Below are 72,089 nucleotides of genomic sequence, written 5' to 3' on the forward strand. Positions count from 1 at the left end.
GGAGGGAGGGTATGTATGGGGGGGGGCAATGTTAAAATATGTACACAGATAATAATTTAATAAAAAAAAAATATTTTTATTGATTTCAGAGAGAGAGAGAGAGAGATTGACTGCCTCTAGAATGCCCCTTATTGGGTCACAACCTGGGCATGTGCTCTGATGGGAAATGAAACCATGTCCTCCTGATTCATAGGGCAGCACTCAACCACTGAGTCAGGGCAAGTTAATTATATTTTTAGACAGATTCAAAACACAAAGAAAGTCTTAGTGGGTTCTTTAATTTCCTCATTTTTGTCTCTACAGTTCTTATAAGTTCGTGAATGTAAATGTCACTGTAAAATCAGAAATTCTATACTATGATTGATTAATTCTAGGACATTTCTTAAATTCCATTTATGCTAAGATTACTAAGCTTCATTTTCTAAGGGATAGTGCAAGAATGGTCACTTATAGATTTAAAATACATCCTGATAAAAGCTGCCTTTGGGAATCAAGAGATAGGAGTCCTTTGAAATAATATCACTTGAAGAGTAGTTCAAATAGAATCTAATGGACTGTGAAACTATAGTTTTAAATTAATGAGTGTACCTGGTGAAAAGCTTTGCACTGGTAAGCAATATGAAAGGTCAAATGAAATATTCTAATTACCTTAATAGTTAAATCATCTTGCTTATTAATATGTCATTTATTTTGACAGTTGTTTTTTTCGGGGGTGAAAGCAAGGAACTCTGTTGTTTAGCATTCATGTCATATAATTATAAATCATTAACCAAGTGCTCACACACACACACCACCCATGATGGATCACACAATCAAAATATATCTCATCATTTGGGCTTCAAGACATTTTTGGCTAAATACATTAAAGCCACAATTATATGCTGAATATTATGATTTAATCTGTCGAAATGTCAAAAAAAGTCATTACTCAAGAAGAAAAAACAACAGACATCTGGTGAATCAACTTTATTGCATAACAATCATAGGAGTAGCATAGTAGTAGTGGTACATAACAAGTTGGTACAAAGTAAACCCATTCAAGAAGGTGTCATCAGCAACCATTGCAGGGAGTAGAGGAGGGTTATTGAGGAATACATCCAAGGGGGTGGGAAAAACAATGGACCTGTGTTCTAGTCTCTAAAACATCAGGGTCTTATTTCAGACCTTGAATAATTATATTCCTCCCTCAGCTTTAGTTGGCTCAACTCTAAAATAGAAAGTGAGGATAGATGTTCCCTTAGGTCTACCACCTATAACAATTCAGGATTCTAAAGATAAATGCAGAGAACTTGAAAGATGAGAATGTTACAGTTTAAGAAGAAGGAGAAGCACAAAGTCATAGAGGTAGGGAAAAGCTAATTTTTTTTTTGTGAGTGGGCAAGGTGTGTTGTGGGATAGCAAGGACCTTAAACAAGACTGGTTAACAAAAAAAAAAAAAAAAAAAAAGACTGGTTAACTACTGTGACGTTTCTGGGGGCAATAAATTTGCAAAAGGGCAAGACAGAGTGCTAAGCCTAGTAGGGGACAATAAGCAGGGACCAAATAGAGAAAGAGATACTGTTTCCTATGGTCAGTAGTCTGACTTCTCTTGCTCCCCGTCTCACACTAGAGTCTGTATGTCTTCATGAATCTTCATTGCAACCCCATCCCCAAACACACACACCAAATAAAGTAAGAAGAAGGCATGGTTACAGATGCCTTCTCTTTAGACGCGCACAAGTAGCCCCCTTTTGTGGGCCAGGAAGCAAACAGCAGTTGCTGAAAAGATGGTAGTCAACCCAATCAGCCTCAGCAGGCCTGGCACGGAGGGCAGATGTCTCTCCAAGAAGGTCGTGTTAATGGGCTGCGCAGGAACATCCTGGGTTCGAAGAACATTCGGTGTCAGTACAGGGCTTGTGTACTTCACTCCAGAAAGTCTGCATTTCCTCCAGTTCTCTGAACATATCTTTACTCTTACCAACCTTTAGACTGTTAAACATAACATCCCCTCTGGTCATAACACTGTCTCCATTGCCACTTGGCCCTTTCCTTAACTATTCAGATTGATCTTCCAAGTCTCAGATTATACCTCACTTCCTCAAGGAGCCCTTCCTGTGCCCCCAGGCTAAGATGGTCCTTCTTTTAACATTCTCAGCATATCATCTTCCTCACAATTATGTTTTCTGGTTATCACCTGTCCTCTCAACCACTTGTGGCACTCATGAAAACACTGCTGATCCTTTCCACAACAGCTGGTGCAGAGTTGGTGCACAATAAATATTTGTTGAATTGAATAAATCTATGGTCCACTTGGCCCTCAATCCCATATGTGACAGGTGCTAAGAGAATAACTTGGACTGGTAGGGCTATTCTTTTTTACTTCATACTTAATAGAGGAATACCTATGACCTTTCTGATTCTTGTCCTCTACAATGCATTTCATTCTATCTTGTATGTGTCCTTCCTTCCAATCAGGAAGGCTTCCTGGGGTTTTATTATGAAAATAATAATGTATATAAGAAAAAAACTCATTTTTAAAACTAAATCTGCTCCATTTCATCCATCCCTTTGCCCCTGGACAAGGGGATGCTGTTATATCTTCCTTTCATTTTCTACCTCCTGTTGAGAATCACCAGCTTAGAGATTTATTCAACAGGCATATGTTTAGTTCTTAATGTCTAGAACTCTCAGACCAAAAAGAATTTTTTCCAAATAATTTGTAATGAATGTGACAGCTACAAATTTATAAAAGTTCTAAATCTCTCACCTTTGACCTAGCCTATGCCATTAAACATTCATGCGTTGAAACACTTAGGGAAAGGTATGTGAATATATACAAGCATATTCTTTTTGAAAATAATTTTTATTTTTTAAATTTTTATTTTTACTGATTTCAGAGAGGAAGGAAGAGGGAGAGAGAGTTAGAAATATCAATGATGAGAATCATTGATTGGCTGCCTCCTGCATGCCCCCTACTGGGGACTGAGCCCACCACCCTGACATGTGCTCTTGACTGGAATCAAACCTGGGACCCTTCAGTCCACAGGCTGACGCTCTATCCACTGAGCCAAACAGGCTAGGGCTAAAAAAATTGTTTTAAAGGACAAAGATTTGAATTAATGAAATAAAATATAACCTACCACAGACTCTGGTTCAGACTGCCAGATTTCATCCTCTGGAATCTTCCTCATGGCATGCAGGATCTGAAAAGAAATAGTATCCTGGCGAATAACAAAAGTAACACCATCTTTCTCCAAACCTGCTCTTTAAATAAAGGACTGAGTCTCGAGATATTTATAAAAAATACCAGAGTAACTGCTAATATAGTCCACTGAACCTTTAAAAGGTCCCAAAAAGGCTTTCATTGATGGCATAAGAGGTTCCAATCAATAGGCTCATCATAAATTTATTTGTGAACATGACTTAATAGACATGAGATCACAGGAATTGTTAGGAAATATAAAAATGAATTCTGAGTCCTAATAGAAACACGTTTGGTGCTATAATATTAGTCCTAGGTTATCTCTCAAAGAGAGCCATAGCGATCTTTTGTTCAATGGATTCCTTTTATCTTGGCTGACATGATAGATATTTCCATTGTTACTTTTGGGTTAAAGTGTTCACTTCAACTGAGACTGCTGTTCAAATTGTGTTTTATATGTCTACTGGAAAGTTGGCCTCCAAGATCTCAGACATCAGGCCCACGAGTTACCTCCTTCCCCAAAGCCCATGATTCCAGGCCCTACCTCTCGGGCTGCTCTCTCTCCAGCCTCCACTGCCCCTTCCATGTAACCACTCCAGTGTGTAGCAGTCTCTGTGCCTGCAAAATAAATCCTGCCCACCGGCTGGCGGAGTACCCTTGAAACAAAAGCAAAGAGGTAAAAGTGGTCAGTATCAGAGAACCAAAAAACCTTCTCACAATGACCGAGGCTGGTTGGTATCCTCAGATTCTAAGCATCAGTAAGTATTACATTGTGAATTTTGGCAAAATGCTCACAGGTTCCTTCAGCTCTTGCATGATTCTTGTCCAAGTTCACTCCTGTACCAAGAGCTTACAAGTAAAGGGACTAATATCAATGGAGCATGCATTTGCTTCACCTACATGAAGTCATGAGTAGCTCCTTCTATGGCTCACTAACTCTTTATAAGCTGACATATGCCCCAGTTCTTTACCTGGCTATTTCACCAATGAACTTGGAAAATCACCACTTTGGCTTCCCCATCTCTTCAAGGACGCACTACAATGATTTCCAAGACCTTTTCCATCAGTAATGTAACAAATCGGTGAGTCCAAAACTACCATTCATGAGCACTTACCTCTACCAGTACTTTGGATGCTCTTCTAAGTGCATTAGTCCTTATCACAACCCTATGAGGTTGGTCCTATTTTTACCCCCATTTTGCAGATGAGAATGTAGAGGTACAGAGACTGTGGTAGACATTGTGATGCACTACCCAGACCCCCTATCAAGAATGAAAGGCTTATTTTTAGCTGCTGGAAGTATTGCCAGAAGATAACCTTTTGATAGCAGTCCTCTTTGGAGATTGCCTCAGCTGAAGAAAATTGTCTTGCTCAGGGTCATGCCTCCTTCCAGCAGCAGTTGCATCCAATGACTGATTATCATGGGGCTATAAAGACTCTTGGAACAACTCTTAAGGGACATCCCTAGCTCCAGAGCTCCCTGGGGGAACAGCTGAGGCCTACATTGGAACTATCACAGCCCAAGGTCTCCCTCTGCCCACTCCTGTTTCCTTCCTCTCTCACAGGTGTTGATACCAAATGCTGTCCCTAGCATATATCCTGTATGATCTTTGTGTCAGAGTCTGCTTCCTAACCAGCAACAAAGACAAAGTAATTGGGAGAGGTGGTAACTGACTCTAGAGCACACAGTCTTAACCACTTGTTTATATTCCCTCCCTTACTGAATTATTTAATCATTTCAATCAACTCTATGACATAGTGACTATTATCATTATCCCATTTTACACATGAATTAACTGAATATTAGAGAAATGTGTAGTGACTTGTCAAGAGCCACACTGTTAGCAAATAGCAGAGCTACAATTTTAACCAAGCCTGTCATATATTAAGGTCTTTGTTGTTTTTTAAAAAAAATATTTTTTATTTGATTTTAGAGAGGAAGGGAGAGGGCGAGAGAGATAGAAACATCAATGATGAGAGAGAATTATGGATTGGCTGCCTCCTGCACGGCCCACACTGGGGGGATCAAGCCCACAACACAGGCATGTACCCTGACCGGGAATTGAACTGTGACATCTTGGTTCATAGGTCAATGATCAACCACTAAGCCATCCTGGCTGGACAAGGTCTCTGTTTTTATCCCCTATGTTTTACTTAGTATGTCCAAAGCTAACACACATATACTCATACATTATAACACACTGTATACTACCAGGCCTTTTATCAGAAAACTAAACTGTCTGGCTTCATAATACATTCAGGAATGCACTATCACCCAGAGCCCAGCTATGCAGAACCCCTCCTCCAGACATTCCATGGACTTGTAGGATTTTAAGCATTTGCTCTTACAGTTCCTTCTGCCTAGAGTACATTTCCCAAAAGCCTTTCTCTGCCTTCTACAATCCTCAAATGAGATGGGTATTATGAAGCCTTTTTTTTTTTTTATTTCTCTACATAAGGCTAGACTATCACTTCCTAGGCACCCATGGTATTTGTATACCCCTCTACTAGAGTACGTACCATAGTAATTAATGTCATTACCATAGCATTAGAGCAATGTTTGATGTTCTTTTAGATCTCCATCCCCACCCCAGCCCCCAACACCATCAGCTCCTTCAGAGCAGAAAGGGCTTTTCTTGGTATCAAAGTTTTTAGCACAAGGCTTGGAAAATGGTTAGCACTTAGCCACTAAGTGCTGAAATGAGCTATTGCTATTGACATATTCTACACTCAACATATAAAAAAATTAACTTGTTGAGCCAGTAACTAATCAGGCATTCTCATAGATGGTATTTGTTATCTTCAGAAAGATGATGAAAGTGCTAACCAAAATCATTATATACCTTCTCACAGGTATAGATTTTAATATTTCTTTGGCTGGTTTTCATGAATAGATCGATTAGTCATTTACATTTATTCATACCATCTTTTAATTATACACTTTCAACAGCTTTTTACTCACTACTCTACATTTCCTATTTTGTTTAGCTTGAGCTTGGCATTAAACTACTGCTTGGTTTAATATTACTCTCATATCCAAAATAATCACTGCTATATCATTAATTCACACCTTGTTGTTATCATCAAAAATAATTAACTAAACACCAATGAGTCATGCTTGGATACAAAGCACTGTGAATGCTAAAAATCATCGAATTATACATTTTGTTTGGTTAAATTGTATTGTATATGAATTATATCGCAATAAAGATGCTAAAAAATAAAACTGATTATCAATATACTGATTATTGTCTATTATATGCTATTTATATTTTTTCATATACCCAATAAGAAAAATGATGTTCAAAGAGATTAGGTGACTTATCCAGGATGAAAAAGTCGGTTATTGGTAGAATTAGGAGTTGGAGCCCAAGTCCCTTCACTTTCAGTCTTGATCTCATTTTGCTTTTATAATGTACTCATGTTGGCACTTATACAGTTCCATTTGAGGAAATTTTACTAAGCTGTAAACTCAGTATAAAGGTACTTCTTCTTACAATATAAGTGAACCTTCTGATTATCTAAGTTCCCATTATGATGCTACACACTTCTTTGGTTATATTGATTTGGATTGTTTCTTCAAAGGACTTAGAGTGAAAGGCACCCCATGATGCAGAATTATGTCTTCTTTCATGAGCTTCACAATATACAAACAAGAGTATGGATTTTTAACATTCCTAAGAAACAGAAGAGCTACATGAACCTTTTTAGAATTTGGATTAAAGTAAGCACACTTTTACTCTACCTTCCATATTGAGTCATGATCCCCGGGGGGAAGTAGGTTGTATAGCAGCCTCCTGAGTACTGATCCTCACACCAGTTCTTCTCTTCATAGTGCACCGGCTGCATGGCAGAGTGACAAACACTCAAAGAAAGCTCAAGGGAATCCACTCCAGAATAAACCAAACACATTCTAACAAGCTTCATATAGAAGAACCATCATATGTCTGAAGTAGAGCCTTATTATCCTGATGTGTTTTTAGAAATATGTCTTTGGGCAGGTAAATATCCTTGATAATAAAATAAGAAATTTTGACTTCAGAAAGTTTTCTCAGTTGGTTCATTCATGTCTCAGGTACTGCTCACAAGCTGCAACTGTTTAGTTCCATTTAAAAATCGGTCTTAACTATTAATAAGTTTTAGTGCCTAATGGTTTCAAGACAACTTTTAAAAAGGATTTTTGCTTCTGGAATGGTTGGAGTAGAAAAAACAGAAAAACATGTCTGTCAAGGAAAAAAGATGATTGCATTCATGTTTTGAGCTTTGTTGAAAGAAACTAGACAGACAAATTAAGGTTTTCATGGGATATAGGCAATTCTGTTCATGATACACCCTTCCACAATGAGTCCCTACCCCACCATATTCCTCTGACTACCTTCAGAGTACTACTAGTTTAACTTCAAGATCAGTTTTCTTAGGCTACTTCCAAAGATATCTAGGAAACCCAGCTGAATGGGCTTGTCTGTCTTTCCCTGCACCCCTAATGTTCCAGTAGTGCTGCAAGCTTCCTGAGCTACCACCAACACAGCCAAGGCCCATATTATTTGGGACAACTTATGTGTTGATCAGCCCTGTGTAGACCCCTTTGAGAATGCATTAGGGAAAACAAGAGTTCTAGGACCCTACTGATGAGCCTCTCCCTGCTAGCCCTTTGAGGGCAAAGCAAGATACCTCTCTCTCTTATGGAAAGGGTTAAGAAGCAGCCTTACCTTCAAAGCTTCTTGGGATCCCAGAACTTTTGCATAGAGCTCACAAAGTTTGTTCAACCTATGAGAGGAGGAGTGGGGATAAAAGTGAAAAGGAAGAAAGTGAAACAAAATATGAAAGCAGCATCTATCCCCTCATTCAAAAAGATGCTGTGAGCCATTGCTTCCATTTGACATTTCATTTTAATTTTTCAAAACAAGGTACTTTGTTCTATTTCAAATGTTTTAAACCAATGAGGTCAGAAAATAAAGTGAGGCATTGGCTGAATCGCTGGGGGCATACAATAATTTGTTCATTCATTAAAAAAAATGTTGTGTTCCTCTTAAGTGCTAAGCACTGGAGATTCTGGGAGGATGCAGATATGATCCTTGCTCCCCTCTTTCCTACTCCACTGCAAAACAATAGGCATAGCGGAAAGAGAAGGGAGCAAGAAAAGCTTTACATTCTGCTTCTGTCTCTTACGAAATTGAGCAGGTTATTTAAGGTCTCAGAATTTAAGTTTTATCAACAAACCCACATGATCTTTTCATTAATAATGTAAAACAATGTGATTCCATCAGCAGCATCACCCAGGAACTTGTTAGAAATGCATTCTACCCAAGTAAATTTTTAGCTCCTGGGCTATATTCATTTTTGTATTCTCAGGTGATATGTGTATCATGTATTCTCCATAACTTCTTTCATGGTTTCTTATGTACAATAAACTCAATAAATATTAATTTGAATACTTGATTCTTAAGTTATAAGTACTGTGCCCCTATACAAGACCCTTATAATTAACACAACAGATATGTAACATTGGAAACACATATTTTTAGGCAGTATTTAAGTTAAAAAGTTAAGTAAAATTGAAAGGCAGTCGAGTAGACAGAAAATAAGGAAGGATGCAAAAGGGAGGGAAGGGGGAGGAAGGAAGAGAGAGGCAAAGGAAGAAAGGAAGAAAGAAAGGAAAGAAGGAAGGAAGGAAGGAAGGAAGGAAGAAAGGAAGAATGGAAGGGAGGAAGGAAGGAAAGAAGGAAAGAAGGAAGGAATGAAGGAAGGAAGGAAGGAAGGAAGGAAGGAAGGAAGGAAGGAAGGAAGAAAAAGAGGAAAAAAATAAGTACTTTTTTTCCTTACCTTTCTTCTTTGCTAAGACGTGCCAGTTTTAGGGTTTTGTGGGAAAGGATAAATCTAAAACATACAAACAAGCAAAAAAAAGGGGGGGGGGAATTAATTGCTGCTTTCATCTTGGCCTCATTTCTATAGCTACACATGTGCCTCGTGCACAAGTTAAAAGTAAATCCAAAGAAACAAATTATACAGTAGTTATTTAATGTTTTACTATTTACTTGCTACATTCCAGGCACTGATGTGCACTTTCCAGTTTTAGGGATTCAAGATGCTAAAGATAGATGAGTAGCTATAATTTCTGCCTAGGGTAATACTATGACTGACCTACTTCTCTCTACATAGCTGGTAGCTAACAGGAATGTCCAACTAAGTCATGTCTAAGCCTTTCCAATGTCATCCACCCCATTGTCCTTTGGTTCTATCTACACAATGGTGTCTCTCTAGTGGCCACCCTTCTACTAGTAGAATCTGCCTCCATTTGTAGCTGTATGATCACTTTCCAAGTCACAACTCTTTGATCTCCCTCCTCTGACTCTACACTCTCTGAAATAAACTCATACATATTCTAGGCTCATATTAATTTTGACTGAGGACTGGGATGGTCTTGGCTCTTCTCTAGTGGGACTTGGAAAACCTCATCATTCTACATAAATAACATTGATGTTCACGTAAGTCTCCATAAAAAGCCCTCTTGATAGAAACCCTAAATCGGGTCTTCATATCATGCTTTCACAAAAGATAGCTTATGGAGATATATCAAATCACAGCATTAAATATGAAACAGAAAATTAATATAGCAAATTTTTAAATGTCACTGGTGTTATAATTTCTTTCTAAATATTCATTGGAAAACATTATTTATAAAAGAATTTTTCTGTTGCTGGATTGGGAGAATAGTGCTATTAGGTAACAATTTATTTTTAAAAGTTTGGGACACATTATCAATAGTATGGGAATACATTGTCAACATCAAATAGCATTCATACCACCATAACTGTGCCTTACCCCATTATGGCAGCATAGTTGCCATCAGGTTTGGTATCATCCAATGTGTAGGCAACTGGAGCTTCCTCTCCTTCAATAATCATGGTCCCACAATAATCTTGGAAGGACAGCAAAATGGAAGAAGACATTCGTCACTCTCTCAGGATACCCATAGCAGTTACAATTAGCACACAGAGCTCCAAACCATTTCAAACATGATCTCCAGAACAACTTGAGAAACCATTTCAGCTCATTCTGCACAAAGGGCTTGTCTCATTCCCCTCCTGAACAAAATATAGGCAATTTCAACAAAGACTATGAAATGGTGACAACATCAAAGCAGAATCTAACATGTTATAACAATAACCTACTACAGTGCACCCTACCTCCTGGTCCATCATGTACTTGAAAATTGAGTTTCTTTGAACAAAATTATAGTGAAAGACTCTGGAACAAATGTATAGAAAATACAATAAGAGGGTTTCAAAACGAGAAAGAACTCTGAGGGTGTGCACTGCCTTGACCTGCATATGAGCAGACAAACCTGTAAAGCCTTTTAGCCTGCACTTGATTCTCTTTCTCTCTCTCTCTCCTCCCACACCCTTCCCACTGTGCATTCCTGAGAATCAATGTCCTAGTCAGCCACTGGGATGAGGGGTATTTGTATTCCACTGAGGTGTGCTGAGGCAGAAGAAACACTGAGAAAAACGGAAAAGTTTAATGAGGTTCTTTATCAGGAGTAACAATGACGAAAGCAGTAATAAGCTACAATCAAACAAACAGGAATGAACTCTTAGGGGAAAAAATAGGTGACCTGAATCACAAGAAGCATTTTAGCAGCATGCTCTTCACGGTGGGTCACTAGGGAATTAGGAGGCTACAATGTGGCTAGAAAAGGATATACTATACAGGAAGAACCACCTTAAGGTAAAACTGTGAAAATTTCTCCTTTGCCTCTAGCATGATCTCTACCTTTTCTGCAGTTTAGTTCCTCATTTCAGTTCATCCTTCTCTTTTCCCTGAGGGCCTTCTCTCAGAAGAGAAATAGATGTGATAAGAGTAAATGTGATAAGACTCTAGCATTGTATTATCCAATACAGTAGCTACTAACTGCATGTGGCATGTTACATTTTAATTTAAAGCAATTAAAATTAAATTAAATTAAAAAATGTGCCCAACCAGCATGGCTTAGTGGTTGAGCGTTGACCCATTAGCCAGGAGGCTACAGTTTGATTCCTGGTCAGAGCACATGCCCCAATTGTGGGCTCCATTTCCATGCAGGGCGTGTAAGAGGCAGCCAATCAATGATTCTCTCTCATCATTGATGTTTCTATCTCTCTCACTCCCTCTCCCTTCCTCTCTGAAATCAATAAAAATATTTTTAAAAAAGAGAAAGAAAAGTATGGTTCCTTAGTCTCAGTTACATTTCAGTGTTCAACACCTACATATGGCTAGTGGCTTTCATATTGAACAGAGCAGCTCTAGCACATTTACATCATTCCAGAATCTAGCTCTTTTAGTGAGCATTCCTGTAATGTTTTGCCCAGTATCATAGCAAACTTGCTGACTATATCTGAAGAAATAAATTGATTTAATTTAATATAGTAGGATCTTGACACAAATGAGAACTTGCCTGGACATTTTCAGAATCCCCACTTTTATGAATACCTCTATAAATGCATTCTTTTTCTAAATTTTCAATTTCAGTTTACATTCAATATTATTTTGTATTAATTTCAGGCATACAGCATAGTGGTTAGACTTTATAAAGTTGGTCTTCCCAATATTTCAATTACCCACCTGGCACCGTACATGAAATTCATACTTTAAAAATCTGTATTAGAAAATATTAATAACCTATTTTTACAAGATTTTGTGAGAGGATTAAATACATTTTTATATAGAATTAGAAAAAGTGATGGTCATATTCTAATGGAAGATAATTGTGAGTTTGTGCCAATATATTTTATCTGATAGAATTGTACTTAGAACCTGGACTAATGCTTTATGCCCAGCATTCTAATAAAAAGTTACACACAAATGTGTGTCTTTGCACCAAGTTTCTTTGACCTTCTCCCCAAGGTCTTTATTTAAGGAAAGTACTTACTCTTTTTTCTCCAAAAGGGCTCTTTATAATAAACAATACACTTGATGACTGAACCCAAAGGCACACGAGTGATTAGCTGGTTTCTCATCATTGGCAGAGGAGGATTGAAATGAATCTTCATGCCCAGAATAGGAGGAATAGCACTAATCACATACTTAGCCTGGAAGAGGGAGAAGGGAGTGGTTAAACATTGTTGGTGGATTGTGCTTTTTTCCTAATGTTTCTCCCTCAATTAACTCTTCTCTCTACTTCATTCTTTTTTTAAAATATATTTTATTGATTTTGTTTTTTTTACAGAGAGGAAGGGAGAGAGATAGTTATAAACATCAATGAGAAAGAAACATCGATGAGAGGGAAACATCTGCCTCCTGCACACCCCTCACTGGCGATATGCCCGCAATGAAGGTACATGCCCTTGACCGGAATTGAACTTGGGATCCTTCAGTCCACTGGCCAATGCTCTATCCACTGAGCAATACCGACTAGGGCTTCATTCTCTTCTTAACAGAAGAACTAAAAGGATCTTGTTAAAACCAAAATGAGTATTGTTTCCTAGTTCAAAACCTCCAATGACTTTCCATCACACTTAGAGTCAAAACCAAGTTCCTCACAGTCACTTCTAAGACTTCCAAGACCATACAAGTCATCTCTGATCTCACCTCCTGTTATTCTTCCCCTCAATTCTCAATTCTTCCATTTTGACCACCTTGCAGTTCCTTCATCATGCCAAGCTTGTTTTTACCTCAGGACTTGTGCTCTGGCTGTACTGTCTACCTGGAATGGTCTTCCCTCAGAAAGTTATATGACTTAATCTATCATCTCTTTTGGTTCTCTACTCAAATGTCACCTCTGAATGAGTCCTTCCTTGATGACTTATTTAAAATTGCATGACCAGTTGTCCCACCCCCACCTTATGGCAGACTCTCTCCCCCTTCCCTGCTTGATTTTTCCACAGTGCTTGTCCTTAACTAAGGACTTTCTCCTTCATGAGAATGTAAGCCACATGAAGGCAAATAATTTTATTTGTTTTTTTCAATGTTCTGCTCCCAACTCCTACACTATGACCAGACACATAGAAGGCACTTGATATTTATCAAATAAACATTTTATTTGTTTTTATAATTATATAGGAGCCCAATACAGAGGGCTGATAATATACCAGTATGTTTTTATACCCTCCCCCCAATATTCTGGTTCTCTTTTTCTTTCTTTCATATAGAGTTAGTTTTTCCACTTTTGGCAAAGGGATGATCTATAAAGTCTGGAACATTCTTGATTTTATTTAAGCTTTGATTATGTATGGGACTCTGACCTCTTTCCCTTAGTTTAAGGCTCTTGGTTACCTCATACACCTCATGATTTAGGGTCTCCACAAGGATATTTTCTCCTGTCTGGTCAATGTGAGTCACAGCCCTCTCCAGCTTCACTTGATCCCCAAGGAGATTCATTATCCGCTCACACACTTGACCAGATCCACCCACAAATTTTCTCTCCTGGAAAGAAAACAAAGATTAAAAAGATAGGCAGGAAATATAGTAATGGGTATAAATTATTAAATTGGTAGTTTCTCTCTCTCTCTCTCTCTCTCTCTCTCTCTCTCTCTCTCTCTCACACACACACACACACACACACACACACACAACACATACACACACACACACACATATATATGTATATATATGTATATATATATATATATATATATATATATAAATATAATTTTTTTTCTTTTTCATTTTGCTGTTGTGAAGTGTATTTCACCATTGCTGTCTAACTAGTGATAGCTGGATTTTGACAAAATTACAGGTTTTCTAACAGTCAACTTCCAGGCTATGCTTTTGCAGATTTCCAGGCTCCAACCTCAACTGGACTATCTCACCCTGACCCCATGCCCTATCTGCCTGGTTACTATCCCTGCTCTATGTATCATCTGCATCCTTTTATTGAGTTTCTGGGTCTGGTGAAGCTATATCTACAGCTGGGCCATGACTTGCATGAGCCTGTTTTTTCCCATTCTTATTACTCAGGCTCAGAACCTCCCTGGCCCACTCATCCCCATACCAACTTATTCCCTGTTTCAAGCTGCCCATCTCATTCTGGGTCAGGTGCCTGCTGCTTCTGTGGCCACTGCACCATCTTTTCTGAGCCCTGCTAAAGTTTGAAAATGTTCTACACAGTTGAACTGACTGCCTCCTCCCAAATTTTCAGTTCTTTTAATTTTTAATTAGTTTTTATTGACTTCAGATAGAGGAAGGGAGAGGGAGAGAGAGATAGAAACATCAATGAGAGAGATTAATTGACCAGGTGCCTCATGCACAACCCCCTACTGGGGATCAAGCCCACAATCCAGACATGTGACCTGACTGGGAATTGAAACGTGACCTCCTGGTTTATGGGTTGATGCTCAACCACTGAGCCATATCAGTTAATTTTTTAAAAGACTGACTGTTTCAAATAAGCTTAGGAAGAAAAAGAATGAGGAAAGGAGAAAGAAGTGGGGAATGAAGAGGAAGAGGGTGAGGACAAAGAAGGAGAGAAAAGAAATATGACTACCAAGCAGATTATATAAGAACTCCAAACCACTTCTTATTATACCTAACACAGTGCCTTATACAATGCTGGGGCTCAGGAAATAGGCAATGAATGAATTAATGAATTCCACATGTGTGTGTGTTAAGTTTAAATGCATTTCTGACTTTCCTTGTTGAATTTACCAAGAAGTGCTCATCATGTTCATCAGATGTTCTCCTAGCTAATAAAGAGGGAATATGCTAATTGACCATCACACCCTCACAAAGATGGTGGTGCCCATAACCAGTAAGGAGGGAATATGCTAATTGACAGCCATACCCTCAAATATGACAAAGCCCATAGCCATAAGATGGTGGTGCCCAGTCCCCTCAGCCCCACTGGGGCAGCAGGCATGCGGTACAGCCGGGCTCACTCCCAGGTGGATCTGGCTGTTCCATGCGTCTGCCTCCAGAGTCTCCCAGTCCCCTCAGCCCCCCAGCCATCTAGGGCTGCCTGAGGCACAGGCAAGCATTGGATGGTAGCTACCCAGCCACTCAAGGCTACCCAAGGCTCAGGTAACCAGGGCTGGCTGAGGCTTGTGCTGCCAGCAGTGGCAGCAGCAGAGGTGTGATGGGGGCATTGCCTTCACCTGATTGCCTGGGTCGCCTCCCGCCCCTGAGGGCTCCTGGATTATGAGAGAGGGCAGGCCGGGCTGAGGGACACCCCCCTCCAGTGCATGAATTTTCATGTACCAGGCCTCTAGTAAGTATGTAAAAGAGGGAAAATTAATCTTTTAAAAATATATTTTATTATTTTCAGAGAAGGGAGAGGGATAGAGAAAGAAAGTAATATCAATGATGAGAGAGAATCATTAATCAGCTGCCTCCTGCATGCCCCATATGGGAGATGGAACCTGCAACCTGGGCATGTACTCTGATCAGGAATTGAACTGTGACCTCCTGGCTCAACCACTGAGCAATGCCAGCCAGGCTAAGAAGCTTAATCTTAAAATTACATTGGCTGCTGATTTCTTACATTGGGTACCTAACAAACAGACTGTCCCTCACAAAAGTCACCTTGAGCTGCTATGATATAGTTCTGAGAGCCACAAGTCTGCCTCTTGATTCATCCCATCCACTCATGACTGAAGGATGATGTCAATCTTTCATTTTAGGCAGAGGTGATTTTCTGTTGGAATGGTGGAGGTATGGATAGGTACCTGCCCTCCATTGGTTGTTGAGATGATTCTGGTTGTGCCTCCACACTGCTTCACATACCATAGGAACCACAGAGCAGAGACCTCATGAGTCTCTGCAGTGACACACAGGTTCACAAAGAGAGTAGCAAACTTCTTTGCAGATCTACTCAGGAAGAAACAAGAGAAAAATTAGCAAATGCAAAAGATTATCAACTTAATTCTCTGGAAATTATTCAAGCAATAAATGTATTTAGGTAAGTTTGGCAAAACTTAGCAAGTCACAGAAAATTGTCACTAGAATCCTGTATTATTAAATACTAGAGGCCCAGTGCATGGAATTCATACATGGGTAGGGTCTCTAGGCCTGGCCTGCAATCAGAGACAATCATTTCCAGCTATTGGTAGCTAGCCCCACCCCCCACCAACAATGCCACTAGTAGCCCTCTGTGTGTTGGGTGACCAGTGGGGTGATCAGGGACCTGCTTGCTTGCACTTGCCTTGGCCTGGTGTCACCTGTTTCTGCCACCACCCACCCATGCTTGCCGCCGCCCCCCCCCCCCCCCCGTCAGTCACCATCTGTGTGTTGGGTGATTGGTGGGGCTATCAGGGCCCTGCTCGCTTGCACCCACCTTGGCCTGGTGCTTCCCACATCTGCTGCCACCCACTCCTGGTTCCCCATTCCCCATCAGGTGATTGGAGCCTGCTGGAGGCGGGGAGGGACCAAGAGGTTGGCCAGCAGACCCCAATCAGGCGATTGGGGCCTGAGAGCTGGGGCCAGCTCCTGTATTGAGCATCTGCAGAGGTGTGATGGGGGTGTCGCCTTCTCCTGATTGTTGGCTCACCTCCTGCCCCTGAGGGCTCCTGGACTATGAGAGGAGGCAGGCCGGGCTGAGGGACCCCCGCTCCAGTGCATGAATTTTCATGCACCAGGCCTCAAGTAATACTATAAAATAGTTATTTTAAAATAATTTTTACTATTTCCCTCCAGTTCCTAAGTTCAACACGGTCTCAGAGAGGTTAGTAATATGTAGTACACAACTCACAAAATGGTACAACATCAAACCAGATCATACCTGATTCAAACCTCATTATTTCAATACCTCAGAATTCTCTATAATTAGTAAACTATCAAGTTGACTCACCAAGAGGCACCACTCTATTCTAGTGTACCTTTTCTTTGGAGGTTTGTATAATCACACCTAGCACATATACTAGTAACTGACAATGTTTGCAGCCATAATAATCTGATAGAACTTTTGTGAAGTTCCCCATCATGTAGTCAGCAAATAGTATAATACACATGTTGAAGTAACTTTGAGTTAGTTTTGTAAGATTCCCCATGATAACTTGAGGAATGGAAATTGCTGACTTGTGCTTTCTTTGCAGAGGTAATTTGTGGCATCTATCTATAGCAAATATCCAAATATTGGTTTAAAAATTTTAAAGTGAAAGCATCCTTTGCTATTTCCTGATTCTTTGTTTTATTGGTGAATTGAGGTAGCATAAGATAAAGGGAATAATAAATAACTAAAACAATATTGGCCTAGCTATAGAGTCAATATTAAACAGAAAGACATTGCTATGATTGCAGTTGTTATTGCTGACAATTTTGTAAGAAAAAATAATCCTGGTTTGAAATGTAGAGATCTAAAAGCAATTCTTTCTGGAGGTCCAGGCCATTTCTAATACTTTATTTGATTTACTCTGGAAGCTTTAGTGAGAAAAGAAATGAGAAGAACAATATTTGAGGGATAGAAGGTCAAGGAAGCTAGTGCAATAATTTTTGATTCTTTGCCCTGTTGACTTCTTAAAAGATAAATGTTATTATATTTTCTGCATGAAAAATGTATGCACATATAAAATTTGGAACATTCACAAAATAAAAAATAAGAGAATGAGTATCTCCCACATTTCTGCTTTCGTAAAGATAATCACTAGTCTCAGTCTGATGCATTTTTTCTAGTTATAGGTTTTGAAAAGGATATTTACATAGATGACCATATTGTAAATTTAATATGAGTTTCCAAAAAGCATTTTACAAATAATAACTCAAGGAATGAACATTAGTCTTTGAATATATGATTGTGCTTTTAAAACTAGAAAATATTTATCTTTTATATCTTCATTAGGAAAAGTTAGAAAATTACTTTGTGTTCATATATTCCTAGTATCTAGGCATGTTTTATTTTGTCAGCCAGCCAACAACCCAGAATTTCACTAAGGGAAGGACTAGGCCAAGGACTATGATAGAAAAAGTCATATTCTCTATGATCCCAAAGGTACATAATTAATCTGATTTTCAAAAAGTTTTGAAGCTCTATGGGGAGAAAAGACTTAAATGAATTTATTAAGAGCTTTTCATAACATAAGTTATAAAATGAATGCAGGTAATTAAACACCTGATTTTCTATGTTTAATATTAATATTTTGAAAATCTAGTGTATATAATTTAAAGTAAATTCTGCAATTTCATTACAATCAAAATAAATTATATTACAAATGAAAATCTCAAAAAAATGGTAATAACATTAGCTAAGTGTTTCAAATATTATAATTAATAATAGACATTGACTTCATGACAATAAAAGGCTTTTACTATTCCAGAGTTGGTTGCTTTCAAAGGTTAAAGACATAGAAGCACAGAGATTTTTTTTCCACAGGTAATTATATGTTAATAACAATAATAACTAAAAACTAGAAGTAACCAAAATGCCTAACATGGTGATAATAGATAATTCCAGTCAGTCGAGCCTGTGGTTATTTTGGAAGTTATGGACCCTGTGTTTTTGTTTTTTTTTTTTTTTTAATTTATTTTTTAATTTTTTTATTTTATTTTTAATAAGTTTTTATTTTTCATATTATTACAAATGTTCCTTCCCCCCCCCCACCATTGCTCTCCTCCACCAGGTTCCCACCCCACCCTCTGCCCTTTCCCCTCTCCCCATTGTCCTCATCCATAGGTGCACAGTTTATGTTCAGTCTCTTCCCACGCCCCCCTCTCCCCTTTTCCCCAAGAATCGTCAGTTCACTCCCCTTCCATACCTCTGATTCTATTATATTCAACAGTTAATATTGTTCATCAGATTTTTTTAATTTCCTTGGTTTTTAGATTCACTTGTTGATAATTACGTATTTGTTGTTCATAATTTTTATCTTTGTTTACTTTCTCTTCTGAAAGAACCCCCTTCAGCAATTCATATAATTCTGGTTTGGTGGTGATGAACTCCTTTAGCTTTTTTTTATTAGTGAAGCTCTTTATCTGGCCTTCGATTCTGAGTGATAGCTTTGCTGGGTAGCTTATTTTTGGCTGTAGGTTCTTGCTATTCATCACCTTGAATATTTCTTGCCATTCCCTTCTGGCCTGCATGGTTTCTGTTGAGAAGTCAGCTGACAATCGTATAGGTGCTCCTTTATAAGTTACTACCTTCTTTGCTCTTGCTTCTTTTAATATTCTCTCTTTATCTTTTGCTCTTGGAATTTTAATAATGATGTGTCTCGGTGTGGTCCTCTTTGGATTCCTTTTGTTTGGAGTTCTGTGCGCTTCCTGGACTTGTAAGTCAAATTCTTTCACCAGGTGGGGGAAGTTTTCTGTCACTATTTCTTTCAGTATGTTTTCGATATCTTGCTCTCTCTCATCTTCTGGAACCCCCATAATTCTGATGTTGGTTCGCTTGAAGTTGTCCCAGAGGTTTCTTACATTATCTTCAATTTTCTGGATTCTCTTGCCTTCTAGCTTCTGTGGAGGAGTGTCTTCTGGCTCTTTATGTTCCAAATCTTTGACTTGATTCTTGCGATCTTCCCTTCTGTTTTTAGGACTCTGTAGAATATTTTTTATTTCAGACAATGTATTCTTTATTTCTTGTTGATCCCTTATCATTTCTTGTTGACTCCTTATTAATTCTAGTTGATCTCTTTTCATATCCTCATAGGCCTTATCCATCTTTTCTAGGAAATTCTTGAAAAACCTTATAAGCGTAGATTTGAACTCTATATCCAGACGCTTTTTGTCCTCCATTTCTTTCGTTTGTGATCTATTTTGTTGTCGCATTTCGCAGTTACAGATGGGACGGGGTTTCAGGGTGGAGCCTGCAGCTTTGGCTTCCGTCAGCCCCGCCCTATGCGGGTCCTTCAGTGCTCGCTGCCGGCGCCTCTGAGAGAAAGGTGCCCTCGATTTTCGCCTGCTGCCAAACAGTCTATGCTCTCTCCCAATGAGCCCGGTATTGGGGTTCAGTTCAGTTGGAAGTGGAGTTGGAGGTGGCGTTCACAGCATTCTGGAGCCCCAGTCTCCTTCCCGTCAGGGCAATCCCGCGGCACAGCCGACCGTCCCTTCTCTGGGGGCAGTGTGCGCGCCTCCGGGACCTCCTTTCTCCGCTACCCCGGGGTTCCGACTTACAGCCCAGCTTCCTATGGCTGAGCCTGAGTCCCCGGGGTCTGGCCCAGAACTGGGGTTCAGAGCAGTCGGGGGCCCAGCACAGTCGGAGTTTTATCTCCTTTCTGCTAGGGAACGCCCGCCAGGCACTCGGCCTCCCTCCTCTCCGGTGGACCCTGTGTTTTTATATATTAGGATTGCACATACTCAATGACAGCCTGATTTTCTATGTTTAATATTATGATATTTTCATGCCATTAAATATTATTGTACAACACAATTTAAAAAGACTGTAGAGCATTACATTTTTAGATGTCCATAGTTAATTTAAGCAATCTTCTTTTATTAGACATTTACATTTTATCTTTTAAAAAGTAATGATTTGAATTCCTTGTTCCCTCCCTCCCTCCCTGTATGCCTATCTCTCTGTCTTCTTTTCTCTCCCTTTCTTGAAGCTAAATTCCAAGAAGCATGGGAGGACAGTCTTCTTGAACTTAGCTTCCATTTTTCTTACTTCATTTGCCACAAATTCACCAGGCTTATGAATTCACAACCCTTTACATTTTCCTTGCTGTTCAAGAGCAGTGAGTGGTGTCTATTTAGATAGACTCCATAGATTATATAGTATAGTCCCCCAGCACTTCCAACTAGAATTTAATGCTTAGCTCATGAATAGTTGCTTTCAACACTACATGCTTTTCATTTAATAAAAGCAGTCAATCAGTAATACATGTTTCCTCTACAGTTGTAAACTATACAGCCATTCTCTAGAAGTTCTTTTCAAATCCTTGAAGAATTGCACCCATAAGGTGTTTCAAACACAAGTGTAGAGATGGTCATTAGAGATGTTAATGACCATCTCTACACTTGACCACAGGTGAGAAGCACAAAAGTATTCCTACATCAACAACTTGATAAATATTTAAGCTAATGGTCTTTAAGCTGTTCTAAGCAAAGGAGGTGGCACATTCTGGTCTGATCTGAGTATTTTATGGGATGATACCAGGTTGGTGGTGCAAAGCTCTGACACCTTTAGGGCAGGACCCATTTTCAATATTTTTCAGTATTCCACCTGGCCAAATGGCATGGTTTTAGACACTAAATAGTTACTTTTCCCGTTCCTGTTTAATAGTATTCTAAATTAACCCAAATGACAGTCACAATAAAATCCTGTGTCAAACAGAAAGTCTTACCCAGTCCAGCAGATCTTGTCTATCAGCTCCTTCATGGTCATGTGGTCCCATTCTTCTGCAAGGGGTGCCTTCCATGGGGCATCACTGGGAATCTACATTCAGATGAGGATTCGAGGGGGGGGGGTGGATTTAATTTTATACTTTAAATAACTATTTCAATGGTATTAAAAATTCTAACTTAAAGAAGGAAAATAATAGTTTTTCAAATCCCCCAATTGTGACTTTTGCTACAAATCCAATGCTGTCTGTGTAGCTTTTCTTTCTTTCTTTCTTTTTTTTTTTTTAAATATATTTTTTATTGATTTTTTACAGAGAGGAAGAGAGAGAGATAGAGAGTTAGAAACATTGATGAGAGAGGATCATCGATCAGCTGCCTCTTGCACATCCCCTATTGGGGATGTGCCCGCAACCAAGGTACATGCCCTTGACCGGAATCGAACCTGGGACCTTTTAGTCCACAGGCCGACGCTCTATCCACTGAGCCAAACCGGTTTCAGCCTGCGTAGCTTTTCTATTATTGATCTATACCACAAGATCCATATTTAATTTATGATAATACTTTCTGCACAGTAAATGAAAGCTATGTTGTAATCGGTTTGTTTCCAAATAGCAATTAGGAGGTTACTTATTTAGGGAAAACATTTATAAATTCATCTCCTTAGGAAGGATTAGACAGTCATACCAAATCACATCTAAACTGGAGTTTCAGGTCAAGCTCAGTGTGTATTTTCTTATGGGTTACTGGTTTGAACAGGGTAGTGATTCAAATACCTGGAAATCTTGCTTTGTTATGTCCTGAGGATTTTCTAGATTAGAACCATCATCCCAGGAAGGGAGAGTAATATATGAACTTCTCCCCTTTCACAAGTAATATACAACATAGCAATCTGTTGGGTATCTCATTCTTTTAGAGGTTAGAAACAAGATCATGTTATTCATTTAAAAAAATCTTTATTTAGAGTTACTATGTGCTACACAATGTGCTAGGCATTGATGATATGCTGCATCTCTTTTCTTTTAAGGACTAAACTTATGAAAAGTACAAATGTAATCACAGGAGCTTTGAAAAGCTTTACCTCTTGTCCCATGTCATCAATTGTCCGCCAAAGGTTGTTATGATCTAGTAAGGTAATTGGATTCCACATAGGTGGGAATGGGCCCTTGAATTTGTATGATTTTCCCTGTGAGATATAAAATATTTTTAAAGGAAACATTTACTACAATATAAAAGTAGTTAAATCTGCCATATAGAATGTCTGCAAGCAAAATCATGTTATCAATATGTGATACACACTCCTTGTGGTCTTAGAGCTCTACTTAACATTTTATAAAAGAGATTTCAAACAAAATTCTGTTAACTAAATAAATTTGAGCCAGATGTGAGAGATAGATAAAAATGCAAATCAATGCCACTCACTTGATTTTTTTGTTTTAGAAACATTTTTTTCATAAAAATAGTTAAACGTGTAATAGAGTTATTGTTATTTTAGTAGAATTAATAGATTTTGTTAAAAATTCAGTTTTGATTCCTAATATAGGAAATATAATTAGAGTCACATGAAGAAAAACTACTTGAGTTTTTCAATAATTTTCAAGGATATAAAAGTTTGAGAAGTGCTGGAATAGAACTGCAGAAGTGCAGGATGACTTTCAAGAGGCCAAAAGAACTGACTCGAATGGGCTTTGAAACTTGATAGTTGTGTGACTATAGGCAAGTTGTTCAACATCTGTTGGTCTCTTATCTTTAGATTTTGAATAATGATACCCACCTCACAGGGATATTGTAGAAATTAACTGAGATTATACAGGGCAAACAGGATGTACTAAATGGATGTTGCTGACGGTTCTGTGATCATGATGAATGTCCTGTCATTTATAGAGTCACAACTTACACATAAATCCATTTCCACATTTTTTATTAATTTCATTTGGATACATTCCTAGAATCAGAATTCCTACCATGAAGATTTATGTTTGACTTTTTAAAGCAGACTTGCTGGAAACAGCAACCAACTTGATCATCACATGGTCTTATTTTGTAGCCTGTGAGCTTCGGTGGGCTCAGTAAAAACATCTGAAATTTGCCTTCTGCATCCCCCACCTCACATGTGGGGGAGCAGCTCTCAGAAACAAAGATTGTGATAGGCAAGCATCATATTTAACCATCACCAACATTACCACTACCCACCTCCCCCATCACCATCAATATCATCATCTTCATCATAGCTAACACTTTCTGAACACTTGCTCTGTACCAGGGACTTTTTCAAAGATTTTACAGATTTAATTCATTCATCCTCCTCAACAACTGTATGAGAAAGCTTTACTATTATGTTCATTTTTAATATTAAGAAATAAAGGCACTCCTTGGTTAAGAATTGTGCTTTGAATTACACAGCTAGTAAGTCGTAAGTTTGGAAATTCAAATCAAGCCCCTCTGGGTTCTCAGTCTATAATCCCAATTTCTATATTATTAAAGATGGACTGGTTGTTTTATCTTTTGACTTTCCCCTGTACATACATTTGATAACATATTTTTCAAAGGTATGAGGAGCTTTAATATGATAATGTCAACATGTTTTCCAGTTGCTGTAAGATATTACCAAAATACCATTGGGAAAAAGGCTATTTCTTTCATAGTGAGGGGAGAACGTCTTTAAGATGTATTGTATAATAATTCATGGCTTCTCTTCAATTTATAAGCATTTACCTCTTTTTCCTTCTTGACATTATATTCAACTGTCTCACCTTTGCCATCTTCGAGTCTATATTTTATGTCCAGGAAATCTGTTACTATACAAGTGTTTTCTTTTTCTTTGATCTGTTTCATTTAGACTCATTTAAAATTCATCTATTGACTTAAAAGGTTCCTAATACACCTCCAATACCATTCTTATTCATCGCTTCAATTTTAAAATTACATTAAAGGATATTATTCCATATGATTGCTTTAAATTCCCAAATGTACATATATATCAGTGTAGATAGAATGCTGAGTTTCAGAGCTGGAGAACAGAGGATACCAAGAATACTGTTATCAACAATTAATAAAATGAAGTTATATAACTATTTGTGATAACAATTTAAGGCTTCATAACATGTGCTACATTCCACTTTTCTGAGAAGCTCTAGGGTTCAATAAACTATATATTCTTAAAAATAATAATTTTTTATTTCAGCAGGTTCTTGATTAGATGCAGGAATGAAGAAAAAATGATTGGCCCTTAATACAAAAAGATATGTATTCTTCTGTATCTGTCCAAAAGAAAGAGCAGAGTGGTGTCTGGGGAGAATTGACATCTATGAAAAAGAAGAAATATATACATACTCATGCATTCATGTGTGCATATGCACACAAGTATTTATTTACTCATGAGTAAACTTCTGTAAAATATTACTTTTAAAACAGAAGTCAGATCATGTTACTTCTCTATTAAAACCTTCCAATAGGTTCCCATAACACCCAGAGAAAAAGCCTATAGGACCCTTTGCCATCTAGTATTGGATGTTCCCTCTCTGACCTGCCAGTGTTGTGTTGGGACTTGCGCATACTGGCTCACAAGGTCAATCAACTGTCTTCTCAACTCTGCGTTCAGCAATGATAAGTTGAGCCATGGTGAAGTATTTATTATACCATGCAAATCCTGCAGATGAGAGTTAGTTTCTTGGTAAAATGACACCTCTTTAGTGAGGCCCTACAGAGGTGTCATTTTACCAAGAAACTAACTCTCATCTGCAGGATTTACATGGTATAAATACTTCACCATGGCTCAACTTATCTGATTACTCAATTTGAATTTGCATCCCACTCTCTCATAACTCCACCCCCTCCCACACACACACCCAATTTTCTATAGCAATCAGGACCTTCTGGTAATTGTTTATTTTTTTAAAAAATATGGCTGAAAAGATGTTTTATTACATATTGCTTTCATGTATATGGGAGATTAAATAGATCTGGTTCAAACCCTTGGTAGACATGGGAATTGTAACAGATTTTGACAGCCAAAGCTTTTTGCATAATTCAGTAACATGGTAGTTAGTGGAATAATAACTCCAAAATATATTTGAAAATCAACTCATATATCCATTAGTGTTGAGTGTAAATTAAAAACTAACATTTTTAAATTTCAAGCAAAGTAATATATGAATGCTTGCTACATCCGAATTAACATAATTTTAAGAAAATCCATATTTTATACCATTTTTTTATCTTGCACTTTACCATATTTCTTGATTGTGTCTGTTACTACAAGTGGAAAGCAATATAAAATCAAATGCGGTCAATTTCAATTCTATCTTAGGTATATAAATATCTTATTAATAATGTTTTACAAACATTATTGGTAACGTTTTACCACATGTTCAGATGATAACATTTTAGATATTTTGGATTAAATAAAATATATTATTAAAATCAATCACCTGTTTCTTTTTTATTTTTCAATGTGGTTACTAGAAAAATTAAATTACAAATGTGGCATATGTTATATTTCTGGATAGTGCTATTTTAAATTTTAATGGGTATTCACAGATTTTATGTATATGTCAAAAGGGGGGAAATGAATACATTTTGATTCTCTGAACTTAGGTCATTTTGAGATTAGTAAACTCTGAGACACACACTATCTCCTGACAACTCTATTAGAGAGCCAGCACTGCCACTTAGTAACTGGGAAGAAATGATCTCAACAAAGCTAAATAACAACCACTGTTCCATGTGCAGGAGCTAAAGACATCAGAGTAGAGCTGAAGGAAACTTAGAAGGTAACACAACCAGAAAGGCTATTTTTCTTTTCTCTTTTCTATTATCTGGTTAGCCTGCTTGTCTGGGCATGTGAGTTCAGTTGTAGCCAAAACCTCATATCTTAACCTACTAATAAAATAAGAAAAAATTAAAGGAAAAGACTGGATGGGTTGAGCATCCACCTGTGAACCAGGAGGAGTTACAGTTCAATGTATAAGAAGCCTATGAAAATATTTTTATGGTAGTTTATCAACCTGGTTCTCTTTGATAAGAATTTGTAAAGTTTTATCTTATCTGATGTCCTGCAATTTAAATTCTTTCTCGGTAGTACGAATCCCAAGAGCCTATTAAAATAATCTTTTTCCCCAAAGAAAAAGAAAAGACTAACTTTCCTATAAAAAAAAATTCTTAGTATCTTCAATGTACCTTAGCAGCCTTGTTGGTAAGAATAATTGTTGTGGGCGACCCGTGAATGACAACCACCAGTCAGCCAAATTGGAATTTAGGAAGCCTTTATTACGAACTCGAGTCTGGGCTCTCGTCTCAACTGACACAGCAGCGAGCAACGAGAGCCCCGACCCACTCTAAGCATGCTACTTTTATCCTCGTCTTAGGAATGCCTGGCAGATTATGATTGGCTAGAAGTTTTCAGCTTAAGCAGTCTCTGTTTGACCTGGTTTGGTCTGTTTGTCCTGCCCTGCGGCTAATGGAAACAGGACATGCCTGCCTGGGAGTTGAGCCTTGCAACAGAACTATGTTATGACTAAAAGTTATGCTACATTCTTTGTTGTGTGCCTGGTTGCTCCTTCCTTCCCTGGCCTGGAGTCCTGCCTCGATAGGGCCTTGCTGGCCATCTGGAGTCCTGCCTTGACCGGGTCTTGCTGGCCACAAAAATAATATTAATTAATGTCTTCCGTTATCATTTTTCTCTTTAAAAATTCAAAGCACTAAGCAGGAGAGGTACAAATATCCTTCTTTTGCAAGAAATCAAGGCCCAAAAGCATAAATGACATGGCCAAGGTCGTACAAAAAGTCAAGGATAAAACGCATACACGTGCGCCAGACGGGAAAATTTTTTCCAGCTCAATAATACCTGGATAAGAGCCTTTGAGGTTCTGCATTTGAACAGCTGCTTTGGGATCTAGACTGTCTAAACTCAAAGGGTCAAAGCTCAGTCACTAAGCCTGGCTGGAAGCAGTTTGGTTATCCTTAATAGATCTATAATCAGGAGTCTGCTGCCCAGACAGGTGAGAATCACAGAGATCTGCTGGAAACACTAGGCCTAATATCTTTTCATAGGTCATAGGGTCTCAAAAGTAAACTCTGTATCTAATTATATTTTTAAAATAAAAATGAGAAAAGCTTTCTATAAAAAAATTAGAGGAGTACTGAAAACTACAAAGAAGGCAACAAATTGCCTCCTATTTCACCGTCCAAGTTAAAAAAAAAAAAAAAAAAGTTATAACATTTAGTGCATGACATTCCAGACTTGTTTTTTAAAAAATAGATTTTTGTTTATTTCAGAGAGGAAGAGAGAGAAGGGAGAGAGAGAGAGAAACACCAATGATAAGAGAGAATCATGGACCAGCTGCCTTCTGCACGCCCCACACTGCAGATCAAGCCCGCAACCTGGGCATGTGCCTTGACTGGGAATCAAACCATGATCTCTTAAGCCACACTGGCCAGGCATTCCAGACCTCTTTATAAGCATCTACAAGATAGAAACATGGATGGGTGGATGGTTGATATGGATGGACAACTGGACAAATGGATGATTAAAAGAGAGAAAAAGAAAATAGGAATGAAGAAAGAAGGAAGGAACAAAAGAAGGAAGGGAGGGAGGAAGGAAAGAAGAAAGGAGGGAAGGAAGAAAGGAGGGAAGGAAGGAAGGAAGGAAGGAAAGAAGGAAGGAAGGAAGGAAGGAAGGGGAAAACAAATATCTGAAAATCAAATTACATTATATTTGCTCTTTTCAATGGCCCAGGAATGTCTTAATTTAATGGAAGAGACAACCTGAAGTGAAGAAGTGCTAAACTTAAAATAAAAAGAGAAATATTTGTTCCTGTAAGAGCCCTGTAGCATAAAGTCAAAAGATCATAAAAAAACACACTAATATATTTGAGTTTTTGTTTTTTAATTAGCTACAAGTTTAACTTTGGTATGGACTGATTCCATGCCATAATGGAATATTTCAGTAGCACTTACCTTTCTTATACTTCTTCCCTTCTCACCTTCCATGCATTCTGATTTTATGGATTATATAACTTTTCAACATAGAAAAAAATTTAAAAATACATTCTGCAGTACATTATGAATTATAATAATTCTTTGAGTTCTTTATGGTTAAATCTTTATTTAAATGCATTTAATGCTTAACATCAATTTCACCAAAGCTTATCTATTTTTTAGTTATTTTGACTCATCATTTGATAATGCCTTGATGTGGAGTGCTGCTATGACAAAATTTTAAATTGTGTGCCATTGGCTAACTTAGTGGACAATGTATAGGTGGCCAGAAAAGAGATGTCACATGATTAAAAGGTAGAGAAATTGGTAAAGCACTGGCAAAACTATTGCCTGGCAGACCAAGTACTTACCAACCTTGAAGCTCTTAAGAGAAATTGTTGAAATGTTAGTGACTGTTGGCTTTTACTTGTACTATGTTTGCTTTCAGCAATGGTATAGCTCTGGGATTGAGCAGCCAGGATCAGAAACCTTAAGTTTTCTTTGCCATCAATTTTGAAGTTTTATTATCTAAGGCTGCTGTCTTTTTCTGGTTTATCTGTGGCATGGGAATCTTTACTTTTTAAACTTAACTTTATTCAATAATTTCCCTATTTTTGTTCATTTCCTTTCATATTGAGAAGAGAATCTTTGATACTACAGTCCAACACCAAATGTACCCCAAATTGTCTCAAGTTCAATGATCTAGCCCAGTGCTTTGCATAGTAGTAACTTATATTAGATGCTCAATAAATGTTGGATGATTTAAATAGGGTGTAGGTGTTTAATAGTAACTGATTGGCAAAATATCCACTATATTACAGTTTTCTTATAATGTTATGTATCTATTTAAAAATGGTATCAATAAAGAATTTTCATGACAGTGGAAAATATTTTGCATAAGTAAAAAGCAGACATAATAACTTTCTTTATGCAAAAGTATAAAAATAGGAATCTAAGAATGTTAAATATAAAGAAAATAAGCTATATATGTATGTGTGTTTGTATGTGTATAATCTTGAAGTACACATAACAGAAGATTATTCATCCTACTTCTAAACAGGTTTTTACCCAAAATAATCAGGAAAGTGATGTGGATACATGGGCTAGTGGTATAACTAGTCAATTGCAGAACATTTTAAGGATAGGCTTTTCCAAGATGTGAGAGTATACCTTTGGCAGGGAGGAAGGAAGGTTGGCGCTCAGAAGGAAATCACAGAAAGCCTCCCATCCAGGGACAGTGAGCTCTTTCTGGTATATTCTAGGCACCCAAAAACCTCAGTTCATGCTCTTACCCCAAGTGTGTGAAAGCACTTGGAAGGTTCTAGATGTCTATGCCAAAATATTGTTACTATTGTTATTATTTTCTGTTTGCAGCAGAAGTCAAGAGAAAGGCCTGTGGCTCTGTGATTAACAGACACAGAATCACATCTAAGCCTTTCCATGGGCTCCTGCTGCTTAGGGCATGGCAAGATAGGCTAATACATTTTAGCCCACTTCGTACTTCCTGCCAATCCCTTGCTACCCAAGCTGATGAAGCTCTTTCCCTTATCAGTCACTCTTATTTGGTGACCTGGGCCCCTGTCATCATATCTCCTTTGGACTACCTGGCCACACCCCATGATAATATAGTGTAGACAATGTAATAGTTGCACAAGATTTAAGCTACAGGGCTGTTCCTCTACTGCATTTCACTCTTGTAACTGAATTCTATACATTCTTTACCTTCCACCTCCAGCATAATTTAAAATTATGTCTGTTACCCAGTTTGTTCACCTTTAAGTTTATCCAGATGTGTGTGTTTGTATATAGAGAATATGTTTACTGATTTTATCATATTTTAAGTTCCAAATGGAAACTCTGGAGACCTAGAATAAATTCATCTTATATCCCAAAATATTTCTCCAAATCCAGCAATTGAAGGCATAATTTTCAGTAACTTGTTACATGTCAAAAATCTGCCTATATTTTCTAAATAATACAATGCGCACTTTGGTTTCCAGAATAACTTGTCATAAGCTTCAGAATATTCACTAAACAATGGGATTTCACTTGCTAAAGAGGAAATTGTCATTCTCCACATTTTTGGGGGGCGGGGAAATCTCCCATGATAATGACATATTTTTTCCAACAAATAAGAAATGAAATGGGTGGGAGTTCAAGAGAAGGTTCATGAAGTTCATCTCAGCTAGAGCAGACTCTTGGAGCCAGTTAGCTTTGTGTAGCATGTGGGAAGTTCATGTGAAATGGGCAGCTGTTCCTGGGTGAAAAACAAGCGTTTGTCTAACCTGTTCCTGAAGACTCTGTAATCATGTGGGAAGCAAGTGCACCCTGTACTTTTTGATCCAGTCTTCGCTGGATTAATGGGATTGGAGAAGGAGATATTAAGAACCTGAAAAATACTGGACGTTCTGGTCTCCTGATTTCTGAGACATATTAAGGTCGTACATGACAAGACAGTTTTCATTTGTCAAATGTAATACTAATCTGAATATTTTATTTCTCAATATTTGGCTCCAATTTTGTTGCTGTTCCCAAGTACCAGAAACAGTCTCAGGAAATTTACTGAACTGGTCTTGTCAACAGAGAGCTAGTTCCCACCATTCTCTAAATTTATGTGCTTTTTGTGTACTTGCATTTTCAATGGGATTTCAGAGTTCTCAAAAAACTAAGGAGACATGTCAAATGCTACCTCCTCCCTCTGATTATTTGAGCAATAGCAGTCATAGCAGCAACAAGTGGGCAATATATTTGAGAGATGTCTCTTCCTTCACTCATTGAGGCTGACTGCACGCAACACAGAAGTGTCTTTGACAATAAGCTTGGCTTCTGTCCACTGGGAAGCACACTAAGTCCAGAGCATCTTTTTCTCAGTTTATCCAGATAGCATAAGTTTAGAAATTGTTATCAGTATGAAGTTGAACTCTTAATATTAAGTCATGGTACATCTTTACATTACCAAACTCTTAACAGTTTAGCCTTCATGCCTAAAGCAGTTTTGTGCATACTTCGATTAGACTTTAGTTCTAAATTTCAGACTGATAAAAGCTTCTGAGACACAGAAACTTTATTTGCCGATAAATAAATTTGCCAAATTGCACCAAACTGCATCAAATTTCCCAAATTTGTCAAACTGCACCAAACTTCAGAATTTTCTCCAACTTCTTTAAAGTAAAAACCTAAAAGTGCAAAAAACAAACAACAAAACAATCACATATATGCACATACACACACACGCACACACACAGTAGATGAAAGAGGGAGAAGTGTAAGTCCACATATAATGATGTTTCTTAAGAATTTTTTAGTTTTTGTCTTTTTAATTATGATAGAGTGTCTAAACAGGAACAATGTTTTACAAGTCACTTGCAAGGCATTTTAAACAGCTGCCTTCTAAACTATACTAGCAGAAATTATCATGACTATTTGTGAAACAGATTTAAAACTTCAGTAGATGCTTAACAATAACTATTAAGCACAAATGGCTGCACCACTATTTTAGAAGTGAAAAAAAAATCCTTCTAAATTATGCAGATTTGAGTTGAAGTGATAATTTTTCCCACTGATAATTCAATCCCAATATAGCTTGGTATCGTATCTTTTATTCACCAACAAGGCTTTGAAAAACCACATTTTAGGAACATAAGATAGAGCTCAGTAGATATAAAGATTTTTTTTTTAACGAATAAGAAGCAGACAATAAAGACTGCATATAATAGTGCACCAGCAGGTTCCTGTTATGGCTCTGGCATGAACACAAATACCAGGGAACCGGAAATACCAGAGTCATCATTTCTTGAGATAGACACCCTTTCTTTGTGTAGCTATACTGTGAGCTGCTTGTTGTACCCTCTCCATTTTATGGGTAACTTCATTTCATTACTTTCAATTCTGACCAGCATGCCCAAGTTCCTTATCCTAATTTTATTAAGGCTGCACATAAAACTCTGTCTTCCATTTAAAAATCTAAAATATTCTCAGGCTCTGGGTTAAGAAATACATGCAGGTCTGTTGAAAAACATAAGGTATAAATATAATACATATACCATAGTAGTTATTGAAACTTGTTATAGCAATGTCAAAATGTCAAAATGTCAAAAGTACTGCATACATGACAGAGGAGACATTTCTGAACTACATTCTTTGCCAGGTAGTAGGAGATAGAATGTCATAGTTCTGGTCATAAATGGATGTGGCCATCTGAGATGCTTTTTACAGGCTAAAAATGAGAACAATGAGCCCAAATGGTGTGGCTCAGTGGTTGAGTGTTGACCTATAAACCAGGAGGTCATGATTTGGTCCCAGGTCAGGGCACATGACTGGGTTGTGGGCTCCATCCCCAGTGTGGGGTGGGCAGGAGATCTATGATTCTCTCATCATGGATATTTCTATCTCCCTCTCCCTTCCTCGCTGAAATCACTAAAAAATATGTTTTTTGATAAAGAGAGCAATGATAAGTGAGCAAATAAAAAGATATGAAGGCAGTGATACTGACTAACAAGTATTTAGTCTGAGGAGGACTTCTTAGCTATAAGGACTTTATCAATACTTATTATCATGTAACTCTTCACTCAAATTACCACCTCTATCAAGATTGGGGGAAAAAAAATCTTTGTTTCATATCTTAATTAATGTTTCAATGATCTCATTAGTAAGAATTCCATTACAATAAGTTTTTTTTTATCAAACATGTACATATATGCATGTGTATGTTCATACAATATTTTTAAATATTTTATTGAAGGGAAAGGAGAGAGAGATAGAAACATCAATGATGAGAGAGAGTCATTGATTGGTTGCATCCTGCACACTCCCCACTAGGGATGGAGCCCACAACCTGGGCATGTGCCCTTGACTGGAATTGAACCCACGACCCTTCAGTCCACAGGCCCATGCTCTATCCATTGAGGCACACCAGCCAGGGCTGTATACAATATTTTAACTTTATTCTTATTGTTAATATTATTGCATATGTTCAATTCTCCCCCTTTGTCCACTCCACCAAACTCCTGTCCCCCCTCCCCTCTAGTCATCACCACATTATTGTCTGTGTCTATGGGTGATGGACATTTTTAAAGTGCATTGATATTCCTCCGTTCCTCCAGCAGAGGTCAGAAAACAGCAACGCAGGAATATGAAACATCTCTGAACCATGAGAATATTTTAGAGTGATTTTCCCTAGGTAAGATTATAGAGGCTTAGTTTTTCCTTACCCACATTTTCTAATTATTGTACATTTTTACAATAAATATGCTTTACTTTTGTTATAATTAAAAAGCAATAACATTTATTTTAAAATAGATAAAGAGCACTGTTGGCATATATATTTACCCTGTTTCAAGTGCTTGTGTTTTTGTAGCTGTACCTACATTATTTGATATAGTCTGAGAAAGCAGCCCATTTGGCTATCACTCTGTAAAAGTATTGTGTAATAACATTTTCGCAAGTATTGACTGTAAGTGAGCTTTTTCAAACAAGGAAGGTAATATCAGCCATAAGATTACAAAACAAAAACAACAAAAAAACAAAAAAACAACAACAAAAAAACAAAACATCCTGAGCATAGCTCCTGATTGCCAAGAAAACCTGCACAAACAGAGAGAGAAGAGTGAATATGTTCTCTAGTTATCTACATTGTCTTGAGAAAACAAAAAGAGATCCCAGTGTTCTGAGAAGTAAGTCTCTAAGTCTTACATATTAGGACAAGGAAGACAGAAGAAATCAGTCAATGAGACCTATATTTAAAAGCAAGGAACCCAGTGAAGGATGTTTACTAAGTGCTGCTGATTGATGTTCAAAAAATTGCGGTCACCATGCTACATTTTAATTTTTAAATGATGTGTCTCTTTTTCTACTAGACACATATACTAGTAGCAACAAAGTGAAAAGGCTTATAAAAAAAATCTGAGTTGGACCAAACATTTACGTATGAATTAAGGAAATATTTTACCCACATTATGCCAAAATAGATAGACTTTTCTTCCTAGTCTTATTAAATGATTCATAGTGTACAGTTTGTTATCTGTCCTTCTTGCACTCACAAATAATATAAATGTGTCAATTTATCAACATTGTTATACGAATCAAACTGACTTGCTAGTTTCTTCTGTTTCCTAAGGGATAACTTTTACCGGTGAGGAATATGCCTATACTGTTTACTTCCATCTGTGGAAGCAAGTGAGGAAGAGAGGAAAGATTGAAATTCAAAACCTCTGCCAGTTCTTCCCTGGGACACCATGGGAGTGTGCCAGAGTAAGTGAATCTCAGCTTGTCAGAGAACATCAGTGACTTTTTGGAGCAAAGCAATGATGCTAGAAAACAAGGATCAGGGAGATGTGAGAAGACCAGGAACATGGGGGGTGACTAGCATCTACAGAGAAATGTGGGCATAAGTCCAAGAGCTAATTAGAGTTAGAGTGTCTAATACTCAATTGTAAGCTATTTGTGTTTCTGCAATTAAACCCCCAAGGTATTTAATAGCTTACCCACAAGTGCTTTTTCTCTATTAGTTTTGTTAAACTTTTTACCAAATGGGCAATACTACTTGGTCAGTTACCTTCCTGAACAGGCTGAGAATTCTCACTTACTCCCACTTTGATAACAGTGAAAAATTCTCAGAGTGGTTGAAATACACCCATAAACTACATACCTTTGCATACACTCAAGATTGAAAAAGTCTCTCTGAAAGAATAATCTTAAATTTGTATCAAGAAATAACCATGGAGTACCTTACCTTTGTGTGGTGGACCAGACACTCCACTTCATTCACTTTGTAGGTCTCTAATCCTAGCTCCTTGGCTAATCTTAAAATACGATTCTGGGTTGGCCCAACATAGGATCCTCCAAGGTCCACATATTTAACCATTTGGTTCTGTTTTCCCATGGAAAAAAAGATAATTGTGAAAATGTTATACTAAGCCTAAAAAGAGAACCTTGAATTAAGCAAATTAACATTTCATAGGTTATAGACATATCTTGTATATCCATGAAAAATTGAGTTCTGTTCTCAACTCCATTCATGTAATTTAACAGTTATTAAATCATTTTTTTAAATTTAAGCAAAATTAATTGAACTTTGTATAGGCAACAAATTGCTGAACCCCATCATTCACAATGTTCAATAACATGGTTTGGTTTTTAGTGCCTCAAGTTTATAATCTCTGAATTGTGAATTCTTAATACTTAGTACTTGAGGCTAATTTTGAGGCAGCTAATGCTAGAGGAAAAACAAGAAAGAAAATAATCACTTCTTATGTGGTTTGGAAGATAGCATCAGGGAATGTTTGGTCATGATTTGAATCTTTGAAATTGCTCTTATGTTCAATAGCAAGTTTTCTATATTGTTTTGAATTAGCTTCACATCCAATGACTAAGGATCAAACTCTGAACAAGAAGTGAATAGAAAAGTTCCCTGTGTTTGAACGTGTCCAATCATAACTGGGTACCTCCTAGTCAGTGACACCAGGGAAGGTCCTTTTTTTTTCTGTTTTTGTTTGTTTTCTATTATTTAGCTTCCTCCTCCCCCCAGAAAAGAATATCTATATATTCTATATAAAAGCCTAAGCTACAGGTCGACTAGCTGACCAACTAACTGGCTGACCAGTATCTATGACACGCACTGACCACCAGGGAGCAGATGCTCAATGCAGGAGCAGAAACCACAGGTATGGAAACATAGAATAGACTGATGAATCTCAGAGAGAAGGAGGAAGAGGAGGGTGGAAAGATATTAAACAAAGATCTTACACATATACTAGAGGCCTGGTGCATGGATCCATGCTCCAGTGGGGTCCCTGAGCCTGGCCTGCACCTTCCTGCAATCCCTCAGGGGATGTTAGAGAGCCAGTTTCAGCCCAATCCCTACAGGCCAGGCTGAGGGAACCTACCACTGCATGAATCCGTGCACTGGGCCTCTAGTATATTTCTTAAGGGCAGGATTCTTTGTTTTAATCACTGATGTATTATTCCAAACATCTATTTATTGGGATAATATTTTACTGGGCAAGTGCCAAGTGTCATGAGGTAAGAAGAGAAAAGTATAGAAGAGTTGAAAAAGAAAAAATAATTCGGAGTGAGGCTGTGGGAAATAGAGTAATTTTCACTCTTTTAGAGAGAGTAAAATGAAAAAAAAAATCAGTTTTGATACCATATTTTTCCATTCCATCCTTAATGTCTTACCCGAATGGTGTAAGTCCTGCCTCCCACACGGTCCCGGGCTTCCAGAACAACTACATTCAGGCCAGAATCATGCAGAAGTTTCGCTGCTGCCATACCTGAGAGAAAGTACAATAAGAAATCAGAATCAAACACTTCATAACAATTCCAGATAAGCTCTTCATGCTAACAGCAAACAAGAAAAGTCCATGTGGCTCACATACAGCATAATGCTATATTTAACTTAAAGGTGGCTAAGGTTTCTCAACAGAGACCCAAATTCCAAGTCAGAAAACCAATTGTTATTTGTATGAAAAATAAATAGGGATTTTATTTTTTTCATAAATGTCTCAGGTTCAATTCCTATTCAGGGCACATACCCAGATTGCAGGTTTGATCACAGGCCTAGATGGGGAGGCAACCAATTAATGTTTCTTTCTCATATCAATGTTTTTCTCTCTCTCCCTCTCACTTCTTTTTTCTCTCAAATCAATGAAAAACATATCCTCAGTTGAGGATTAAAAAACAAAACAGCAAAAACAACAACAACAACAACAACAACAACACCTCACTTTAGAGAAAAATACACCATAACAGACTCAGGACCAAATATGAAGCAACCTAAGTTCCCATCAATAGACAAGTGGATTAAGAAGATGTGGTGCATATATACCAAATATGTTTGGCAATGTACAAGTCCATCCAGGATGTAGTATTTTTTTTTTAAATCTCAGACAACAGCACTGTGATGCTAAGAATAATGAACTGAATTTGCTCAGTTCCAATTACCTTACTCATTTGCTTTTATGAGAACAAATAAAATCAAGAAAAGATTTAGGCACTGTACCTTACCAATAAATGAGATAGTTTCAATCTTTTCTTTCAGAAATAATAGTTCTGGGACTTTTATACCCCACTAATGCTGAGGGAAAGAAAGCTTCCTATTGAAATAACCATGTGGTGCTCATCGCATGTGAAAAGCTGTTCTAAAGTTTTTAATATATTGATTCAATGGATTCTCACAGGAACCCAATAATTAAAGGCTCTATTTATATTCTCATCTTATTGCTGAGGAAATTGAAGGACAAAGAGGTGTCCAATGTCACATAAGGAGCCAGCAGGCAAAGTCAGGCCATCTTCTCTGTAGATTGCATTTCTCTATTTTTGCTTCAGGGATAAGTTACATTTCAAAGATATTTTTCACTTTATTTGGATCAACATGCTCTTAAAGCACTTGTATCTTGTTTGATAAAAATCTGTGAAACAAGATGTGAGCCCACCGTAAAAGCCATAAAGAAAAATCAAGGTTTCATTCATTGTCTATTGGTTAACCTAAAAGAAAAAAACTATTTTTTAAAGAGGCAGATTTGACACTTCATTGTTTGAGTTAATCCATATCTCTCTCTGCCTCTCCCTCTCCCTCTCCCTCTCCCTCTCCCTCCCTCCCTCCCTCCCCCCAAACCCCCCCTCTCTTTTCCTCCCTTACTCCTTAGGGGCAGGCCCAGAGCTTTTCAGTTGCTGGTAGGATAAGGGTTACAAAGTCCACAGGCCCCATGCAGTGTGCAGTGTGCACGAGCATTGCACAACCCTTATTTAGGAATACAGGGTTTGGATTTCTAACTCCAGTTTCCTAATTTCATCTCCATAAGGGGGAAAAAAGAGAAAACATTTCTATTTAGATTCAACATTACAGAGAATTTAGTGCCATTTCTCTTATCAAGAATCAGTTCAACAAATAAAATATGAAATAAGATGCAACCATGGTAACAGTTGTTATCAGGGAATTCAGAGAGATCTGCTGTGCATGCTGCAGCTTAAACAAAAGGATTCAGAATGAAACATCACTCATATACACAACCATTGTATATTCCACAAAAGGTGCTGTCTTTTAGTAAATGCAGTCACCCAGTAGTATCTGATAGTAAACAAAAACTGTTATTAGAACAGCTGGGGTCCTACCCAGGAGTTGAATAGAGTTCTATATGCTCGTGTGCCTTAAAAAACCATACACAGAAAATGACAAAAATATCTTTAAATACAGCAATTTGGGGATAAGTTGTAAATATCTCACAATTTTCACACCAATGTTCATAGGGGCCTATTAAAAAGTCTTGCTTGCTATCAATAGACAAAAGCTGATTGAAAAACTAATTGGCCCAAGTATCAGTGGCTTAGTCATTGCAGTTTAGGAAGAGGGGATTTTAGAACACCCGAGAACCAGAGGAGTTGGGTCTGCTCAGGAAATGATTAACATCATCTAGGGGAAATGATAAACAAGAACAGACCCTGAGTCACGGAAGCATCGATTAGACTGTTGGACCTCAGAGGGAGGGTAGGGGATAAGGGGGGGGAGATCAACCAAAGGACTTGTGTGCATGCATATGAGCTTAACCAGTGGTCATGGACAACATGGGGGTGGGGGCATGTGTGGAGAGTGGTTTGGGATGGGAATGGGGGGATGAGGACAAATATGTGATACCTTAATCAATAAAGAAATTAAAAAAAAGTTGCTCTCAAGGGATTCCTTGGTAATGGCTGGTGAAAGGGCTAATGCTTTGACTGATGGAAGAATAAGCAAACATAAACTATACAAAGCCATCCTGATTTACAGCAAGGTTGCTTCCGAGTTCATTTCTACATCAGTTGTTTGGAACTTTTAACACATGTGCTGTAGAACAAAAATATGAAAGATGGTGCATTCTCTGCGAAGTCTGGGAATTTTAAAATGCATTATTATTTTTCTCTGTGAAGGTATTTTTTATTTATTTTTATTTTTTATTGTATAAAGTTTTACATATGTCTCCTTTTTCCCTAATTGACCCTCCCCAACCCCCAGCCATTCCCAAGCCCCCACTGCCCTAGTGTCTGTGTCCATTGGTTATGCTAATATGAATGCATACAAGTTCTTTGGCTGCTCTCTAATTCCTCCCCCTCCCATACCATTTATCTCTGGATCTATTCTTGTTCATCAAATTATGTTGATCGTTATAATCCATATATGAGTGAGATCATAAGATATTTATCTTTCTTCGACTGGCTTATTTCACTTAGCATAATGCTCTCCAGTTATATCCATGCTGTTGTAAATGGTTGGTTAAAAATGGAACTCCCATTTGACCCAGTAGAATGCAATATTATTGCTAAAAAATCATAAAGTAGCAGAAGTATATTTACCCTACAACACTGAACAATGTAATTGGCACTGTTTAAACTCTTAAGCAATCATTTCCTGATTCAATGCAATAACAGTTTTTTAAAAATATCTACAATAATAACAGCCATTGTCAGAAAACATTGAGTACTTGCTTTACTCTGTGTGATGTGTTTTACACACAAAGTGCTTCAGTGTTCATCACAATGCTGAGAGGTATCATTAGCTTTGTTTTAAAAAGAAAAAATGGAGGATTGGAGGCATTCATTAATCAACATAGAGTATACAATTAGTAAAAGTCAAGGTCAGAGTTCAGCCCCAAAGCTGATCTCTTAGTCACCACCTGGTACCCAAAGAAAGAAAAATACAGTGGAGAGGCAGCCAATATGGAGAGGGGCAGCTGTTATCAGGAGAGGCAGCATCAGGGACAGGACAAGCATCTATCTATTATATGTGGCCATTTCTGTGACAGGTAATAATAATAAGGGAAAAGCGCAATATGATCTTGAATAAAAAAAGCCAACTTTTAAAAATACAGTAACTCAATTCACAGTAACTCAATATACTGATGTAAAGTGCATTAAAACATTTTGCTCTCCAACTAACCATAAGGATTTTCTCTTATTTAAAAAAAAATTATATTGATTTTTTTACAGAGAGGGAGAGGAATAGAGATCTAGAAACATCGATGAGAGAGAAACATCGACCAGCTGCCTCCTGCACACCCCCTACTGAGGATGTGCCTGCAACCAATGTACATGCCCTTGACCAGAATCGAACCTGGGACCTTTCAGTCCACAGGCCGACACTCTATCCATTGAACCAAACCTGTTTCAGCGGGAATTTTCTCTTAAATCAGTGTTTTCCAAACTTTTGACATATATATACCCCTTCTATAATTTTCGTAACGCTGAGTACCCCTCGTACTCATGAGAACGTAGAATTAGGTGCAGCTAAGCACGTTGCAGTGCATATCCCCACCAAACTCCAGTGCAACGCGTACCCCCACCGAACTCTTCCCATACCCCTGAGGGTACGCATACCACACTTTGGGAAACACTGTAAATGGATATGTAACTTTTGCATCCAATGTAGGATCAAGCTTTTCATGACTTTGTACTTTTAAAAAGCTAGTTAAACTTCAGTTTAACAGGCAGGATCAATTGATATTTCACAAACAAATTAATATTTGCCACTTTCAGAAACAGCCCCTAATGCCCATGATAGGCTTCTGATAAGATTATCTATCTCAGTTGTTGCTTCCAAATGGTGTAAGGTCCATAGGATTTCAACTCAAGGAGTCTTCATTGGGTGCATAATCATAGCATTGCACACAGGAATAATAGCAGACTAATGCCTACCTCTTCCTGAGTAGTTTACTTGGGAAAAATTTATCAAAGTAATAACTATTTCAATTATTTGGAGACCTAAATTTGGGTTGAACACGCAAATTGTTTGAAAGATTGGAAATCAGTGATGTGCAGCATTCTTAGCCTTTTATGCTTCCAGTTTTATGCCATGGAAAACAGTCCAAGAATTAGATGCCATAGGAGACTGAAAAGTACAGAGTGCAGGTGACAAAAGTGCCTCTTCAAGGTGTCTTTAGAGCAGTGGAGAAGTTACGATTTAGAGGGAAGTGAAAAAAATCAAAATTACCATCTGCCTCATTCTTTGCTTTGTTAATCTGTGGAATGTCCTTCATATCAAAATCTGACATTTAACAAAATGTTTAAAATGCAAAATGAATTGTCTTGAAAATATTATGAAACATCTGTACTTTGCTGCTATATAAATGATTTCGTCCCAATTATTTAAAAAATCATGTTAACATTGACAATGAACCCAGTTCTGTTTCTGTGTCATTATGTGTTTTTCATGACTCACATTATTTTCTATAACATACAAAGATGTACGTTGTTTAAAAAAAATGTCTCAAATTGTGCCAAGTTTTAAAATTAGAATGCTTCCTTATTAACATTCTTGACCAAATATATCTATAAAAACTACCCAGAGCCTGTCAGATCTCAAAGCTCTGAGACCATATCGCTGCAGGAAGATCTTCAGTCATTGGGAACTATTCATCATGAGGTGATTTGGCTGAACAGTTTCTTCCTCCTTAAGTACAGACTGACTCCTCTTTCCTGAGAACATACCAATCATGACATTTTGGAAAATAAAAACAACACATAGCATAAATCAAACATACCAATGTGTACCATCATTTTTATTCTTGAGAAGCAAAGTCAAGAATTATGTTATTCATATCTTGCCCCCAAATATGAAAAAGATGCCATATTTTCTTGGAAGCCCTTTGCTCTGTTTTCCTAAGACGGTCAAAATATGTAACACAAAACTAAATGGCAATAGCTTCTAAAATAAAGACCTTTACTGAACAAAGCCTCAGGCCATGGGATGATTTATGATCTTAAAAAGGACAAGAAATATCACTTTCATGAGTTGCCATAGAAACCTTTTTCCAGATGCTGCCACTTTGAGATAGGAGAATGAGATTGCCTTCTAACACCTTTCAGAATATATCTAAAGAAAAAAAAAAGTTTCATCATCATGCTTTATATGCAAACCATTGCATTTTCCAAAGATGTCAGCAATCATAATGAGTCTTGTTCTGTATCCAAGCTTTTTGTCTTTACCCTTTGTTGTGTGAAAAGAGTGGGATATTTTCTGTGTATTGTAATTGTGGTAGACAAAATGTATTTTGCTTTACCTCAATATGGTCTACCATAAAAGCAGGATGCAAAACCACCAATTACAGTTTGTCTTTTTCATGTTTGTGTGTTATATTCTTCATTTAAAAAACTGTTACATAAGCCCTAGCCGGTTTGGCTTGGTGGATAGAGCATAGGTCTGTGGATTAAAGGGTCCCAGGTTCAGTTCCAGTCAAGGGCATGTACCTTGGTCGCGGGCACATCCCCAGTAAGGGGTGTGCAGGAGGCAGCTAATGGATGTTTCTCCCTCATTGATGTTTTTAACTCTCTATCCCTCTCCCTTCCTCTTTGTAAAAAAAAAAAATCAACAAAATATATTTATATAAATAATAAAAACTGTTACACGAAACTAAACTTTTAATTCACCTGGTCCAAATCCTTTGGGGAATTTGATGGAATGTATGTAAATAAATAAAAACATACTCTTCTAAGAATACTGTTGTTTAAGCATAGAAGATAACCGTATGATGCCATGGTAATTTCCTTGACTATGATCTGAGGATGAAATATCTCATTGTCATGATAGTAGTCCTCCTATGGATTAGCAACATGATTTTTCAGACTCACAAACACCTTTAAAGTAGAATATAAAATCAGAGAGATACCGCACTTTCTTTGGTTCACCCAGTTCCTAGATGCTAGTCTGTAAAAGAGCCAGATGTTACAAATGGCCTGAAGGTGGTTAGAGTTTGGCTGTAGAACACTTTGAATTCTTCTCTGTTTAAACATCTTCTTTTACCAAAAATGAAATGATAAATTAGAGATTCAAGAAGGAGAGGATAAAATGTGGACTTTACCAAGGTAGAGTTTGTATTTAAATCCACAAGAATCCTTTGGGAGATCCATAATTTTAAGCTTTTAGCTAAAAATTATTTTTGGAAAGAAGTTTTTCCTGTTATTTCATACCAACAAATTGGAGATAGGTTGAAAGTCACCATGTCTGGCCAAAATCCTGCTTGTAATTTGATAAAAGATTTAACAGAAAGCCAAAACAAGCTGACAATGTTTGTGAAGACAATGTCTCAAATGGAATTCAGATCAAATTACTTATATATTTATTAGGTTCAATTCTTTTTAGGGAAAATTATATTTTCTAAAAAGGATCATTTTAAATCTTAGTGAGAGCCTTTGAATTCAGTTGTCATTGAATAGTTGTGAAAGAACTGTGGCAAAATATAAGCTACTGAGCACATTGCCCATTATAAGGTAAATACCCCCCAAAATATCTGTCCCATGAATGAGTCCAATACCTTATGAAGTATTTGGCTTAGAAATTGGAAGAGTTAGGTTCCAATCCCATTTTATCTCTCAGGCACTTTGGATTCCTGGGCAAGTAACTTCTGAACTCCTGATTTCAGTTTGTAAAACAGGATACCTTGCAGGCAGAGTTGATGCAAATATTATGTGTGCAAAATTATTTGCATATATTGGGCCACTGTTGCTATCTGGTGATAGGCAGGCTGGACTTGGAAATTAATCAGGCCTTTGTTTCTCCTTCACTTTCATCTCCCTACAAATACTTATTAACAATGTAAGAATTTTTACAGGATCTGTCACCATCCCTTGAGTCAGCGTAGATGATTTACCTACAGATTATGTCTTGTTCTAGTAGCATAATTTCCTGGGTTTTAATATTTCTTCAAGCTGTGCATCAGACAAATGACTGGGTCTTAAACTACCTTCTTTTTAATCTATAACAAAATAATTGGATAAACTGTATCATGGACTGCACAAATGCCCACCAACCATATCAGAAAAGGGTAAAGCAATGTTTTTCTCTGTCGATAATTTTTATGGATTTGGAGCAGTCAAACCAGTATCTTTTGATTAATCATCAGAAAGAACACTTTAACATCTCTTTTCAACAATGAAGACCATTATATTTGACAGATACCTTAATGCAATTAAATGACTAACTCTTTGGAACCTTAGTGTGTAATTTCCCATTGTTCAAATGGCTATTTCATATCTCTTTTTCCAAAACTTCCTACATGACAACTCCCCAGACTTCTTGAGCTGATGACTCCCTTTCATTTTTAAATATTTTTATTGATTTCAGAGAGGAAGGGAGAGGGAGAGAGAGATAGAAAGATCAATGATGACAGAAATCATTGATTGGCTGCCTCCTGCACACCTCTCCAACTGGGGATGGAGCCTGCAACCCAGGCATGTGCCCCTGACCAGAATCGAACCTGGGACCCTTCAGTCTGCAGGCTGACACTCTATCCACTGAGCCAAACCAGCCAGGGCTCCCTTTCATTTTTTTGAGAAATGAAAGAACTCATTTGACATTCTAAAAATAATGCCACTTACATAACCTCACCTATACCTGTATCTCCTATGATGTTACACAAAGTGACTTTTTGAACAAAGTCAAACCTCTCCACCTATCTTTGGATCCTATTCCCCCAAGAGCTTGGATGCTCCAATCATATACTTTCTCTCCTGCATTATCAATTTCTCCTTCTCTCCTGGACCACTTCATCAGCACACAAACCTCTACTCTCACCCAGCTTCAAAAAACAAACAAACAAAAAACAAACAAACAAACAAAAAACTAACTATGGTCCAACATCTCCTTTTAGATACAGCCCCTTCCTTCTGTGTCCCTTCAAGTTACTTTTACAAGGTTGTCTAGCCTGGTTGGCATGGCTTAGTGATTGAGCATCTATCTATGAACCAGGAAAGTCACAGTTCCATTCTGGGTCAAGGACATGTCTGGGTTATGGCATGCAGGAAGCAGCCGGTCAATGATTCTCTCTCATCATGATGTTTCTAACTCCCTTCTCTCCCTCTTCTCTCTGAAATCAATAGAAAAAAATTTAAATAAGTTATCTATACATATTGCTTCTATTTCTGTACTTCTATCCAGTCAGGCTTTCATCCCTACCATTCCACCTAAACTGCTCTTGCTGAGGACACCAGTGATTTTTATATTGCCAAATGCAAATTACTCACAAACATCGTTTTTCATTGCCATTGAAGTCTTCCTCCATTGTATTTGGAAAATGTTGAAAAATGATGCTAACAGTTTATATATACAATAGAACTCATGATTTGAAGGCTGGTTTAAATTCTAATTGCTACTATTTTTTAATCCTTATTTTCTAAGAAAAGGTATTAAAATATCTTAACACACACATTCATTGGAAATTTAAAGTTCACTAATGCTTTTAATTTTAAAGATTGTTTTAAAACTTATTCTCAAGCAATCTCTTTAAAATTTATTTTTATTGAATGTATTGGGGGACTAGTGGTTAATAAAATTATATAAGCTTCAGGTACACAATTCTACAATACATCATCTATGTACTGTATTATGTGTTCACCACCCCAAGTCAAATATTCTTCCATTATTTGTCCTCTCTACCCTCTACTACCTCCCCCAGCCCGTTCCCTCCAGCAATCACCACACTGTTGTCTGTGCCCAAGAGTCTTTCTTTGCTTAATCCCTTCAGCCTTCTTATCAGCCCCCAACCCTCTCAATCTTTAACCTATAAACTCCTTTCAAAGTAATTCATCTATAGGGAAGGAAGCCAGATTTAAAATATCTTGGTTTACTGAAATATACCTTTAAAAGAACACAATAGAAGGAAAATGCTTTCTCATTTTTATCAGCTTCTCATAGTTTTCTGTTCACAAACTAAAACCCAGAAATAAAACAAGCATAAACCCCAAATCATTTTCCTTCCGCACACAGTGTTTCTTGCCTCCCTTAACTTACAGTCATCTCAACCTCTTTGTACTTTTCGCCATTTCTCAGATCTGTCCGCTGGAAGTTCAATATTGCGGACTGGCAGACTGATTTACAGAAAACTCAATTTTTCTTAGGACACATTCTCCTTGAAGCCAGAGGGAAAGGAATAAAGTGAGAAGAGATCACAGGCAGTGTATTTTGGATGTTCTGCCTTTTATCAATTAGGACCAGGTGATTGCCTTTCAGAGTTAACCCCTTTTGCATGCAGCCTGATTTCTGATAACATAAAACGCATCTATAAAATTCTACTTACCCCTCAGAAAGCCACGAATATCACATCATTTATGAGTGAGACTAAAAAAGCTAGATGAGGACACACTTGGAAACCAAAACCAAAATTATTTTAGCATCCATTCTTACTCCAAAGGTGAAGAAACACAAATGTTTCTCCCATTCAAAAAGTACTTTTTTTTTTTTGTAAATGAGCCAACAATCAATAGGCATAGGAAATGTAATTTAATGTCATTATTTGCATGTGCGTGCATGTGTTAAGCTGGAACTGATTTCTTATTCCTAACACCTAGCACATAGGAGGTCCTCACATCATGTTTTCTAAATGAAAGATAGCAGGAGACACACAGATAGATTGGTATGCTGCCAGCAAAGATTTTGGGTAGGTAATAAATGTAAGAGGCTGAATCACAGGATTAAAAACTAGCCCCCAATTTTCTTTTACAAGCATTTCTATAATTTGTGCTTTGTCCTTTACAGTTAGAGAACAGAATCCTCAAGTGTTAATGTCATCACAATGCTTGTAATTCTAGCTCTACCAGGTTTGGTTTGACAGGCCTGAGAAGGCCAGGGTTTCTCTCTCTTTCTGGAATGAAACAAAGTGTTATCACCATTAGACTTTATATAATTCTGAGTTATATATAGTCTTTTTCTATGCTTTGTAATCATCTTCAAGAAAATGAGCCAGTAGGGAAAGTCAGTCTTTGTCTCCCAGCTGCTCTGCACTGCTGGATCCTAAGCACCTGGCTTTGAGTACCCTCCCCATTCTGATGTACATCAATCACCAAGTCAAGAGTTGAGGGGATGGTTATCCCTCCCACTGATGTGCTTACAATTGAACAGAAATGGCTGCTTAGAATCTTCAGGACCCAGAGCACAAGATTCCTGCCTTTCTCAGCAATCCTAAACTTATATTAAATGGATAATTGTCTCCTCTTCCCAACTGTAAAACCAGTAGCAGATTACTGAAGAAAAAAAGAAAAAAAAATTGATTTTCTGGCCCTTAAATCATTTGTTGAATTACACAGAGGGTCATATCTCTCCACATGCCAATTCAAGATGTTCTGACTCGGCACATTCCCAGGCCCTTCTGTTTGTTTTTTTTTTTTTTTTTTTTTTTTTTTTGTCTCCTAAAAACCAAACAAAAAACAACACACAAGTATTTTAATGGTCTCCACCTCCAACTGACTGAAGCTTCATGGTTAAAACCCCTTTTGACATGCATGACAAAAATGCTATTCAATTATTGTCTGTCTATATTAGGGTCCCTGGTACGGAGCCTCTGAGAGAAATTTGTGTGTTGAAGTTTTATCAGAGGTAAACACATGGAAAGCAGTAAGGAAAACAGGATTGTGCAGAGGGAGGAGTTGAACTGAATACAGTCACATTGGAGGCCTTGATCAATCCTACAAGGAGCTTCAGGCAAGAGTGCCAGGCCTCTATCCCTACATATCTGTTGCAGAGTACCCCCAGGGAAAGGGAATGCCCTTGGGTGAGTCAGCTCCTCTCAGTGAAGGGCAATTTCCAGAGAGGGACTCACTTGTGAGCCAGCAGCATCCAACACTTTCTGGAGGTGGGGGAGTACCTATCCTGAAGAGGACTGGGTAGCTCACACTGCCACTGTAGGGCCAACATTAAAAAGAGTGAAACTGAAATGTCAATGCCCTGTGTATATTAGAGCACATATTTGAATCTCTGCCACTTAGCTATATTTTAAGGAGGAATATTTAAATTGGCTGATCATCTTTCCAATCATTTCTATCATCAAATTTTCCTTCAGGTCCTTTGATAAAGCTCCCATCCTCCTCTCCTCATGTCATCTGAACCAAATGAGCTTTATTAGGATTCTTTCCCGCCACCCCTCAGCATCTGCTTGTATGTAGCTGTATGTGTCTGCCTCTGCTTGATGTGCCTCTCCCATCTGTATATCCCCACACCTAGCCCAATGTTTGGTAAATATGGCACTTGATAAGGATATACTGAATGAATGAAGCAATCAATCAATCAATCAATCACTCAATCAACAAATCAGCAAACATAATTTCCTTTTCTCCCCTGAAGAAAAAGATAGGAAACATTTGATGAACTAGTATAACTCATTTGAGCATATGCCTTTGTGTGTGCTTATCATCAGTGCTGAACAAGGACTGTTTGATTTTGACTAACTGGCAGAGCATGAAGGGGCTATTCTGAAAGTCAACTGTATCTTACCGGACTTCTAAATAAATTAAAATCTAACATAGGATTTGAATGCAAACTACAGAGGAAATTGAAATTTAAACAGGACTCAGCTGTTTGATCAGCTGTTACAATAGACTTTGAACAAAGACTATATTCATGTCTAATCTAGATGGGTAAAAATAATTAATCATAGATCATTATTTTTTATAGGGCTATTTTCTATGCTGAAAGACAACAGAATTATCTAATTAGTGATTTTATATATCTAGAAGAGCAAGGTGAATGGCATCCAAAAACTTTTAAAGTAGTATGCAAAAAGATATTTCTAGTGAATAATGGTAGGGATAAAATAGTGCTTGCAAAAATCAGTTTGCCAACATATTGTAGAAAGCAAGATTTACTTGTCACAGTGAAATTTTATAAAACTAAAGATTTATAATTTTTAGACCTATAACTTCATTACATTACAACTCTGCAAACTGGTGGAGAACCATGCTTTTCTCTATATTGTTGTGAAGGGAGAATGTTCGTAATTAAGAAGCCCATTATTAAATTTCCACCATAAAGTAAATTAGTAAAACTTTCCTGGGATGACAATTTTGCAACAATTATTAAATGTCTTCAAAGGATTACCAATATTTATTTCTAAGAATTTCCTAAAGAAATAACCAGAGCTGTGCACATTGGTTTAGGTATAAGAATATTCCTAATAGCTTTAAAATAGCAGAAATTTTAAAATACAGATGTTCAGCCAGAGGAGATTGGTTAAATAAAATTAAATATAATCATACGAAGTCATATAAAGTTAACAAGATCATATAAAAGAAAAGCATTTAAGATATAACTAAACATTCATAATGTTATTACTTATTTTATTTTATTTTATTTATTTATTTTTATTTTATTTTATTTTATTTTTAAAAATATATATTTTATTGATTTTGTACAGAGAGGAAGGGAGAGAGATAGAGAGTTAGGAACATCTATGAGAGAGGGTCATCGATTAGCTGCCTCTTGCACACCCGCTACTGGGGATATGCCCGCAACCAAGGTACATGCCCTTGACCGGAATCGAACCCGGGTCCCTTCAGTCCCCAAGCCGACGCTCTATCCATTGAGCCAAACCGGTTTCGGCCTGTTATTACTTATTTTAAAAGGGCTATCAATGATGTAGCAAATATGATAGATGGTTGGCAAAAAGAAAATATACTTGGCAATAGTAACAGTAGTTAGTTTTTTGTAAGATCAATTATGGTTAATTTTCATTTTCTCTTTGTACTTTTATTTAATTTACAGATTTTCAAAATAAGTACTGTTGCTATAATTCACGTTATTAAAAGAATACTCCCACCTCTCCAAAAAAAATCCTCCATGTACAATTTCATCTAATGCTAGCACAGTGCATCCTTTCTAATCCTCTGCCATAAAAGTATCTGAAATCTCATCTTAAAGGTGAGGCAGCTAAAGAACAAGAAGGCTATGGAACTTTCAAGGCGATACAATCGTAAGTGCAGGAAATGGAATTGACAACGCATCTGTTTGACACCAAAGTATATGCTCTTTTAACTTTGCCATACGGCCTCTCTATACCATTTCCTTGAATGGGACATCCAAATGACCAAGCCCTTCTACACAATGATTGTTTTTTTTAAAAAACATTCGCATAGGTTATAGAAGCCCAGGGATGTTCTTCATCTTTCATCATTCAAGATGAGGAGGTGGTTTTGCTATTAACACACAGGTCATATCTGTCTACCATGTCCCTCACTCAGCTCCGGATCCTTCGTCGACCATCTCTGACACTCCCTGCCGACCAGTCGTGGAAGCCTGCAGCAGCCTTGCTCTCCTGGGTGCACAGATCACCTGCCAGGTGTTGCTTACAATTCGGAAGGCTGGCTCCAACTCTTTGAGGATCTTAGCCAAGTGCCTGCCACCCTCAAATGGTTGAATCTCTTCTCTTAAGCCTGGCAGGCACTTCCTTCTTTCTATTTCAACTTTCCTTTTTTAGCAGCTTTTATTTTGAGTACTGAGCAAGAGCCAGTCCAGAATTGCCAAAGATAGTTGCCATGGTTCCACCAGCCCAAACACTACAACTGAGCCTTGAGACAGAAACAATCTGCTATGGTCCGGTTCCTGGAAAATAGGTGCGATTTTGCCAAGACTCAGAGATGACTTGCTTCTTAGATGAAAGACATATCAGTGGGTATGTATCTAGATACTACATAGATTTCTAAAAAAGCTGTTTCACAATTGCCTTCCTGTTTTTCAAACAGGAAAAAAAAAAAAAGTTATATATTAACCAATGATACTCCAGTGCTCTTCTATTTATCTCAATGGGAGTGACTAAAATTTGCTGACAGCTTAAAAAAAACTATCAGAGAATTATCAGAATGTACCAAGTTTAATAATTAACAACGTTTAAAATCAGAACCCAATTCAGACACTTTTAAATGTAAATCATTGAGTCAGTTACCTAACTAATTCTAAAATTCTGATTTTACCATGTTTCCTATTCTTAACACGATTTGGCAGGAAATGCAAAAGGGTTGGTAGTAAATGAATGAGTTTCAGGTAAAATCAATTGCTACTTTGATTGGTGTAAAGTTCTTTAATTCAACATATTCATTGGGTGCTAACTGGATCAAGCAGAGCTCTGGGGCTGAGGGTTGGGGGATCTCTGGGAAGGAAAAAAGATACATTTCCAGGATCCAGAGACTTATAATCTAGTGGAAAATAAACATATTGAATATAAAGACAATCTCAGATATATTGTGGGTTCAGTTCCAGACTACCGCAATGAAGTGAATATAACAAGAAAGCAAATCAAATAAATTTTTTGGTTTCTCAGTGCATATAAAATTTCTATTTGCGCTATACAATAGTCTATTAAGTGAGCGATAGCTTTATATCTTTAAAAAGCATTCATACCTTAATTAAAAATACTTTATTGCTAAAAAATGCTAACCTTCATCTGAACCCGTTGATAAATATGTTGCCAATAGACTTGCTTAACATAGGCTTGCTATAAACCTTCCATTTGTAAAAAACACATTATCTGCAAAGCACAATAAAGCCAAATGCAATAAAACAAAGTATGCCTGTAATTAGACTAATACATGAACAATTAAAAACTCATGGAAAAGAACAATGTGGAAGTGAGAGTTAAACAGTTTGAGGCATCTATTTCCAACTGGGGGATTTCAGAAGGCCACCCGGGGAAATGACATTTCAGCTAAGATTAACAAAGTGTTTTCCAGTTTCTCAGTTTCTCATCTTTCTCATCAAACTATGGAGAATGACTGAAATATTTTCCTTCCTGTGGTGAAGATAAGCACCCTCTCTTTCTGTTGTGTCCTCGTCCTTCTCTTCTCTCTACACCTCGGTTTGGATCACTTCATTTACTTGAGTGGCTTCAACTAAAACTTCTCTGCAAATCCAACTTCTTCCTTGCATTTTTACCTGCTAGACATCTCTCCCTGTGTGTCCTTCCAGCATTTCCAACTCCAGATGTCTCATCTTTCCCCTAAACCTGCTCTCCTTGTCCTCCTGTCCCTCTTTTTGCTAACTCTGTCAATGGACAGATGCCACTTGGTGAATGAAAAATCCCATGTCCATTCACTGTCCACAGAAAGTATTAACCCTTCTGAGGATGACATACAGGACTCCCCACAATTCATGCCAACTGACCTTAATAGTTTGGACCACTACCAGACCCTCCAACCCTCCACACTGAAGTTCTCAAGGTTTCCTGAGCATGCTATCAAGTTCTTTCACATATTTGTGATTTTGTAAATTAATTAATTTTTAAAAGTCAAAGCTGACATACAATATTATCTTAGTTTCAGGTATATAAGGTAGGGATTGACATTTATATACCTTCCAAAGTAATCACCATGGTAAGTCTAGTAACCATCTGCTACTGTACAAAGTTATTATAGCATTATTGATTATATTACTTATGCTACACATTACATCCCCATGACTTATTTATTTTATACTGGAAATGTGTCCTCCTAATCTCATTCACATTTAAAAATTTTTATTTATTGATAAGAGAGAGAAATTGATTTGTTGTTTCACTTATCTATGCATTCATGGGCTGATTCTTATATGCTCCCTGACTGTGGATCAAACCGGCAACCTTGGCATGTCATCAGGATGAAACTCTAACCAGCCATGGCCCATTTACCTTTTTGCATATCTCTCCATTCCCCCTCCCCTTTGAAGCTGTTCCTTAGCTTACAATGCTTTTTTTCATCTAGTCCTCTGGTAAATTCATATTCATTTTTAAGACCTACTTCAACTGTCACCTCCTCTGTGAAGTCTGCCCAGATTTTCTCAGATAGAATCTGACATTCTCTCTAATCATCTTCTCTAGAACTTTTGCATGTGCTACTAAAGCATCTATCATCATAGGTCATTAGTATTAATTTTTCATGACTGCCTGCCACATCAGCTTTGAGCACCCCAGGAGCAACAGCCCTGTATAATTCACCTTTCATTCTCTTGGGGATAAGATGTGGGATAGGAAGTAAATGTTTATCGAATGAATTAATAATGAATGAACCAATGAACGGACTCTTCTTGTGGCACACACTGCTTTCTACTTTATATTGCCTTGTTTGGGTATCTCAAGTCCCTTCCTGGATTGACAAACCTCCATGGCAATAACAATATAATTCATTTTTGCATCCCTCACCACAGCCTACCCTTATGTCTATCTAAATCAATGAGCGAAACTCTTGTAGTACATTGTGTCATATGTCAAAATTGCAAAGCTATCTTCACACTTATTGCTTCACTTGATTTTCACAAAGACCTTAGCGATGACAAATTGATCTAGCCATGACAAATAGGTGTAATCCTTATGTAGCAGATAGAGCAATTGAGTAAAGCCTTGGAACCCTGCTTTCTTGGTTTTAGAACAATGCTTATTCCATGCAATGTTCTTGAGAAAAGGAAGATCTTCTGAGAAGGTCCTTGTTTTGAGAGGTTGGGGGTGAGTGAAGAGATTCACCACTGCTTGAAAAAAAAATAGCTAAACCCTTATCTATCCTTCCCATATGAGTTTAGCATAACTTCTGCGAGCTTGAAAGTTTGGAATACAAATCAGAAAGGGACAAATAAGGGGGTAGAAGAATCTGAACCCTTCAGATATCCTTTGGGCAAAAAAAGACTTTGGGGGCCTGGAAAGAGACCCTCCAGCTTTCATAAGATGGGGTGCTTTATAAGGCGGCATCAAGAAGCACTAAGTAATACTTCTAAAACACCTAGATAGATGTACTTTTAAGTCCAAGTTCTTCCAGGAGAAAGATATCAAAACTGCTGAGAGAAAATGAAATCTATATAGCCTTGGCTCACCGCAGCATGCTGTTGTGTTTATGCATTTATGTACCTGCAGCTCTGGGCACAAAGTCTGGCATGGGTGAGCCTCAGGAGGGCCTGGCAAACAGCAGTGGTAGCCTGAGGTCCAACTCGAAGCCGAGTAAGGCTGGAATAGAGGAAACTACCCAGTATCAGGAGCAGCACCCAACATCCAATGCCTTGATTTCCTCACCAGGCACAGCAGAGTCAGAGCACTTTTGCCCTGCCAGCCTCCCAGGGAGCAGGCCAATCTCTGCTCCAGAGACCTGGTCAGAGTCTTAACCAATACAGCCCTGTGAGGCCTAGTTATTACTCAAGCACCAAGAGGCCCTGCTCAGCAGGTTGTTCTGGAAGCATTACTTATTCCCACTGACCCACTCCATAGAACCCGACTGGCCCTCCTCAGAGGGACGCTCCCCCACTGACTCCATCTTTCCTCCTGTGAGAACGGTGCCCCCCACCCCACAACCTGTTTCTAAGAAGGTAGTCTCTGTCCCCATCCCTGCCAAGCTGGGCCAAAGAGCCAAGTTTTCCACACCAGCGGCCTGAGCTACTCCGGGAGGGGGCAGGGCAAGAGGGGGTGGAGGGCAAGTTGAGGGAGGAAGAGACACTTGCCAAGAAAGCCCTGCAGCCCACAGCAGACCTGTGACTGTAGAGGCTGAAAGAAATAATATAGAAAAATTCCCCTGCTAGCCCAGACTTCCCGTGAGAATGTGACCTTTAGAACTGCCACAGGAAAAACAGGGTATGAGCCACACAGCACCAGACCACCAGACTCAGCCCCTAGAGGTAGTAAACTGGATGTAGTATCAATGTCCTGCGGCGGTTCCACCCTGTTCCTTGTGATAATGTCTATCCTCCCCTCCAGGAATTCCTGTCCCTCTTTCTAGAAGACCCCCTCCCCTTGTCCTTTGTTCTAACTTTGCGGTTTTTGCCTTTATAAGCCTGTAAGAAGTTCTGCTCGGGACTTGACTTGGCTGCTCCTGCGTGAGTAACAGGTCAAGTCCCAGCATGCTGGAAATTAAATCCTCTTGCTGTTTGCATCAAGTGCCGTCTCTTGCGTTTGACTGGGTCGTCGCTGATCCTGGGTCAGGGCAGGGGTCTCCTTCGGGGGGTCCAACATGACAATCATGGAACCACAGGGAATCGGGGTCAGGAAGGTGTTTGGCAATAGTTTGCCCCAGAGTCCAACCCCCTTTTTTTTCTGAATGGGAGCTGCTCAAGGTCGTTTTCCTGGGGGTCAAGATAACAAGACATTGTGGTGCATGCCTGCTCCAAATGTCAGTGTGGAGTGTCCAGGCCAGGTTGGAGCAAATGGCTTATCTTTGCTTGGGGCAAATGACAGACCTTTGTGCTAACCCGAGGTAGGAAGTAGGACTCTCTCCCCTGACCTTCCCCTCCCCCCCCCCCCCCCCCCCCCCGCTTCAAAAATTACAGCATGCATAGGCTTGGCAGCCTTCCAAGGGAGAAATTCAAAGCCTTGCACCAGACCTTCCACAGACTTCCAGCCCCAGGCTTCAATCCAGGGGCTCACCATGCCTTACCCCGCAGGGAGGGCTCTATACGCGGCGCTCTGGACTCCCTAGATCCTCGCCAGAGCTCAGAGAACCCAGGGGCTCCTGGGCACAGCCCCCACCCAAGGCCGCCCCGCACTGGATGAGGTTTGGAAAGGCGCTCAGTCGACACTGACCTGAAATGCCGCCCCCTACCACGACCACGTCATATTTGCTGCTCATGGTGCCGGCCCTTGGGTGCCCGCTGCTCTGGTCTCTGGATCTTGGTCCCCTCCCGCTGTGCTGCTGCTGCCCCCGCGCGCTCCAGCCCTGCCTAGCCTTTATATTGCCTGCCCCGGACACCCCGCAGGGGAGCCCCGCCCGCAGTCGGAGCGCTGGCGCTGGCTGGCCGGGAGGAGCCCGTGGCCACTGACACCGCCTGCTGCTCCGCTGCTGAAACCTGGGGGGGGGGGGGGGGGCGGGGAGGGGCTAATCCTGGGAGAAGAGGTTGCCTGGGGTCTGCAAAAGTCCTTCCCTGCAGCTACCACCCCTTTGCCTTCGGCATAGCATTCCCCATCAGCTTCCCTAGTGCACATAGGGCTTGGGTGTTAGGAGGATGGAGGATTGGGGTGCCTTCCGTCAGCACCCAGTTACTTTCTGAATGGAGCAGCAGGGATCATAGCAAATGCTAATCCAGCTCTTTCCAGGCACCAGGCACCTTACTAAGTGCTTTACATTGCAGGATTCCAGTTAGTCCTCACAACCCATTTTATATATGAGGAAAGAGAAATAAAGTAGTGAGTAAGGGGTGAAGGCTAGATAAAAAGCTAGAAAGAAAAAAAAATAACCAACAAGATTATGACCCACCACACAGCATTGTCATTAACTTGGGTGGGATTCTCAGATCTCCTATCTTCCTATCAATTAGACACTTCTCTCTCCCTCCCCCCACCCCTTATGCCCACAAATAACCCAGGAAGGCTCCTCCCTAGTATTGAAAATGCAGAACTCAAAGACAATCTTAAATTGCCTCACTTTTACAATGATCTAATAGTGAACTGTTCCTTGAGCAAATCAGTATGTCAGTTCTGGTAACTGTTGTGTCAGGAACCCAGATAAAGTGGTGGTGGCAGGGGCAAGAATTTGGATGGGCAGGGTGGATCTTAGAGCCCCACCCTTAGACAGCAAGGGGAGCTATTTATGGCCCTGGAATATGGGTCTGGGGACCTCGGCATTGCCAAACATAGGGGTCATTCAACAAGATTACAGGTGTTTGCTAATTGGAAAGAAAATGGGCGCCCCTGTGTTCATTGCAGCATTATTTACAATAGCCAAGCTATGGACACAGCCTCAGTGCCCATCAGTAGGTGAGTGGATAAGGAAGTGATGGTACATCTACATTCAGGCAGTTGTCCAGGCCTGTTCAGGTTTCTATGTTTCCTATGTGGAGTAGCTCCCAAGATCCATCTTCTCCCTCGGCGTCATGTGGTCAGATGAGGCCTCTAAAAGCAGTGCTTCTCAAACTTGAATGTGTGTCACCCAGGTCTGGGGGTCTGTTAAGCTGCATTTCTTTTTTCTTTCTTTTTTTCTTTATTGATTAAGGTATTGCTTCCCCAACCCCAATTCATGCCCTTACCCCCCTGGTGTCTGTGTCCATTGGTTAGGCTTATATGCATGCATACAAGTCCTTTGGTTGATCTCTCCCCTTACGCCCAACCTCCCCTGCCTTCCCTCTGAGGTTTGATGGTCTGATCAATGTTTCTCTGTCTCTGGATCTGTTTTTGTTCATCAGTTTATATTCCACAAATGAGATCATGTGATATTTATCTTTCTCTGACTGGCTTATTTCACTTAGCATAATGCTCTCCAGTTCCATCCATGCTGTTGCAAATGGTAAGAATTCATTTTTTTTTTTTTACCACAGTGTACTATTCCATTGTGTAGATGTACCACAGTTTTAAAATCCATTCATCTGCATTTCTTTTTTCTTCTTTTTATTGATTTCAGAGAGGAAGGGAGAGGGAGAGAGAGATAGAAACATTAATGATGAAAAAGAATCATGGATCGGCTGCCTCCTGCATGCCCCACACTGGGTTTTGAGCCCTCAACTCAGGCATGTGCCCTGACCTGGAATCGAACTGTGACCTCCTGGTTCATAGGTTGAAGTTCAACCACTGAGCCACACTGAAGCTGCATTTCTAACAAGTCCCAGGTCATGCTAGTGTTGCTGATCCATGGACCACAGACCTTGAGCACATTCTCTTCTGTTGCAGTCTTCTGCTCCCCATCAGTTCCAGAGTAGCTCCATTCTCCAGAACCTCTTACTTGTCTCAAGATGATCCTAATGGCATGGTATTTGTTCATTATGCAAGCATTTGTGGAACACCTGCTGTGCTGGGCCCCATAGAAGAAGTGAACAAAATGGAGGCTGCACACCTTTAGGACTTAGCACAGCCATCACAAAACTAATAGTGATAAAAGAATAATAATAGCGTAATTTTAACAATACATAAAATATTAAGAAGCATAATTTATTTTTGTGCATGGTTTGTGTCTTTTCTTCCCAAGTAGATAATGAAATCCTTCAGGAAGAGATCATGTATTATCTCTTATTCATCCACTCAAGAACATTTTATTGAACACCAAGCCCTGTGCTTGTTGTTGGAACTAAGCTCTTATAAATAAGAGATTTTGGTAATCCTGGGAAAACAAATATTGAAAAGACAATTACAATAAACCTAATTCATGTTCCAATGGAGCAATGCTCAACAACTCTTACCAAGAAGCACGGAGGAACGCTCTTTGCCCCAAACTGTTTATTTGCCTTTCCAACTTGCTGAAATCCATGTTTCTTTCATCAATTAAAATGAACTCGCTTTCCTTTCATTTTATTTTATTAAAAGACTGCCAAGAGATAAAAATCTTGTTATTATTTCTTTCTTGCTATCCAGCTTTTCATTAGCAGATATTTCAGTGAGTTTCTCATGAAGCCACATGATGTTTCAATAAAGAGGCAAGCTGTGTAGAACAGAGTTCACCTGATATTATCTAAGTTGTACATTTTATTTTTTTTCTTTTCGTTTTAGTACTGGAAACTTGACAGGGAATGGGATTTTGAAAAAATATATTATATTCTTTAGAGCTTACCAGTTTATTTTCCCCAACTTCTCTGTTTTAAACATACACTTGGGGATCAAATGATGAAAGGGTCAGCCATTGCAGCCAGGACAGCTCTTTAACAATGTTGAATCAGAATTTTAACCATTTAACAATTGTAAATTGTAAATTGTAGAGTTTTTGATTCTGTCCAGTGAAGTATCCATCACCAGCTGGATCCTAATATGAGACTGTCCAAATTCCCAGGAAGACAGCTGGGGAACCTTCAGTGGCCATGGACTTGCTTTTGCCTCAAGGACTTGCTTGAAGGCAATCATGTCCTTAAAGAGCCCAAGAGTTGAGTTAAAGCCCGTCATGGGACATTAGACTAAAGATTGGACATCCAACTCAAAAGTTTCTAAGCTGGTTTAAGAAGCCAAAGGAAGGACCTACCCCAGGGCGTGAAACCGGATAAAAGTTGAGTTGACAGGAAACAAGTTGAACTGGCTGACAGCTATGCAAACGCACTGAGCTGACTTATAAACACATTGTTGAGATGGAAGAGAAATGACTCTTCCTGGTCAAAGAACCAGAGCATAGCTTTTTCTTCTATGACTTAATTGCCACAGAATGAGCAAGACAGGGACAAAGGGACACAGAGGAGTGGGCGTTACAACATATGAGTCAGGCAAAGACACTAAGCTATATAAAGCCTCAGAAAGGTAGAGGTCAAACCTAGATATGTTATAGAGCATGTTGAAGAAAAACAAACTGCATTTCAAACGTAAGTGCTAAACAAACTGTCCAAGGTGATTTTTATTACAATGACTGAGGTCAAGACTAAGAATATTTCCACAAGTCACATCAAGACTGGCAAAATAGATGATAGATGCTGAAGCTGGGCAATAGGTGCATGAGGAAATATGTTATACTATGCTGACTATCTGTGTGCATTTATAAAAATTTTCAGAATTACAGATTTTTAAATCTGTTGAATATCATTTTATTAAGAACATTTTATGTTCAAACGGTTTGATAATTAATAATTGGTTCATAAATTTGTTTTAATTTAAAAATATTATACAACTAGATTTGGGTGATAAAGAATTTGCTGTATTCTAAAGAAATAAAGTTTTTCCAGCTTCCTTGTTGCCTATTTTAGTAAATCATTCTGTTTCTTAGTTCTCCACCTGGAATTACCTAGAAGAATACAAAAACAACAACAACAACAACAACAACACAAAAATCAAAACACCTTTCTGTTTCCTAAAGGCAGGTGAAAAGTTATTACCTTACAACCTTAAGATGACAGATAATGTGAACCACGGAGTTGAATAGACCTTTGGAGTTATTTGGTCTCTATCTCTGCAGTCACCTCCCTATAGCAACCCACCTAAAGCTTTGGGAACAAGGAGCAAGGTCAGCATCAGGCAGGCCCTAATAATGAGACATGGAACAGCCAGACATTTCTAAATAGGAACAGGGAGTAATCTCATCTCTGATACGCCTAACTGCTGAAAACAACAGCAACCATTTCACAGTCAAGATTAGAACACTTGATTCTTGGCTATGAAATACAAGTATAATAAAGCCTAAGTGTTGTGAAGTTGTCATGACCTTTTGTGTAATTGTAGTGCCTACTTGTATGATACTCTGCTGTATGTGTGACATTTACCAATAAATTCCAGATAGCCAGGTATGCTCAGCCTCCAACAAAAAGCAATAGTTGTCGTTGGTGATATAAATGGAAACTTTGACCTGCTGGGCTGAGAAAGGATTTATTTGGCAATGGCTGTTTATGCTTTCTGGCACTGAAGTCAAGTCATTCAATCACTGCTGAGATTTCAGGAGCAGCTTTGGGTATTTTCAGTCACAATGTTCATTATAGAAGTGGCATTATGTTCATTGATAGCAAAGTGCTAGGTGGAACAAATACTTTTGGTGTTAAATTTCCATGATTAATTATTCAAATAATTGAGAATGAAACCAGTTGTTTCCCTACATTATCAGTATACAAAGTCCCTCTGTGTAACTCAGGTTTGGGTTGTACAGGACTATAAAAGACAGACTCTCACCACTGTATCCTCCTGGAAAAAAAATTCCTAGGGCTTAAATGATCTCCTCTTCTTTTTAACATTTCAGAAGTTACATCTTGAGCTCCATCATTTCTTAATACCACAACTAATTTAACTAAGGAGGTGATTCTGAGCTAGAACACGTAGTTCACTTTCCCTAACTTTGGAGGAAGACTATTTTAACTTTCTGTCTACCTCAAAGGAATAAGACAACTGTTTTGTTGAGTGCTTGAGTACTCAGCTCACAGCAAGACCTTTCTCATATGTCCTTGGAAATGAAGGGAAAATATTAGAGAATCCTTGCCCTAAACAATATTTCAAGATTTAGCTAATAAAAATACAGGATGCTCAGTTACATTTGAATTTCAATGAATGATATTTTGTAATATCAATGTGTTTCATGCAACAGTTTCAATATATTCATACAAAAGCCTATTCATTGTTAATCTTAAATTTAACCAAACCTTCTATACTTTATCTGGCGATCTTTGTCAAATATATTTTGTTCTGGTTCAGCTGGAGAAATCAACACAAAGAAGACAGTTTGAGAATAATAAGTAGCAGGTTATGTTCAAATACTAAATTGTGAGGCTCAGGTTAAGGGAAGTGTTAACATATGTCAAAATTCCTCCAACAATGAGCTATTCAAAGAACTCTATCTTTGCAGGTTTCTCCTATGTCCCCAGCTGTTAGCATAGTAGTAATAATGTTTAGTAAAGTCTCATGTGTAATGAATGAACAAAGAAATGAATACATCTATCAGTGCATGAGCCCTGACCAGGGCCTGGGCCAGGGAGGAGCCTGCAACCGAGGTATATGCCTTTGACAAGAATCAAACCCGGGACTCTTAAGTCCACAGAATGATGCTCTATCCACTGAGCCAAACCAGCTAAGGCTTAAATATTTCTTTTAAAAGTCAAAATCATCTGACACCAAGAAGGAATAAGATTGAATTTTAGAATTGCTTTGGGCTGGGTCAGGGTTTCTCAACTTCTGCACAATTGACATTTTGTACAGGAAACATCTTTGTTATGGGGGCTACTTTATGCATTGAAGGACATTTAGCAGCACTCCCAGTGTGATGGTCAACTTTATGTGTGAACATGACTGCCCATAATTTCTGGATATATGTGTCTGTGAGATTAGCATTTGAATTAGTACACTTACTAAAGCAGATTGCCCTCCCCAATGTAAGTGGACATCAGCCAACTTTGAGGGCCTAATAGAGCAAAAGGTGGAGGAAGGAGGAATTTGCCCCCTTTTACTTCTTGACTGCTTGCTTGACTTGGCACATCTCATGTTCTCCAGCCCTCAGACTCAAATTTAGGCCATTGGCTCCCCTGCTTCTTGGATTTTCTGATTTGGACTGAATTATGCCACTGGCTTTTCTGGGTTTCCATCTTGCAGATGGCAGATTATTGAACTTCTCAGCTTCCATAGTCATGTGAGCCATGTAAGGGAGGGGGGGGCAATGGTAAGATATGTACACAGATAATAATTTAATAAGAAGAAATAAAATAAAATACATAAATAGTGTTCTGTCTGTCCAAACACCATATATATAATGTATGTATTAGATATCCTGAATTGTGAGAGGGCAGTTCTCTGGTGATGCACCCTGGAATTGGGCTCTCTTCTCTCTGGTTCTGGTTGCATCATCTGAGAACTGCCACTGCCAAGTGACCACAGCTCTGCAGCTCCTGTGTTGAGTATCTGCCCCCTGGTGGTCGCATCATAGCTACTGGCTGGTTAGATAGTTGCTTAGGTTTATATATAGTATATAGATATGCATAGCCCATCAACACAGACAATAGACTGTTGAAGGCCTGGGAGGGACAAATGAAGGGTGGAGGGGGGAAAAAAAGGAGTGCATCTGTAATACTTTCAACAATAAAGATAAATTAAAAAATTAAAATTAAAAAAAGAAACACCAAGTGATGAATACTTTTTAAATAATGTAAATATATATCCAATCACTATGAGAAAAAGTAACAACTCTGAGATCAGCAGAGTGGGTGAGAATTTCTAAGGGAGAGTGACCTCACCTCCAGGACTGAGCCTGAGCAAAAGTCATCAATATGAGAGAGGCAAGAGTGGGAAAGTCCTAATTCCAGAGGTCACAACCCTATCCTTTGGCTATTTACAAGAAGACTTGAAACCCAAGTCACCACCTCTATAAACACACACACACACACACACACACACACACACACACACACACACATATGCACATACGCAGGCAAGGACACTATGACTCAGGGATGGGAGCTTTTTCAACATCACACAACTGACAAATGTCAGAGTTATCTGGTCTTTACCACTGGTCTTCTGATACCAATACATATATTTCTATCATTTCAATGAATGTTCATCTTAAAAAACAACAGTGAAACAATTAAGCACAAAATACCTTTGTTGTTGTTCTCTTTTTATTTTGCACTTATTTTGTTGGATTTGAAATTTCATAAATGTTGTGTGTACTTAGGAGAAAGAATTGAATGAGACAGATGTGGATTCTTTTGCACATAGTGAAGGGAACAGAGCTGGGTGACAGTGCTGTGAGGCAGTGGAATGGGGGGACACAGGAGCTAAAGAGTGTGAGAGAAGAACAGCAGAGTGCACAAAGAATCCCAGAGGGAACAGGTGATGCCTGTGCTGACCAAGTATTATCAACTTTTCTCAAAATGAAAAGGCAAAGAACACGGCAATGAAATATTCAGCAAGCTAAGATTATGCTAATTTAGGGACCATCACCTAGTCTGAGATTATATCATTTTGGCTTTTTTGGTATTAACATGACCTGTATTTTATAAAATAATGACAAAAGTGGGATAATCTGTAGCATATCTTTATCTGGCACAATTAAAATTTGACAAGTACACTAATCAATTTATTATGATTATTACAATTAAGAAAATCATATCAATCTGTGAAATCACCAAGTTTTAGTATTCTGCATTTTTGAGACAAAAATAGCAGATCTTAATAAAAGAATACAGGCAGCTGTAGTGTGTATGTGTGAGTGTGTGTGAAAGAGAAAGATACACAAAAAGAAAAAGATAGAAACAGGAAACAAGGTAGAACATGGGAGTTTTAGAGAGGAAGTTTGGGAACAAGGAAGGGAGAGACTAAGACAGATGAGTCTGGAGAGAATCAATGTCTTGTCTCAGTTTTGCATAAATATGGTGGTTTCCTTAGCTTGGGTTGCCATGAAAAACAGAGTATTGGACAAGGGTGTTCAAGAGTTAGTTTATCTGCTTAAGTGTTTCCAGGGAATGGTAATATGGACTGTGAAGAGGAAATAAGAAAGCAGGGACACAACATGAGCACCTGGAATTCAGGTGGACCTTCTGGGGAGCTGTATAAAATTTGGTTCACAATTGTCTGCCATTGGTACAGAAGAGGGGATGTATTTATCTACTGACTTTCATTCCTTATTGACCAAGGGTTGCCTATGGACTAAGTATCCCACACTTTCAGTTTATGCATATACTTGAAGACCAGCGTGCAAAATCACGCAGCCCCCACCCACCCACATGCACGCACCTCGCCCACCTGCCCACTCTGCTGCTCTCAGAGCCCTGCCCACCCTTGCATGCCTTGCCACACCCACCTGCCCACAACCCCACCCACCCACTGGACTCCTGCCTTGCTGCGATCAGAGCCTTCAGAGCCTCTGGAACACACTGCATGAGCCACAAGCCCCACCCCACCGCTGTGAGCAGCTCCTGGGCCAGGAGGGAGGGACCAATGCATCTCCTGGTGACCTGGGCTGCTGGGCTCTGGCCACCACCACCACTCACTTGGTTCCCCATAGTTCCTGTCCAGTTGTTGGTCATTACCATGTTATAGCCATAGCCATGGGATTTATATATATATATAGATGATTGCCAACAGGGTTTCTGCTCCATACAGTGGTATTAGAGGAATCCTGGGGCAGAAAGTGAGAATTAAAAGATGCATTTCAGAGGAGGAGCTATGAGCTTATACCTCTGCAAAGCTGATTGCCACTTCAATGGCTGGGGCAAAAGATCTGCTAGGGTGATTGTGAGGCAAGATGCCTGAAATGTCTGATACAATGCTTTTGTCAAATAAAAGAACCTATTTGCCTTGTCATAAAAAAAAAAAAGCTGTCAGATGAAACTTCAGTTGGATCTGATGTTATCCCCATTAGCTTATAGTGATTCTGGCTTCAACCAAGTGATAGCCAGGATGAATAGGCAGGTGTTCTTTTAACACACCATGTACCCAAGCCCAGCTGAAATTATAGCTGATGTTTTAGGATTTCTCCCTTCCCAAGGTCCCTAATCTGCTCTAGCAGTTATACAGTAGCTGCAGTGACCTCCTTTTTGCATGATTACTTAATAATTCAGTTTCGAGTGTTACTGCTATAGGGATCCTTAAATTCTTCATGACCTAAACTGGCTCAGTCCTAGCCTGGGTCAGATATGAACTGGTATAATTGTACAGCCTTGATAAAGTTATAGGACATTTTCACATTTAAAAAATATATATTCTTATTGATTTCAGAGAGGAAGGGAGAGGGAAAGAGAGATAGAAACATGCCCCGGTTGCAGGCTCAATTCCCAGTGTGGGACATGCAGTAGGCAGCCAATCAATAATTCTCTCTCATCCCTGATGTTTCTATCTTATCAAAGCCAGCCAGTTGCTCTGAGCTCACGTATTCATAACCAGCCATGCCCCTCCCCCCCAACACTGAGCGGCCACTAGGCTTCGGAAACGGAGACTCTCCACAGTGATGTGCAAAAGCACCAGCCGCAACTAGGCAGGGATGGGGTTTGATTAAAGTTTCTTAAGATCATGGAATAATCCATTCAAATGTTTATTAGATTTTTAAATAATAAAAATTTCCTTTATTTTATCTAAGTTCTTTATTCTGTTTAGCTCTTCCCTTTGGTTTTTCTTTCAATCAAAGGGGAAAGGAAGTCTCACTCTCATCAATCTGAGCTTTGTATTTTTAAAGCACTGTCAAGTTAACCCCTAGGTCATTTCATTCTCAGACAAAAATGAAAACAGTTTTTTATGAGGTTTGTTATCCTCTGCAAAGTGACTCTTCTTTGAACTATTGCCTGGGTTTGGGGATCCTTTCTACAGTAGAGCTCATAGAATGGATATAGCATTTTAGTATGGATCTTCCCAGTTTGAAAATAAAGGAAGAACTACTTCTATCTGTACATTTTCATACATCCTTATTTGCTTTATAATTACATCTTTATTAAAGAAAAACAGGTGGATAAAATGGCTTTTAATTAATGATTCATGATAATGCCATTCACTTCAAATATTGATGTAGTTTTACTACTATCAATAATAAGCTCAATGAGATCCCAAGACCTCTGTTCTGTCATAAGGCATTAATACCTCATGTTCCCTAACACCTTACAGAGCTTCCTTTGCCAAAGATTGGGCTTAAACTCATTCTTTTTGCTATCCTTGTGATCTGCCTTAGATGTATTTTACTAAGATTGCAAAACCACACCACATGGGCCATAAAGCTTATCCAGGGCAAGGTATATTAAATGTCAAGAACTTAAATATAAAGTTCCTTCTTGGCCGATTCTCATTGAATTTCCAATATCCATTTTACTTAATCTCTCTCTCAGCTCTTTACTGTGTATTGTCATTATTTTTAATCTACAAAGTCTCTAATTTCCCTATAATAACCCAAGCTTTTTTTTCTTAGAGGCATTTCCTTATAGTTAATAAGCTTGAAAGGTAAATGATGCCTATACTTTTAACTTTAAACGGGTAAGCATGAATATCTATCTACTTATAAGCTGTAATATTGGAGAATAATAAATATTATACTCATTCTGTTTATAATCTAACATAAGAATCTTCTCTTCTGATAACCTTTGTTTCAACCTTCCCCACTTGCCTAAGAACATTTGCCCCTTCTCTGATTATCCAAATCTTCCCTCTTAATGGTTTAGATTAAAATCTCTCCTATGATGACTTGCTGACCAAAGCATGGTTCCTATACTTTTATTATTTAAATGATTTTACACCTGCTTTTCTTTCTTGCAGCACCTGTACTTTTGCTTCATTGTACTAATACAATTTGCAACTGATACTTGTTAGTTTACTTGTAATTATATGTCTCCCTTCCTTTTTCAAGTATGTCTTTCTCTGTTCCCACTCCCTTCTATAGTGTACCCTCAGCATCTTGCACAATACTTGGCGAAACCTCATCATAACAAACCTGTAGGTTAGCATTATTATCCCCATTTCAACAATGAGGAAATAGTGTCAGTGTTGTCTGATAGAGCTGGATTTCTCTGGGGAAGGTTTTCTGACTTACTAGCTATAAGGTTTTGTACAAATTTCTTACCCTTCTTATGTATGCTTCCATTTCTTTTTGTAAAAAATTAAATTTGCTCATTTAATCCTCACAGCAACCCTGTAAAATAGATTTAAAAATAGATTTAGATTTAAATTATAAAAGGATGGGAATAATGCTTTTGTCAGCAAGTCATCATAGGAGAGAGATTTTAAGTCAAATTTTTAAGAACTGGGATGATTTGGAGAGTTAGGGCAAATATTCTTAGGCAAGGGAGAAAGGTTCAGACAAAAGTATCAGAAGAAAAGGTATTTATGCTAGATTATGAACAAAAATTTTAATATTCATTCTGTTATGCAATATTATAGCTTATGAGCAATGAGTAAAGCTACCTATTTTAAAGGGTTGTTGGGATTAAATGAGCAATGATAACTTAAGTACAGTGTCCTTGAGGTCACTGTTGGACACACCTGATTGACATCGATTCATCATCCTTTAGATAAAACTCTTCACATAGTTACTAATGCAACAATTTTTTCCCATAAGGATGCAATGAAAAGCCTTGTCAAACACCTTGTTTAAGATTCACTAAGCCTATGAAATCCCTTATCTACCAGTTTCATAACTCCATTAACAAAGCAAGCAAGAATTGACTTGTTTGTTGGTGAGCTCATTCCAACAATGTCCATGATGTCCGTGCATGTTTCAAGCCATCCCTCTGATATCTGTTTCAGAATTTTGCTGAGCAATTCCATCAAGCACATTCTTCTCTAGTTTCTAGAAACCACTTGGCTTCTCTTTTGGAAAATAGAGATTTTCCAATCCCAAAATAGAATGATTTCATTTTATATTTTGTTTCCAAAGTCTGTTAAAATGCATTGTTAATTTTGCTTTTGTGGATTGCTTAATTCAGTACTGAATTCTTATGTGTCTTTGGAATTGATTGGAATGTATCCAGAACCTTAGTGTGCTAATGATCCATTTGTCTAATAATATACATTTATTGAGTTCCAAGGAATGAACAAAGCCCTTTACAAGCATCATTTCCTTTAGAGTTTACAGCATTGCTTTGAGTTAACTACTATCACTACCCCATTTTACAGCTGAGAAATTGAGAATTAGATTATATTTCATGCTTCATATTGACCAAAAATACGAAAAGAGTAATTGGAAAAGAGAAGTGGGATACATACACAAAAAGAAGTGAGGAAATGCCTGGACTCCCAGAGGTTTTAATGACTTCCTAGGTCTTATTTCTCCAGTCCCTTTTTGAACTCCCTTAACCTAGCTCTAACTGGTATTTGTTACTTGAAGATTAAGTCCTAACTAGGGCAGCTTTTAGGACAGAAAATTAAGTCTTAACTGGGAAGGCTTTCTGGAGGATGTTATAGACAAAAATTCACTTTTGAAGAAATGGGAGTTCAAGAGGCAAATAAATAGTGTTTTCATAATACTCAGTATAGTGTAAGGTCTAGTAAGTATCTCGACAGATACAGCACAACATTTGGATGTCTCAATGTTCCCACCCCTCTAAAACAGAGAACATGAAGGGTGTGGTAAAGGGTAAGGCAGAGAGACAGATAGGAGCATGATTTTGTTGTACTGTGCATATCAAGGATAAATAATTTGAAATGTATCTGGAAAAGTAAGGAAAGCCACTAAATCGTTTTAAGCTGTATTTCAGACTGATCACGCTGACTTCAGCAACCAAAAGGGATTTAGGGGACTTTCTAATGTCAAGAGACTGTAGATTTTAATCATTCAGGAAAAGAGTAGAGTGGTCTGAACCAAAGCAGACACAATCACACTGTTAACTGACTTAAAAGAGGGAGAATAAATACCAATTCATTTATCCAACTAAAACTTAATTTTTGAAACTTAGGATAGTCCAGAAAAAAAAAACATTCTGCATAATTGCAAACAAAAGAAATATAAGTTCCCTGGAATGCCAAGAATTTGGAGGTATTTTGAGTGATAGTTCAAATCTCTCAAAATGTAGCTTTTAACTGTATATTTTTGGTGAAAAGTACTCTTTGGAATCACTTGCATGCATCTTCTTTCTGCTTCTAAGTGCACTTGGGCATAAAGATAAACCTAAATGTCCCACAATGAAGTAAGTGTATGTATTTCCGAAGTTCACTAATGCTCATAATCCAGACACATTGGAATTTTATTTTAGAGACAAATAAATTCACAAATTAATATTTTGAGTTGTAAATCCCACATGTTTATATGTCACAGGCAAGTTATCCACTGTAGTATGCTCAGTTGGCTGAGCATCATCCCATGCCTCAAAAGGTTGCCAGTTCAATTCCTAGTCAGGGCACATGCCCAGGTTTTGGACTTGATACCCAGTAGAAGGCAGGCAGGAGATAGCCTATAGAAGTTTCCTTCTCAGATCAATGTTTCTCTCTTTCCCTCTCCCTTCCTCTCTTTCTCAAAATATTAAAACAAACAGAAACTACTTGTTGCTAAGACTCAAATAATGTATGTTAGTTTCAAATAGCAACAGGTTTCTGGGGTTGTTAGATTTTTAAAAAATGCATAAAATATATATTTACCTTTCTTGGCCACATTCTCCTCTCCACATGAAAAACAATGGCAAATAATTCTTCCATATCTTTGAACACCCTCAGATAATCTCACTTTCTCTAAAGAAGACTTCTGGTTTTATTAGTATATTTGTTTTCTTGATTTTTAGGAATAAGGAGCAGCAGCTACTATATTGTTCTGTTTACTTCAGACTTAAATATTCCTATATTTTTCTTGTGCGACTGAGCCAGTCCATTGATTCAAGACACCACTTTTCCTTTAGCGAGTGCCCTGTAAGTCATCCTAAATTACACTGGTGCCTAACGTGCTTCCTATCTAGGATCTCTTTAAGTAAATAGTATATAACAGGGCTTGATGCAACTATCCTGAGAAAAGCAGGTGTCATTTAAACTCCAGAGTGGGAAACAGCCTGTTTATTTGATTTTTCAAGGTAATTGCTCAGACCTATACTGTCCACAGCAATGAAAAACATAATCTGGGGCAAAATTCATTATATTGTCTCCCAGTTAACTCAGTAACAACCATGGAATATCTAATGCTGATCATAACAACAACAAGCATTTTTAATTGTTGTTCAGATGTCAATGCCTGAGACAAGGCAATGGAGGGGTGTGTGTGTGTATGTGGACATAACACAAGGATGGATTTCATTGATTGAGGTTCTGATATTTTCTTGGCAGTAAGATCAGAAGTTATGAACTACATGATCCTGAAATCCTTCCTAGAAGAAAACAATGCTTCCTTTATTTAGCTCAAGTCTCTCAAAACAAAAGACATCTGTAAGAGTCAACTTCAAATCCCAAAGGTGTTTTATGTATGAATATAAATTCTGTTATTTATAACATTTGTTTTAAAATGTTTTTTCAGATTTTATATGAATTCATATGATTTTAATATGCATTTATTTTCATAATGCCACCTTTTTGTTCCTCTTTCCATATTTGCTTGGCTTCTTAATCCACCTTCTCACGCAACTCTCACTACAATACTTCTCCGTCATGCACACACACATACATATTACACACACATAAATGCACGTACTAGTGTGTTCAGACACAGCAAGTTGACTGCTTAGTGTGTATCCTTCCATATTTAATGGTGTCTTTTGATTAATAGAAGTTTTAATTTTATAAATTAAATTTATAAACTTTATTTATAAATTTTATCTTTTATGGTTAACATTTTTATGTCCTTATTAAGAAATCTTTGATTAATCTAAGGTTGTGAAATATGCTCTCACATTTACTTTTAGAAACTGTATAGCTTTAGCTTTTATGTTTAAATCTATGAACATCTCTAATTTTTATGCATGGTATGAAGTAGAATATGTCGTTCATTTTATTTGATACAGATATCCAGTTATTCATCCACAATTTATTAAAAATACTTTATTTTCCCCATTATAAACTTTGTGCTTCTTTGAATATCATTTAAATGTGTAGGTATGAGTCTATTTCTAAATTGTATTATATTCCATTTATCTATGTTTATTTTAATTTCACACTGTATAAGCTATATAGTAAGTCTTGAAATCAAACTTTCTTCTATATTTAAAAAATAATTTTGGCTATTCTAGGTTCTTTGCATTTCTATACAAATTTTAGAATTTTTACCTGAAACAAAAATTATGATTGATATTGCATTAACTTTATAAATCAATTGAGCAGCAAGCTGATGCAGTCATAGGGCTCAATTCATTTGTCTACCCACTCTCAGTGATCATTGTATAATGCCCAATGTTTGAAAACTTTTGTTTCATATATTTTTGTTAAAAACTTGTTTCCAGACCTTGTCATTCCATTTTTGAATGAAAGCAGAAATCCAAAATAAACATTTTAAAAATTATATTTTATTGAATTTTTACAGAGAGGAAGGGAGAGGGATAGAGAGTTAGAAACATCGATGAGAGAGAAACATCATCAGCTGCCTCCTGCACACCCCCCACTGGGGATGTGCCAGCAACCAAGGTACATGCCCTTGACCGGAATCGAACCCTGCACCCTTCAGTCTGCAGGCCGGCACTCTATCCACTGAGCCAAACCAGTTTTGGCCCAAAATAAATATATTTAATATATATCATAAAAATGGGGGCTGGGTGGAGGTGGTCAAAGGGGGGTAAATGGGGATATATGCAATAGTTTAAACAATAAAAATAAAGTTATAAAAATTCAGTGGCCAAAAAGAGAAATTAATCAGTAAAATAAGCTGGAAAACTACTTAGCTATCTTAGAACAAAATTAATTTATGTCTTCCCCATACAAAATTCTTGTAATTAACACAAAAATGAGTATGACCAAAAAATGTGAGTCCATGTTAGTATATACTATTTGTCAAAATTCTAAATTCAATTATTAATTAAGCTTGTTACTAACTTCTAAAAATAGTAGAAATAAAATAAATCCCAAATAAAAGTAGAAATAAGAAATTTTTTTTAACCAATTTTATTCTATTAAAGAATTTTTTTTAAAAAAAGATGAAACCCAACATTGGCAAAGCAAGGGAAATAAAATAGGTATTCTTGTTGTGAAGGCAATTTTGCAATATTTATCAGCAGTCTTAAAGTGTTCCTCACTTCTGACTGTAATTCCACTTCTGGGGACCTATCTTAAGCAATAATACTTCTAAATGCAAATATTTCTACATTGAAAGGTTCACAGTATAAGAAACTGGATTCAGT

General features: G+C 38.0%; 1 protein-coding gene across 1 annotated transcript; it reads right to left on the reverse strand.

The window, feature by feature from the left end:
- Nucleotides 1-949: 949 nt before the first annotated feature.
- On the reverse strand, nt 950-55,784 carry MAOB (monoamine oxidase B). Its single transcript, XM_084870344.1, has 15 exons — nt 55,585-55,784; nt 36,509-36,603; nt 35,064-35,201; nt 22,437-22,541; nt 21,361-21,452; nt 15,820-15,961; nt 13,433-13,582; nt 12,090-12,249; nt 10,004-10,100; nt 9,005-9,058; nt 7,891-7,948; nt 6,927-7,024; nt 3,726-3,837; nt 3,120-3,182; nt 950-1,858 (listed from the first exon to the last, which is right to left on the reverse strand). The coding sequence occupies exons 1-15, from the start codon at nt 55,628-55,630 to the stop codon at nt 1,706-1,708; spliced, it is 1,563 nt and encodes a 520-aa protein (XP_084726470.1). The 5' UTR covers nt 55,631-55,784; the 3' UTR covers nt 950-1,705.
- Nucleotides 55,785-72,089: the final 16,305 nt, after the last annotated feature.

The sequence above is a fragment of the Pipistrellus hanaki genome (genome assembly GCF_964339955.1).
Source record: "Pipistrellus hanaki genome assembly, chromosome: X".
In the NCBI taxonomy this organism is placed as follows: Eukaryota; Metazoa; Chordata; class Mammalia; order Chiroptera; family Vespertilionidae; genus Pipistrellus; species Pipistrellus hanaki.

Bases quoted from the DNA above. Each gene is read 5' to 3' on its own strand.
- MAOB (XM_084870344.1), bottom strand. From the start codon at position 55,630: ATGAGCAGCAAATATGACGTGGTCGTGGTAGGGGGCGGCATTTCAG. The intron at 12,250-13,432 runs GTAACCAAGAGC...TCCCTCTTCCAG, and splicing joins TAAATCATGAGGTGTATGAG to GCTAAGTATGTGATTAGTGC. The intron at 1,859-3,119 runs GTAGGTTATATT...CTTCGAACCCAG, and splicing joins AGTCTGAACCAGAGTCTGTG to GATGTTCCTGCGCAGCCCAT.